General features: G+C 42.3%; 1 protein-coding gene across 1 annotated transcript; it reads left to right on the top strand.

Annotated features, from left to right (window-relative positions):
* The first annotated feature begins 54,579 nt into the window (after window positions 1–54,579).
* Window positions 54,580–57,194, top strand: calca (calcitonin/calcitonin-related polypeptide, alpha). Its single transcript, XM_072273153.1, has 3 exons — window positions 54,580–54,665; window positions 55,994–56,128; window positions 56,897–57,194. Exons 1-3 carry the CDS (start codon window positions 54,580–54,582, stop codon window positions 57,093–57,095), a joined length of 420 nt encoding a protein of 139 aa, XP_072129254.1. The 3' UTR covers window positions 57,096–57,194.
* Window positions 57,195–66,918: the final 9,724 nt, after the last annotated feature.

Raw genomic sequence — 66,918 nt, 5'->3', positions numbered from 1 at the left:
ATATATGTACCTGAGAATCACAGGATTGTGAATGAACAATGGACATTGGAATGAGGCCAGATTGTCCTTAGGCAAGAGTTAATTCTATTCATAACCAACCTTTCATCACAATAGACGTGAATGCTAATGGACAATAGTCATTGAGGCAACTCACCCTGCTCTGCTATGGTAGTGGTATGATTGATGCCATTTTGATGAAGGTGGGAACTTCTACCTGCAGCAGTGAGAGACTGAAGCTGTCCTTGAACACTCCAGCCAGCTGGTTGGCACATATTTTCAGTATCCTGCCAGTTACATCATTAGGGCGGGTGTGTGATGAACTTAGAGCATGAATCAATGTAAGGAACTATGATGTGGGTTGACAGAGGGACAGAAATAGATTGTAAGGCTGAGTACAGGGCTATGGTAGGAAACTTTGTCACATGGTGTGAGCAGAATTATCTGCAGCTTAATGTGAAAAAGACTAAGGAGCTGGTGGTGGACCTGAGGAGGGCTAAGGTACTGGTGACCCCTGTTTCCATCCAGGGGGTCAGTTGGACATGGTGGAGGATTACAAATACCTGAGGATACGAATTGATAATAAACTGGACTGGTCAAAGAAGACTGAGGCTGTCTACAAGAAGGGTCAGAGCCGTCTCTATTTCCTGAGGAGACTGAGGTCCTTTAACATCTGTCAGATGATGCTGAGGATGCTCTACGAGACTCTGGTGGCCAGTGCTATCATGTTTGCTGTTCTGTGCTGGGGCAGCAGGCTGAGGGTAGCAGACACCAACAGAATCAACAAACTCATTTGTAAGGCCAGTGATATCGTGGGGATGGAACTGGACTCTCTGACCGTGGTGTCTGAAAAGAGGATGCTGTCCAAGTTGCATGCTATCTTGGACAATGTCTCCCATCCACTACATAATGTACTGGGTGGGCACAGCAGTACGTTCAGCCAGAGACTCATTCCACCGAGATGCAACGCTGAGCGTTATAGGAAGTCATTCCTGCCTGTGGCCATCAAACTTTACAAATCCTCCCTTGGAGGGTCAGACACCCTGAGCCAATAGGCTGGTCCTGGACTTACTTCCTGGCATAATTTACATATTATTATTTAATTATTTATGGTTTTATATTGCTATATTTGTACGCTGTTCTTGGTTGGTGCAACTGTAACAAAACCAAATTTCCCTCGGGATCAATAAAGTATGATTATGACTATGACTATGAGATGCTTAAAGTTACAGGGTTTTGATATTTTTGAAAAGGTAGTGGAGGTAAAAATGGTGGTGATGGGGGAGGTGTAATGCAGTATTATAACTGCACTCAGAGAGAACATTGTCACAATGGCGGGGGCATTGGGAGCAAGGGTGGACCCAAATGCAAGATACATCTTGTGAGGTTACTTAGATTTAGTTTATTGTTCGATACCAGGAGAGCTAGGCAGGAGCAGGAGTAGCGAACTGGACAAAGACTCAGGACTACTACTAGACTGGGACTAGGGGTCTGGGCTAGGACTCGGAATTGGATCCCAGAACTAGAGGAGACATGAAGAGGCTAGGGTATGGACTCTGAGCCAGAGACTGGGCAGGGACCCAGTACCTGGGTCTTGCCTTGGGCTCGGACCCCAGAACCAGACACAGACATGACATGGGCTAGGGAGAGGAGGAACATGGAAAAACAGAGCCTCGGTCTCGGGAGAGCAGGTACATGGAACCATGGACACATACACAGAACACAGAGCCGGGACCCCTCCTTGGAAACAGGACATAGGGCCGGGACTCACACACAGAACAGAGAGCCAGGACCCCTCCTTGGGTACAGGACACAGGGCCGGGACTCGCACACAGAACAGAGAGCCGGGACCCCTCCTTGGGTACAGGGCATAGGGCCAGGACTCATGACCCCTCCGTGGGGCAACGGCAAGATGGCCTGACTTACCCCACGGAGGCGAGGACAAGACAAGACAGAACACGGCACCCAGCGGAGCAATGGCAAGATGGCCTGACTTGCCCCACGGAGTTGAGGACAAGACAAGACAAACACCAAAGAACAACACAGTTCCTATCTAGCTCCAGCGATAGAACTAGACCGAGATGCAGGCGAAGGCTACAGATGAGGGCTAGAGGCGAGAGGGGCAGAGAAGGGATTCAGACAGGGGGGTAGGACAGGAATCACAGACCGCCAGGGCCAGGACTTGACTAGGTACTCGGATGCCGCCAGAGCCAGGACTTGACTCGGTACTTGGATGCCGCCAGGGCCAGGACTTGACTGGGTACTCAGATGCCACCAGGGCCAGGATCTGACTGGGTAATCGGATACCGCTGGAGCCAGGACTTGGACTTGGACGTGGTACTTGGATGCCGCCGGAGCCAGGACGTGGTACTTGGAACCTCTGGGTAGTGGCGAGCTCTAGACTCGGCCCAGGAATGGTAGACAGCGGTGCCTGATTCTCTCCGGCGGGTTAACTGACGGACCCACCTTGATGAGGAAACTTTGCAGGCTGGCTTTGGCGGGGTAACTGGACAGGGTTGCTCTGGTGAGGAAGGGCGAATTACTGGCATTCGCTTCGGCAGAGACTAGGCTTGCTCCGGCCAGATGACAGCGGCACACCATACCTTTGATGACTTTGCAGACGCTCCCGTGCCGAACGGCTGAAAGCCGGAGACTATAAACTACCGGTTCAGCTGAGCGTTAATTGCCTCTAATCACCAAAGCTGAGGGACACGGGAAAACAGGGAATCAATGGTCTGGATCGTAACATAAACAAAGTAAATTTAAAGGGAACCCGATCCGGACCATGACTAACATATGGAGGGCTCATCCGTTGAGTCTATATGGGTCGAGCTCAAAAATAAGAAAGGTACAATCACTGTGTTGGGACTATACTACAAACCTCCCAATAGGAACAGATCACTTTGAGGAACAGGTTAAGAAGGAGCAGGATTTGGTAGTGCATCCAAGAGGGTTTCTTAAACCAAAATGTAGACAGTGTCACAAGAGAAGTGGCTGTACCAGACTTGATGTTGGGCAATGAGCTGGCCAGGTGAATGAACTTTCAGTGAGAGAATGGGTAGGGAACAGTGACCTAAACTCCTTAAATTTTAAGATAGCTATAGGTAACGATAAGTATAAACATTGTGGGAGAACATTAAATTGGAGCAGGCCAAATTCTGAGAGTCTCAAACACGAGGAATTCTGCAGATGCTGGAAATTCGAGCAACACACATCAAAGTTGCTAGTGAACGCAGCAGTCCAGGCAGCATCTCTAGGAAGAGGTATAGTCGACGTTTCAGGCCGAGACTCTTTCTCAGGACTAACTGAAGGAAGAGCTAGTAAGAGAATAGAAAGTGGGAGGGGGTGGGGGAGATCCAAAATGATAGAAGACAGGAGGGGGAGGGATGGAGCCAAGAACTGGACAGATGATTGGCAAAAGGGATATGAGAGGATCATGGGACAGGAGGCCCAGGGAGAAGGAAAAGCGGGGGAGGGGTGAAACCCAGAGGATGGGCAAGGGGTATAGTCAGAGGGACAAAAAGGAGAGTGAGAGAAAGAATGTGTGTATATATAAATGAATAACGGATGGGGTATGAGGGGGAGGTGGGGCATTAGCGGAAGTTAGAGAAGTCAATGTTCATGCCATCAGGTTGGAGGCTACCCAGACGGAATATGAGGTGTTGTTCCTCCAATCTGAGTGTGGCTTCATCTTTACAGTAGAGGAGGCCGTGGATAGACATGTCAGAATGGTAGAGGATTACAAATACCTGGGGATACGAATTGACAATAAACTGGACTGGTCAAAGAACACTGAGGCTGTCTACAAGAAGGGTCAGAGCCATCTCTATTTCCTGAGGAGACTGAGGTCCTTTAACATCTGCTGGACGATGCTGAGGATGTTCTACGAGTCTGTGGTGGCCAGTGCTATCATGTTTGCTGTTGTGTGCTGGGGCAGCAGGCTGAGGGTGGCAGACACCAACAGAATCAACAAACTCATTCGTAAGGCCAGTGATGTTGTGGGGATGGAACTGGACTCTCTGACGGTGGTGTCTGAAAAGAGGATGCTGTCTAAGTTGCATGCCATCTTGGTCAATGTCTCCCATCCACTACATAATGTACTGGATGGGCACAGGAGTACATTCAGCCAGAGACTCATTCCACCGAGATGCAGCACTGAGCGTCATAGGAAGTCATTCCTGCCTGTGCCATCAAACTTTACAATTCCTCCCTTGGAAGGTCAGACATCCTGAGCCAATAGGCTGGTCCTGGACTTATTTCATAATTTACTGGCATAATTTACATATTACTATTTAATTATTTATGGTTCTATTACTATTTATTATTTATGGAGCAAATGTAATGAAAACCAATTTCCCCCGGGATCAATAAAGTATGACTATGACTATGACTATGAATGGGAATGGGATGTGGAATTAAAATGTGTGGCCACTGGGAGATCCTGCTTTCTCCGATGGACAGAGCGTAGGTGTTCAGCAAAATGATCTCCCAGTCTGCGTCGGGTCTCGCCAATATATAGAAGGCCATATCGGGAGCACCGGATGCAGTATATCACCCGAGCCGACTCACAGGTAAAGTGTCGCCTCACCTGGAAGGACTGTCTGGGGCCCTGAATGGTGGTAAGGGAGGAAGTGTAAGGGCTTGTGTAGCACTTGTACCACGTATTTCATGCACATCTGCTCTCACTCCATCCTCCCGCTACCCCACTAGGAATAGGGTTTCCCTGGTCCTCACCTACCACCCCACCAGCCTTCGGGTCCAACATATTATTCTTTGTAACTTCCACCACCTCCAACAGGATCCCACCACTAAGCACATCTTTTCCTCCCTTCCTCTCTCTGCTTTCCGCAGGGATCGCTCCCTATGCGAATCCCTTGTCCATTCGTTCCCGCTCTCCCATCCCTCCCCACTGATCTCCCTCCTGGCACTTATCCTTGTAAGCAGAACAAGTGCTACACATGCCCTTACACTTCCTCCCTTACCACCATTCAGGGTCCCAGACAGTCCTTCCAGGTGAGGCGACACTTCACCTGTGAGTTGGCTGGGGTGATATACTGCGTCCGGTGCTCCCGATATGGCCTTCTATATATTTGCGAGACCCGACGCAGACTGGGAGACAGCTTTGCTGAACACCTACGCTCTGTCCGCCAGAGAAAGCAGGATCTCCCAGTGGCCACACATTTTAATTCCACATCCCATTCCCATTCTGACATGTCTATCCACGGCCTCCTCTACTGTAAAGATGAAGCCACACTCAGGTTGGAGGAACAACACCTTATATTCCGTCTGGGTAGCCTCCAACCTGATGGCATGAACATTGACTTCTCTAACTTCCACTAATGCCTCACCTCCCCCTCGTACCCCATCCGTTATTTATTTATATATACACACATTCTTTCTCTCCTTTTTCTCCCTCTGTCCCTCTGACTATACCCCTTGCCCATCCTCTGGGTTTCCCCCCTCCCCCACTTTTCCTTCACCCTGGGCCTTCTGTCCCATGATCCTCTCATATCCCTTTTACCAATCATCTGTCCAGCTCTTGGCTCCATCCCTCCTCCTCCTGTCTTCTATCATTTTGGATCTCCCCTCCCCCTCCCACTTTCAAATCTCTTACTAGCTCTTCCTTCAGTTAGTCCTGGGTCTCGGCCCAAAACATCGACTGTACCTCTTCCTATAGATGCTGCCTGGCCTGCTACATTCATCAAATTATGAGAGTATTAGGTGGGAACTAGGGAGAATTAATTGATAACAGCTGTTTTTGGGCATTCCACATCTGGAATGTGGAGGGTGTTTAAGGACCATTTCCACAGAGTACTGGACAGGTACCTTCCTGGAAGAAGGAAGGACAAGATTGCCAAGGCAAAAGATTTGAGAGAGGTGGTGAATATAGTCAAGAAGAAGATGAAAATGTTTGTAGGGTTTATGAAGCTAAAATCAAACCAAGCATTTGAGAACTATAAAGAAGCCAGAAAATAACTCAAGAACGGAATTAGGAAAACCAGGAGGGACCATAGGAAGTCCTTGGTAAGTAGGACTAAAGAGAATCCCCAAAGTATTCTATGTATACAACAAGAGCAAAAGGATAAGGCGGAAGTGAGTAGGACCACTCAAGTAAAAAGGAGAGAAGTATAAAGGATGTGTTTAGAGGTGGAGGATGTGGGTGAGGTATTAAACGGTACTTTTCATTAAATTTTGCCAAAGAAAATGACATGGAGGATAGGGAGATCATTGTGGAGCTAATTTGCTGAGGCATTTTGAGATAGAAGTTGTGTTGAGTCTCTTAAAGATAATTAAACTGGACATGTCCCAGGGACTGATGAGATATACCCCAGGATATTGAAAGAGGTAAGAGATGCGATTCATGTCCTTTCTAGCCACAGGTGAGATCCCAGTGGATTGGTGAGTGGCACATGTTATTCTATTATTCAAGAAGGAAAATAGGGATAGTCCTGGAAATTATAGAGGTTTTGGAGAGGATGCAGCAGGATGTAATCTGGATCAGAGGGCATTTGTTAAAGGAGAAATTAGACAAACTTGGGTCGGCTTCTCTGGAGTGGCGACGGCTGAAGTGAGATCTAATAGAGGTTTATAAGATTATGACAGGAATAGATTGGACCCAATATCTATTTGCCAGGGTTGAAATGTCTCACAATGGAGGGCATACACTGAAGGTGAGAAAGGGCATGTTCAAAGGAGATGCATGTGGCACCTTTTTGCATGGCGCGGTCATTGTCAGGAATGCCCTGCCTGAGGTGGTGATGGAGGCGATGAAGATGCTCTTAGATAAGTATTTACAGTAAATGGATAGGAAATAGAAGAATATGAACATTGCATTGGCAGAAGGGATTAGTTTAGTTGAGTAGTCGATTACTAATTTAATTAGTTTGGCACAACATTGCGGGCCTGTCCTATGCTGTACTGTTCTATCAGTAGCACGTCAAATGACACATTTACTGAATGTGCCTGCTTGTGGAATTTTTTTTTCTCAAAATTCTGAACAATTTCAACATTTCATCAGTTGTCAACAGCTTTTGGCAAACTATTGCAAAATACAGGGTATATAATTGCAGATGAAACCCTTGTACTTATTATCTGTTACATCTGTTTTGTTGGAATATTCACAAAGCTATGTACAAAGAGCAAGGACACTATTTGTTGTCAAATTATTGCAGAAATTGTTTTAAATGTGAGTGGTAAAATAAGCTTAAAATGAGCGAAGTTCAGAGCTATTTGACTGAATTGGGTGACTCATACCATTAATTTTTATCTTTTTGAGATTAGAAATGACTCAGAACTCCAAAACACATTCTAGGCTTTTATTTTACACTTTTTTGTTTTTTCATTTTATCTGACAACTTTGAAGGGATAAATAAACTTCTTTCCTAGTTATTTTTTCCTTTGGTTGCTGTTGCAGGAGGTGACCTTCTGACTTTATTATCTCTCTTTTTATTTACTAATGCCATGGAGTAAGGGATCAAATAATGGACTTGTAACAAGGTTTACAAACAGAGATGTGTCATTAAAAATGAAAGCTAAAACTTGGCCGAGTCGAGGTAAGGAAGATCATGTCTCAAGAATGTTAATACCATAAGTTATGAACAAATGCTGAAAAAAAACAGCAATGCTATGGAGAACAGGCAAAATGAAAGCTACATTTAGTGATCTACATCACACACTACTGAACATCTGCAGTGATGCATCTTCAGACTGTCAAAGAAACTGCTAATGTTGATAACACAGGTTGAGTACGTGTCAGTAAGCCAGTAGTTTGCTCAAAACCATCTAGTGACTTTACAGTTTAAAGTCAAAGTAACATTTATTATCAAAGTACATATAATTTACCATATATAACCTTGATTTATTTTCTTTGCAGCATTTACAGGAAAATAAAGAAATGCAATAGAATTTATGGAAAACAATATATATAGAAACAAAGCCTGATGAAAAACCCCAGGTGCAAAAAATGATGAATTATGCAAATAATAAAAAAACTGAGTATATGAGTGGTAAAGAGCCCTTGAAAGTGAGTCTGTACGTCGTAGAATTCATTCAGTTGTGGTAAGTGAAGCTATCCACATGAGTTCAGGACACTGATGGTTGCAGGGTTGTAGGACATAGGACATCCTGCCAGATGACTCTGAGATAAAAATCAAACTCTTGTACTTTGGATGATGGCAATGCCTCAACAGATCCTTCATATGCAGTCAGAGTCTCACTATCATGGACTGCTGTTCTTCAGGATACTATGACAGAGAAGAAACCATTAGCCTGGAGTGCCTATTTGCAGAAAAGGTCGAAAAAGAAACAATGTTTATTCATGATGTTCATCCCATGAAATCTTGGAAGATAGGAATCTGTGTGAATACTGTGTAAATACTGCCCCCATGTAATCAGCTACTGGCAAGAAATAACAGATACACTGCATACAATTATAAATAAAGTATACTTACACATTTCAGCTTTATTGAACAGCAGACATCCCACCTCTCCCGGAACTTCCGGGAGTCTCCCGCATATGAATAGTGGCTCCCTGATGCCCGCAAATTATATACAATATCACGGAAATCAATTTTTTTGAGAGCAAGCGAGAGAAAAGCAAGAGAGAGCACTAGAGCAACTACGAGAGAGAGAGCGCGCGTGAGAGAGAAAGTGAGAGCGAGTGACAGAGAGAGAGAGAGAGAGAGAGAGAGGGAGGGAGGGAGAGAGCGAGAGAGAAAGCAAGCAAGAGCGCGCGAGCGACCATGACAGAGTGAGAGAGCGAGAGAGGGCGCGCCATGGCGGAGTGTTCCAAAAAAAATATAAAACATACGTAACCCCAGACCACACTAAAGTGTACCCCTGCCTAATAGGGGTCAAAATAATGACAGTGTTGCTCGCTGCACTGTTTGCAACAGTGACTTTTCTATTGCCCATGGTGAGTTAAGACTGTAAAAGACATGTTGAGATGAGTTTAACAGGTGTCATTCGTTCATTAGCATAGCTAACGTTATTTAAACTAGCTGGCCAGCTGCTAAGGAGCTACTCTATTGCAGACATCTCACCTCTCCCGGAAGTCTCCCACAAATTGATGGTGCTACCTCCCTGAAATGAGTCTTTGCAGGGTGGGATGTCTGGAACAGTTAGTAGGAAAAAGAAAAGAAAAAAAAAATAAAAAGGGCCCATTCCAATTAACCCAGTCCAAATGTGCACATAAGTTGGAGCTCATCTTGAATTTGTCTTTAATTCATACACTGGGCCCACAGTCTGCATGAAAGCACACACCACCTTCTGAATGTTGCTCGAAATCCATCTTGAACAAACGGGCTCCCCCATGGGAATATTGGCCCTTCCTCCTTGAAGCCATTCATCTGCACAAAGCACCTTGTGCAACAGGGGTGGCATCCTCAGCCATCTTTCATAGAACATAGAAAATAGAAATCTACAGCACATTATAAGCCCTTTGACCTACAATATTGAGCCGACCACGTAACCTACTCTAGAAACTGCCTGTAGTTGTTGCACAGCTCTCTATTTTTCTAAGCTGTATGTACCTACCTAAGAGGCTCTTAAAAGACCCTATTGTATCCACTTCCACCACCACCGCCGGCTGTGCATTCCGTGCACCCACCACACTGTGTGAGAAACTTACCCTGACATCCCCTCGGACCCTATTTCCAAGAATCATAAAACTACGCCCCCCCATGTTAGCTATTTCAGCCCTGGGAAAAAGCCTCTGGCTATCCTCATGATCAATGCCCCTCATCATCTTATACACCTCTATCAGGTAACCTCTTATCTTCTGTCGCTCCAAGGAGAAAAGGCCAAGTTCACTCAACTTTTTCTCATAAAGAGGTGTATCCAGGCAGCATCCTTGTAAATCTCCTCTGCACTCTCTCTATAGTATCCACATACTTCCTGTAGTGAGGTGACCAGAACTGAACACAGTACTCAAAGTGGGGTCTGATCAAGGTCTTATATAGCTGTAACATTACCTCATGGCTCTTGAACTCAATTCCATGGTTGATGAATGCCAACACACCATATGCCTTCTTAAAACACTGTCAACCTGTGCAGCCTCTTTGAGCATCCTATGGACACGGACCCCAAGATCTCTCACATCCTCCATACTGCTAAGAGTCTTACCATTAATATTATATTCTGTCTTCAAATTTGACCCACCGAAATGAACCACCTCACAATTATCTGGTTGAAGTCCATCTGCCGTTTCTCAGCCCAGTTCTGCATCCTATCGATGTCCCACTGCAACCTCTGACAACCCTCCAGACTATCCACAACACCCCCAACCTTTGTGTCATCAGCAAAGCCATGCTGACTATCCCTAATCAGATTATGTCTCTCCAAATGCTGTAAATCCCGCCTCTCAGGATCTTCTCTAACAACTTGCCCACCTCTGAAGTCAGACTCACTGGTCTATAATTTCCTGAGTTATCTGTATTCCCTTTCTTGAACAACATTTGCAACCCTCTAATCCTTCGGTACTTCTCCCGTACCTATTGATGACGCAAGGATCATTGCAAGAGGCTTAGCAATCTCCTCCCTTGCTTCCCACTGTAGCCTGGGGTATATCTCATCCAGTCCCAGTTACTTATCTAACTTAATGCTTTTCAAAAGCTCTAGCACATCCTCTTTCTTAATGTCTATATGCTCAAGCATTTCAGTCCACTGTAAGTCATCCTCACAATTTCCAAGGTCTTTTTCCCTGGTGAATAATGAAGCAAAGTATTCATTAAGTACCTCTGCTACCTCCTCCTGCTCCATGCACACGTTTCCACTATTACACCTGGTTGGTCCTATTCTCACACGGCTCATCCTCTTTCGCTTCACATACTTGTAGAATGCCTTGGGGTTTTCTTTAATCCTGCTCACCAAGGCCTTCTCATGGCCCCTTCTGGCTCTCATAATTCCATTCTTAGTCTCCTTCCTAGCAATCGTGTAATTTCCTAGAGCTCTAACAGTACCCAGTTTCTTGAACCTTTCGTAAGCCTTTTTTACTTCTTAACTAGACTTTCTACATCCTTTGTACACCATGGTTCTTTAACCCTACCATCCTCTCCCTGCCTCAATGGAACATACCTATGCAGAGCTCCATGCAAATGTTACTTGAATATTTGCCACATTTCTGTCGTGCATCTCCCTAGTCTGCTCCCAATTTATGCTCCCTATTTCCTGCTTAATAGTATCATATTTCCCCCACCCCAATTAAATGTTTTCCCAAATTATCTGCTCCTATCCTTTCCAGTGCTATGGTGAAGGAGATAGAGTTGTGGTCACTATCTCTGAAATGCTCTCCCACCGAGAGATCTGACGCCTGACCAGGTTCATTTCCCAATACCAGATCAAGTACAGTCTTTCCTCTAGTTGGCTTATCTACATATTGCATCAGAAAACTTTCCTGAACACACTTAATAAACTCCACCCCATCTAAACCCCTTGCGCTAAGGAGGTGCCAATCAATATTAGTAAAGTTAAAATCGCCCATCACAATAACCCTATTAGTATTGCACCGTTCCAGGATCTGCCTCCCTACCTGCTCCTTGATATCTCTGTTACCACTGGGGGGGGGGGGGGGTCTATAAAAACACCTTTCCTGTTTCTGACTTCAACCCACACGACTCAGTAGACCATCCCTCCATGACTTCCTCCTTTTCTGCAGCTGTGATACTATCCCTAATTAGCAATGCCATGCCCCCACCTCTTTTGCCTCCCTCTCTGTTCTTTTTGAAACATCTAAAGCCTGGCACACTCAGCAGCCATTCCTGCTCCTGAGACATCCAAGTCTCTGTAATGGCCAAAATGTCATAGTTCCACGTATTGATTCATACTCTAAGTTCATCCACCTTGTTTATGATAGTCTTGTATTAAAATGGACACATTGCAAACCATTAAGCTGAGTGCATCTTTGTTCTAACATCTGCCTATCATTCCTCACAAGCTCCCTACAAGATGTCTCTACTTGTGCTCCCACCTCCCCATCCTCTTCACTTCAGTTCCCACCCCCCCCCGCAAATCTAGTTTAAACCCTCCCCAATAGCATTAGTAAACCTCCCCACCAGGATATTGATCCTCCTCGAATTCAAGTTCAACCCTTCCTTATTGTACAGGTCACACCTGTCCCGGAAGAGGTCCCAATGATCCAAAAATCTGAATCCCTGCCCCCTGCTCCAATTCTTCAGCCATGAATTTATCCTCCACCTCATTCTATTCCTAGACTCACTGTCTCATGGAACAGGCAGCAATCCCGAGATTTCTACCTTCGAGGTCCTCTTTTTCAGCTTCCTTCCTAACTCCCTGTATTCTGCTTTCAGGACCTTCACCCTTTTTCTCCCTATATCGTTGGTACCAATATGTAACACGACCTTGGCTGCTCACCCTCCTATTTCAGGGTATTGTGGACACCCTCAGAAACATCACAAACCCTGGCACCTGGGAGGCAAGCTACCAACCTTGTTTCTTTTTCGCGCCCTCAGAATCACCTCTCTGTCCCCCTAACTGAAGAGTCCCCTACTACCGCTGCCATCCTCTTCTGTTGCCTACCCTTCTGAGCCACAAGGCCAGACTCATTGCCAGACGCATGTACACTGTTGCTTCCCCCAGGTAGGTTGTGCCCCCCAACAGCATTCAAAATGGAGTACATATTGTTAAGGGGGACAGCCACAGGGGTGCTCCACTACTTGACTCCCTACCTTCCTTCTCCTAATGGTCACCCACTTACAGTGGCATGCAAAAGTTTGGGAATCCCTGGTCAAAATTTCTTTTACTGTGAATAGCTAAGTGAGTAAAAGATGAACTGATCTCCAAAAGTCATAAAGTTAAAGATGAAACATTCTTTTCAATATGTTAAGCGAGATTAGTGTACTATTTTTGTTTTGTACAATTTTAGAGTGAAAGAAAGGAAAGGAGAACCATGGAAAAATTTGGGCACCCCAAGAGTTTTGATCTCTCAGATAACTTTTACCAAGGTCTCAGACCTTAGTTTGCTTGTTAGGGCTATGGCTTGTTCACAGGCATCATTAGGAAAGGCCAGGTGATGCAAATTTCAAAGCTTTATAAATACCCTGACTTCTCAAACCTTGTCCCAACAATCAGCAGCCATGGGCTCCTCTGAGCAGCTGCCTAGCACTCTGAAAATTAAAATAAATGATGCCCACAAAGCAGGAGAGGGCTATAAGAAGATAGCAAAGTGTTTTCAGGTAGCCATTTCCTCAGTTTGTAACGTAATTAAGAAATGACAGTTAACAGGACCGGTGGAGGTCAAGTTGAGGTCTGAAAGACCAAGAAAACTTTCCCAGAGAACTGCTCATAGGATTGCTAGAAAGGCAGATCAAAACCCCTGTTTGACTGCAAAAGACCTTCAGGAAGATTTAGCAGACTCTAGAGTGGTGGTGCACTGTTCTACTGTGCAGCGACACCTGCACAAATATGACCTTCATGGAAGAGTCATCAGAAGAAAACCTTTCCTACATCCTCACTACAAAATTCAGCATCAGAAGTTTGCAAAGGAACATCTAAACAAGACTGATGCATTTTGGAAACAAGTCCTGTGGACTGATGAATTTAAAATAGAACTTTTTGGCCGCAATGAGCAAAGGTATGTTTGGAGAAAAAAGGGTGCAGAATTTCATGAAAAGAGCACCTCTACAACTGTTAAGCACGAGGGTGGATCGATCATGCTTTGGGCTTGTGTTGCAGCCAGTGGCGTGGGGAACCTTTCACTGGTAGAGAGAAGAATGAATTCAATTAACTACCAGCAAATTCTGGAAGCAAACATCACATCGTCTGTAAAGAAAAAGCTGAAGATGAAAACAGGATGGCTTCTAAAACAGGATAATGATCCTAAACACACCTCAAAATCCACAATGGACTACCTCAAGAGGCACAAGCTGAAGGTTTTGCCATGGCCCTCACAGTCCCCTGACCTATACATCATTAAAAATCTGTGGATAGACCTTAAAAGAGCAGTGCATGCAAGATGGCCCAAGAATCTCACAGAACGAGAAGCCTTTTGCAAGGAAGAATGGGTAAAAATCCCCCAAACAAGAATTGAAAGACTCTTAGCTGGCTACAGAAAGCGTTTACAAGCTGTGATACTTGCCAAAGGGGGTGTTACTAAGTACTGACTATGCAGGGTGCCCAAACCTTTGCTTCGGGCCCTTTTCCTTTTTTGTTATTTTGTAACTGTAAAAGATGGAAATAAATAAATAATCTTGCTTAAAATATTAAAGAAATGTGTCACCTTTAACTTTATGCCTTTTGGAAATCAGGTCATCTTTTACTTGCTTAGCTATTCACAGTACAGGTAACAGAAATTTTGACCTGGGGTGCCCAAACTTTTGCATGCCACTGTATCTGTCTCCTGTAGCCCCTGGGTGATTACCTACCTGTACCTCCTGTCTATCACCTCCTCACTCTCCCTAACAAGCCTAAAGTCATTGAGTTGCAGCTCCAGTTCCCTAACACGGCCTCTAAGGAGCTGCAGCTCGATACACCTGGTGCAGATGTGGCCATCAGGGAGGCTGGAAGTCTCCTGGACATGCCACATCTGACACCCAGAACAGAAAACTGGCCTCACAGTCATACCCACTATTCTTGTTGGTGGGGGGGTGGAGAAAAGTAACTTACCTCACCTAGGCCCATCCTCACCAAAGCCTCCTTCTTCCTGTGTTCTCCCAGCTCCTGCCAAAAAGACCTCAACCCACAATAGTGTCTGTCACAAAAGTCTCTCCGCCCAGCATTCTCCAGAACCTTCTCGCAATTCCACCATCCTGATTGGCTGACACAAAATTCCTAAGTTGAGTAACATAGCCCCTTATTTTTAACTCAAACCCAACCATGCTAAAAGCAAAACAGTCTGCTCTTACAGAACTGCTATAATGAAATACCCACAGCATAGCAGCAAAAATCTTAACCAGGGCATTACATAATAGCTGTAGAAATTGAAAGCTCTCTTTTTCCATCCTCATCTGCAAACGAAGTTTTCACTGAGTATTGGGTAATTTTACACAGAAATCTCTCAATCATGAACATTTCTAGGATTTAATTTTGGTTTTCATTATCAAAGATATTGACATCCTGCTCATTACAGATAACCAGCCTTTCCATTAAGAATTATGCACAGTTGACCACCAAGATCCTTGTGCTGTCTTCAAGATTGTCCTAGGAAGGATGAGAGGCATAAAACTGGGTACAGATGATGTGTGGCAAACTAGTTCAGCATGAGCTAGTTCTCTGTCAGCCTTTGGAAACAAAATACACCTTGTAAAATGATTAGGACCCTCTCTGAACATCATACATCTGTTGCTCCTAGACTTTAATCCACCTGCAGAACTCTTATGACAGGAACCTCAGTGATCTCGGCCTGCACCCCACCTTGTGCAGCTGGATCCTGGACTTCCTATTGGATCGCTGGCAGGTGGTAAGGATGGGCTCCCTCACCCCTGCCCCTCTGACCCTCGACACATGGGCCCCCCAGGGTTGTGTCCTGAAACCCCTCTCTATTGCCTTTACACCCATGACTGTGCTACTACACACAACTCCAATCTGCTGATCAAATTTGCAGATAACACGACATTGTTCGGCCTTATGTTTGGCAGTGACGAGACAGCCTACAGAGGAGAGTTTAACGCCCTGACACAGTGGTGCCAAGATAACAACCTCTCCCCCAGTGTCCAGAAAACAAAAGAGCTGGTCGTGGATTACAGGAGGAAAGGAAACAGGCTTGCCCCAATCAACATCAATTGGACTGCAGTTGAGAGGGTGAGTAGTTTCAAGTTCTTCGGTATACACATCACCAAAGATCTCACCTGGACTGTACACACTGGCTGTGTGGCAAAAAAAAAGCACAACAGTGTCTCTTCCAACTCAGGCCACTGAAAAAATTCAGCACGAGCCCAAAATCCTCAAGAGCTTCCATAGGGGCACTATTGAGAGCATCCTGACTGGATGTATCATCGCCTGGTATGGGAACTACACCAACCTTGATCGCTGGGCACTGCAGAGAGTGGCACAGACAGCCCAACGCATCTGTGGATGTGAACTTCCCTCCACTGAGGACATGTAAAGCAGCAGGTGCAGAAAGCAGGCCCAGCTGATCATCAGGGACACCAGTCACCCCAACCATAAACTGGTTCGGCTGCTTCCGCCTGGTAAATTGTACCACAGCATTAAAGCCAGGACCAACAAGCTATGGGTCAGCTTCCTTCTACAAGCCATTAGACTTATAAATTCACATGTCTGTATATTGCGACGGAGCCATAACACAAAGATTTTTACTTCCTCACGTTGTGGGATGGATGTAAGATATAATAAATTCAATTCACTATGGATGGTGATTGTTTACTTTATGACCTCCAAATTGATAAGTATGCCTCTCTCAATAAGTACCCTCACCAATTATTTCCCAGAAGATCCAAGAGAGAAACTCCTCTATCAGTGCTCTTGAACCTTAACCATTCTAATGTTGCTCATAGATGGCTATTTCATTGACAAGTATAGAGGAATTACATTGAAATTATTGTCAAAATAAAGCTAACTTCCTTATTAGGTTGACTGTCATGCCTCTCCAGAGTAGATGCTGAGACCAGAATACAAAGGATTTGTGGTAGGTAAGAATTGGATTTCAACTATATGATAATTTTAACTGCCACAGATACTTCCTTCCTTTTCTTCTGCCATCTCCCCAATGGTTTAATGTTGGTTCTAGTCTCTTAGGTTGCATTACATTTTTATTTTGAATTATCCACTTGTGCTTTTGTCCATAAGGGTACATATATATCAAAAAAATCCTGATCTTTTCATAATTATGCATCAGTTTATAAAGAACTTAAACATTACCTTCCAAATATGTCATTTTTTTGTGTAAAGGGCTGCTCGATGACACGTCTACTAGTGCTGCTGCTTCACAGTTTGAACCTGTGCTGTGTGAAGCCATAAACTATGTGAAACATTTGTGAAGTAAATATGCCTCCAGGTTAAGAAAGTCAGTCTAACAAATGTAAATGAAATGAGGATATATTCACCTTATATTGTTCCTACAATCACCCAGGATTTTACTTTCCACAATGAGTGTGGAATCAGCAATGTTATCTTTTGTAACGTTAACTAATCAGAAGAAAAACACACAAGCTGGGAAACAGATTCTTTTCTTTAGTGAGGCATGCGCATATAAGATGTAATGACTTATATCATTGTCACGTACCCCGTGACAGGAATAAAGAACCAGTAGAGATGGAAAACACTTTGGAGTCCAGAATTGCTATAAATTACTAATATTTATTAGTACCTACACAATACAATAATATAACTGAAGATAAATCAAACAGGTTAGCAATGATTATATATAAAAGTAAGTGTGGAATAGATATGTATGAAAACCAAGCTTCTTTAAGTCTAGGGGTAAAAAGATACAGTCTTACGATATTGAGTAAAGTTCAGTTCAGTTCAGTTCGTGGTATTTAGTTGAGTAGTGTTGGAGAGAGAGAGAGAGAGAGAGAGAGAGAGAGTGAGTTGAGTCTTCAGGTGAGCTGATGCCGTCGATCTTCTCGTCGTCCTCCGAAATCCTTCACAAGTCACCGACTGTGACTTTAACCAGGGGGACCGGTCTTCTGTGATGGAGCTATCACCCAGGCGAGGGTGGACATATAGACAACTCCCCACCAGTCAACGGTGGAATAGCAATTTGGATCAATCAGCCTGACTGATCCTCCAAAACCCACTTTCTGTGCTCATTCAGTGTCCGGATCATGTGTCCCAGGTCTGTATCATCTGACCTCCCATTTATTTCTCTGTGCTGAGCATCACCTGTCATTCAAAGAGTCCCTCCTTCCTTTGTCTGTAAAGGAACGCACAAGCAGGCAACAAGTCCTTGAAAGTAACATCAACAATCTGCCTTTGGTCACCATAGCAACTTCCGAGCTGCTCGGTGCTGTCTCCAACTCCAACTCAGTAGAAATCCAAAGTTACTTCAAATGCCTTAAAGTGACAGTCCAACCATTGATCTTCGTCTCTCTCTATCCTTTCAAAAGCAACATATTGGTGGTAAGTAACTCTCTCTCTCTCTCTCCTTTCCAAACAAACCATCAATGATAAATGTCTCTCTCTGTCTCACTTCAAACAGTTAATAGGGGCACTCCTGGATCCCCTCACATCATTCACATACTTCTTACATAAAAACAGTAAACAAAGAATGCTTAATCAAACAATATATTTACTATATTACTTAAATATTACTGAAATATTGAATACACTTCTCTCCTCCTTGCTTAGCTATAAACTCAAACTCGGTATAGAATGCATCTCAACTTAAGTATGCAATGTGGTTTTTATTGAGATACAGCATGGAATAGGTCCTTCAAGCCACGCCACCCAGCAATATCCCAACTTATTCTGAGCCGAATCAGAACAATTTACAATGGCCGATTAACCTACCAACTGGCACATCTTTGGACTGTGGGAGAAAACTGGAGCACCCAGAGGAAACTCACACAGTCATGGGGAGAACGGGTAAACTCCTTATAGAAAGTGGTGGAAACTGAACCTGGGTCTTCTGTACTCTAAAGCATTGTCCTAACCACTATGCGAATGTGCCACCTCACCATGGTGGTTGTGGGAGTTGCCTCTGTGACTACAAGAATTGTTCTGACAGCTCTGGATACACTTCTTCTCTAACAGTTGATTCTGCTCTCCTCAACTGATTGAAGTGTCGTCTCCAGATGACATCAGACGCAATCTCCACTGTGTAGGTGAGTAGTCCAGTTCTGTCCTTAATCTTTCCAACTACCTATTTTTGGCCATTTCTGTAATCCCTTGCCAGGACAGCTTGCCCAGGAGTGAAACACCGAACCTCTTTGCTTGGGGAGCCCTCAATTTGTCTCAGCTGTTTGTCCTGCATGCTCCTTCTGAGATTGGGTTTAAGGAGATCCAAATGTGAGCACAAAGGAGGGCCCAGGAACAGTGTAGCTGGTGAGTTGTTGGTTGTGGAGTGTTCTGCATTGCAACATGCAAGGAGGAAATTTGCAAGCTTCTGATTCTGTCTGTGTGGTATATTCTGCTAACATTGCTTACAGTGCATTCCTTAGACTCTGGAAACACCTTTCCATCAAGCCATTTGTAGCTGAGTGGTCATTTCTGGCCACTTTATAGCTGCACTCACTACTACCAAGAAAGTCTCCCCATATAGGTACTGGTTGAAATGTTTTATACTGTAAATCAGACTGTAGGCTGCTCTGTCAATCTGTGCATATTTCTTTTCTGTGATGCAAAGGCAATGGGGTGTTCACTTCCATCAGTCATAACATGCGACATGACTGCACCTGTATCATAAGGCAAGGTGTCACAGGCAAGCTTCACTGGACTATGTAGATTATAATGTGTGGGTACAGTGTCCGATATCACCATTTCCTTTACATTTTGGAAAGCTACTTCACAATGCTTTGGCCATTGCCATTTCTTCCTGATCTGTAGTAATGATTTCAAGGGATGGAGCATAGTAGCCAGATTTGGCAGGAATCTGTTATAGTAATTGACAAATCCTAAAAAGGACCACAACTGTGACTTGCTATTTGGGTTTGGGCATCCAACACTGCTTGAATTTTCTCAGCACACTTATGTAATCATTGTGTTTTTATCATGTGACCACAATAAATGATGGTTGGTTTGAAGAATTGAAACTTGTCGCATTGTGCTCTGAGCCCATAATCTTCTAATCTTTTTGGCACTGTCTTGAAATTTTGGAGATGTTCCTTGTCATCCTTGCTGGTAACAATAATGTCATCCTGGTAACACTGAGTGCCTGGGCAGCCTTGCAGCACCTGGTCCATAACTTCCTGCGTATTACAGCAATAAAACCCTTTGTGAGTGTTTATGGTGAGAAACACTCTGGACTCATCTTCTATCTACAACTATAAGTACACCTCAGCTAAGTCACTTTCCTGAAGTGTTTCCCTCCAGAAAGGTTTGCAAAGATATACTCTATCCTGGGCAGAGGATATTGATCTATTTTCGGTGCTGGGTTGATGGTGACCTTAAAAACACAGATCCACACAGACCCATCCTCTTAGCTACTGGGACCATTGGCATTGCCAATGGACTCCACTTAAACTTGGAAAGAATTCCTTCAGATTCACATTGTAAATCTCAAGACTCTCCAGCCCTGTGACGCTCTCATCATTATCAGAATTTTCATCAGTAGCATGCAGATTAGTGCTCCTTTTGAAACTATGTTTTCTTTTTACATTTATCTGTTCCCTGTGCAGTCCATTTATGTTGCCTGCCCAATATGTTCTTTGTATGTGTCCTGCTTTGTTGCATTTTCTGATTTTCTGGAAGTTTCACCTTTAAACATGCATTGGCCTGGTTTATGTGAGCCCCTGCCGCAATGGTGACATAATGTGCTCAGCCAGACAGGTTTCTGTTTAGAAGTTGTAACTTTGTTCATGCTCACTTTCCTTCCTGACTGCAAGGCAATAGAATTTCTGTCTGCTGTTTCCATTGTTGCAATGATTTTGACTCCTCTTTTAAATGTGAGTTGTGCTTCAGTTAGCTTTCATTTCTGAATGCTTTCTTGTAAGGTTCTACAAACTAAACAATCTCTCAGTGCATCATTAAGCCATCACCGAACTGATAATACAACCACAAACAAGAGAAAATCTGCAGATGCTGGAAATCCAAGCAACACACATAAATTGCTGGAGAAACTCAGTGTTTTGGAAAAGAGTACAGTCAGTGTTTTGGCCCAAAACCCTTTGGCAGGACTGGAGGAAACAAGGTGAGGAGTAGATTTAAAAGATTAAGTAGATAAGTAGATTTAAAAGGGGGGGGGGAGGGGAGAGAGAAATGCCAGGTGATAGGTGAAACCTGAAGAGGGAGGAATGAAATAAAGAGCTGAGAAGATGATTTGTGAAAGAGACAGAAGACCGTGGAAGAAAAAAAGAGGGGAGGAGCACTAGAGGGAGGTGATGAGTGGGCAATGAGAGAGGGAAAAGAGGATGGGAAATGGTGAAGGAGAGGGGGGTGGGGGCATTACTGGAAATTTGAGAAATCGATGTCCATGCCATCAGGTTGGAGGCTACCTAAATGGCCATCCTTAATTTCATGGCCTCCTCCACTGTTGTGATGAGGCCCCATTTAGCTTGGAGGATCAATACCTTATATTCTGTTTGGGTATTCTCCAGCCTGATGGCATGAACATTGATTTCTCAAATTTCCAGTAGTGCCTCCCACCCACTTCCTTCACCATTTCCCATTCCATTTCTCATCCCTTCCCCTTCAGGTTTCACCTATCACCTTGTGTTTCTCTCTCCCCTCCCCAACATTTTAAATCTATTCTACAACTTCTTTTGCTCCAGTTCTGCCAAAGGATTTTGCCCTGGAACTTCAACTGTACTCTTTTCCATAGATGCTGCCTGGCCTGCTGAGTTCCTCTAATGTTTTGTGTTTTACTGAAATGATAAAGCTCAACTACTTCAATTCAGCCATGTAAGCTGAAATGGATTTCTCTTCTTTTTGATTCCACATATGAAATCCAAAGTGTTCTGCAAACAACAATAGTTGCAGCTCTAAATATTCCCGTATTGCGTACATGATATCAATGAAGCTAATTTCAGCTGGCTTAGTTGGAGCAATTAAACTTCTAAGCAAACTTTACCACCTATTGCACTCAGCAAAACTGGTACTTGTTTCTTATCAGCTATTCCATTGCGTTAAAATACTGCTCAATTCATTCAGTATACATCATACAGTTATCAGTTGTGCAATCAAATGCATCCATCTTTTTCCAATGTAGCCAGCCATTTGTGCTTTTCTAAAAAAAGTATTATTATTATCAACTGGTACTCACTGTTTATGAATCTGTGAATTTTGTCTGTTTTGGCCTTTTATTTTAAATTGAACATCTCTCTCCCTTTCTGAAGAAAACATACTGCACTTTCAGATATTATCAGATAAGAAATGAATTTCATATGGACAGAATTTTAATAACAATGAATGCTAATTTGATTGAGTCATTACTTAAGTGTTAACTACAGCAGGGGTCCCCAACCTTTTTTGCACCACCGTGGACCGGTTTAATATTGACAATATTCTTACGGACTGGTTGACTGTGGGGGGGGGGGTTGGGTGTTAATCACGACCGGAATATAGGTGAGAAGTCAACTATAAGTCACTGATAAGTGGCCAATACACTCAATTTCATTTCTAAAGGGGTTTATCTAACGAATTTAATATTAAACACACAGCGCATATTTTCCTCGCATGAATGTAGCGATAAGTCAATTATAACAGTGGTCCCCAACCTCCAGGCCATGAAGAATGCAGCGGTACAGCAATGGGCAGAACACACCCAGCACACCCTTAAGAAAAAAACCGAAATAAACAAGCTAATTGATTAGGTGCTGCCCAGCACATACATGCCGGCCCAGATCAGAGGCGACGCAATTGGCAAACACCTCTGCTCTGGGCTAACATTTACGTGCCATGTGGCACCTAATCAATTAGCTTGCTTATTTCAGCTTTTTTCTTAAAGATGTGCTGGCTGCATTCTGGCTACCGCTGTACCACTGCATTCTTCATGGCCTGGAGGTTGGGGACCACTGAATTATAAGTCACTTATAAGTCAATAACATCATAACATTTTAAGTAACATTTGGATATTAAACACACAGTGTATATTTTCCTCGTACGAACATATAAAATTATTGCAACACACCAATATCGCTGAATCAGTGGGAGCCCTGGGCTTGTTTTCCTACAACAAGACGGTCTCATCGAGGGGTGATGGGAGACAGCGATACTCGAAGGGGGTTCCTTATGTCCAGTCTATTCTGCAATTTAGTTTTCGTGGCATTCATTGCAGAAAATCCTGCTTCGCAGAGATATGATGTTGGAAATGGAAGCAACATTTTCAGTACTTTCGTGGCTATCTCAGGATATTCAGCCTTGACTTTGATCCAGAATGCCAGCAGAAATGTTATGTCAAACATACCTTTCAGCCCACCATCATTACAAGCTCGAGGAGTTGATCTTTTTCCTGTGCTGACGTGGAAGATTCACCGGAAACATTCACAAATGGGTCACGGACCCATTCCTTTGCACGCCTTGGGTCATTTGCATCTTGGGTCACTGTTGACCTCACATGCATTAAAATTCAACAGTGGGCATGACAGGGAATGAGGAAAGGTGCGGCTGACTCATATCGTTTCATATCGCCAAATCATATCGTTTCCTCGTGGCCCGGTAGCATATGCTTTGCGGACCGGTACTAGTCCGCAGCCCGGTGGTTGGGGACCACTGAACTACAGCACCAGTGTGCAGATCAGAGCTTCACACTTTAGGAAAGATTTCAAATATTTGATAGACTTCAGGGGGCAGTTTACTTGAATAAAGCTAGGAATAAGAGATTAGAGAAGTTGGATTGTTCTTCTTTGGACGAGGAGGTTAAAGAAAGAAGGATTTTCATTAATATGTATCAAAATATCCCTAAGTGGTTTACCACATTTGAAGCCTATTTGCAGACAACAAGCTCCCATAAACTATATTTTGTGACATTTGTGGGGAAAATGGCTGCCAGGACACTAGGAATAAAATTTCTTTGTACATCCATCTTGTACATGTTTTTTTCACATCCATCTTATATCTCAGCCAAAAGACAGAATCTCCAACAGTGCTGCAGTCCTTTGCTCAGATCTGCAATGAAGTATCATCCTAGATGTTAGTGCACTGAAATTTCATGAGAACAGGGGATTGATAAGATAACAAAAAGACAAATTGTTTTCACCAACAAGGATCTGATATGTCAAAAGCGTAAATAAAAGGTAATTAGCAAGAGAGAAGGGATAAGAAAATTGCTTTACTCTGTGTTTTCATAACAAGATAATCAAATAACCTCTGGGGAGGGGGAAGGGCAAAAACAAACTAATTGGTTCCGTCAGCATCTCTAGGTAGAGGTACAGTGGACGTTTCGGTCCGAGACCTGATGAAGGGCCTCGGCCCGAAAAGTCGACTGTACCTCTTACTAGAGATGCTGCCTGGCCTGCTGCGTTCACCAGCATCTTTGATGTGTGTTGCTTGAATATCCAGCATTCTGCAGAATTCCTCATGATTGGTTCAGTGAAGGGGACATACTGAATGACTGCATGTAGCACTTTCTAGCTTCTTATGTCATGACAGTACAGTTCTATCTTACTCCACTTTTTATTTACAATTCTTCAGTAACTAAAATTTCAATGTGCAAAACAAAGATTTACTAAGATCATTACATTTCATAACATGATTAAATTTACCATTCATCTGCATTTTGTGTTTTTAATGCTTCTATTGAAGCTTTTACTTGAAGTTTTCCAGCTCTCTAAAACTAGAGAGCATAGGTTCAAGGTGAGAGTGGGAAGGTTTAAAGAGGAGTTCAGAGGCACATTTTCACACAGAGGATGGTGAGTATGAAATGAGCTGCCAGAGGAGGTGATGGAGCAGGTACAATTATAATGAATAAAAGACATTTGAACAAGTACATGGATAGAAAAGGTCCAGAGTATTATGGGTCCAATACAGGCAAATAGACCTAGCTTAGGAAGGTAACTTAGTCAGCATTGACAGGTTGGATAACTCTACAGCTCAAAATGAATCTCATGTGAATTTTACCCAAACTGTTAATTTCTCTGTGCTGTAGGCAGATCCTACAGTTTGCACTTGTGCAATGCTTCAATTTTGACATGAGCAATGATAATATTTTATTAGCTGAAATATTTCTTACAGATTTCTAAGAACCTATCAAGAAACAAGACATAAATTCAAATCTAGACTCTGTTATTTCTGATGAACAACTAACTGTCTTGATAGTTTTCTGTTTTTGTATCATTTGTCTTGCACCATTTTCTTCATTTTTTTACTTAAGATGTACTGTAGAAGCAGGCTGTTCAGCCCCTCAGATTTTGCTGATGTATGGATCGGAGAAGCCTCTTCATTTTTAATAAATAATACATCTGGAATATAAAAGCATTATGAATAATTACTTCAATGATCTATTATACTATTTTACATTTAATAGACACAATCAGGTCTTGATTTTTACAGTTTTGACTAATTTAAAATCTTAAAGTACATCACTGATAGCCTATCTGGAAAGTTATAATTTCAGCAGTAACACTCTGTGCCAGCTATAAATACCTGCCTTATAGAATTTTACATCTACATAAATGGGACAAGTAACAAAAGCAGCTCACAGTTACATGGCTGGCAATGAAGATTTTTAAAGATCAGAATAAGCCTGTTTTTGTAATTATTACTCATTTTGCTTTGTTTCAATTTTATGGAACAGAGAATAGTTCAGCACAGAACAGACCATTTAGCCCACTATATGGCGTTAATCCTAGTGATGATTTGTGCCAAGGATTCCCAATCTTTTTAATGCCATGGACTAATACCATTAAGCAAGGGGTCCATGGACCCCAGGTTGGGAACCCCTGGTTTATACCAATTACCCTCCTCTGGTTCATCATACATATCACTCCTATTCCCTCCATATTCATGTGTTGATCTAAAAACCTCTTAAACTGAGGGCCAGCATGCCATTAGCTTTCTTCACTGTCTGCTGCACTTGCATGCTTGCTTTCAGTGACTGATGTACAAGAACACCTAGATCTTGTTGTGCTTCCCCTTTTCCTAACTTGACTCCATTTAGATAATGATCTGCCTTCCTGTTCTTACCACCAAAGTGGATAACCTCACATTTATCCGCATTAAGCTGCATCTGCCCACTCACCCAGCCTGTCCAAGTCACCCTGCATTCTCATAACATCCTCCTCACATTTCACACTGCCACCCAGCTTTGTGTCATCGGCAAATTGCTAATGTCCTTTCCTCATTCCCTGTCACACACTGTTGAACTTGAACACCCCCCCTCAGTCGGCTGGTCCGCAAGAATATTGTCAATATTAAACTGGTCCGTGGTGCAAAAGAGGTTGGGGACCCCTGGTTTACACTGTTTAAAACTTTACTAATCTTGGTGTCAACCACAAATCTGCTAATCTTCCCATCTATATTTTCATCCTAATCATTGATAAATATAACAGGCAACAATTTTGTTGACAAACTTTTAATCCAAATCATTAATAAATATCACAAGTAACAAATTTTTAACAATTTTTTTATAGATATCAAAAATTCAATAACCTAAAGTACCCATTTTGCAGAAAATCAATAAAAAATAAAACTTATTTCTAAATTTAAGCAATAATCAAAAAGGAACATAAAATCACGCATTCCCTATTACTGTCAATTCCCACAGAGCTCTCAGAGCAACTGCATGAACATTTGAGCTCAAAGCAAAACACTTTTGAGGAAGTTGAAAGCGGCAAATGGAAAATGCTGGAGACACAAGAAGACAAGAAAATGGGAGCAGGATAGACATTATGCCCTTCAAGCCTGCCTCACCATTTTATATGATCATATGATGATCTATCCTGGTCTCAATTCTACTTCTCTGCCAATCCGTCAAAACCTCAATTCCTTCACCTTCCAGGTGTCTACCTGCACTTTAGATACTTTCAATGATGAAGGTTTCACTACGTGGCAGGGCATAGAATTCCAGAGATACACCAGCTGCTACATGAGTAATTTTCTGTGTACCTCAGTTTTAAATTACTGGCCCGTTAACCTGTAGTTATGTCCCCTTGTCTGAAATATTCCCACAAGTACAAAATCTATCATATCAATCCCCCCTTAGAGTCATTTGAATAAGGTCACCTCTCATTCTTTTAAACTCCAAGCGATGCAGAACAAATCTATGTCACCTCTCCTTGTGGGACAATACTCTCAATCCAAGAATTAGCTCCTTTGTAACACCTCTGATGTTACTATATCATTTTTTTCTATATAAGACCAAAACTGTAAACACTGTCTCGGATGTGGCTGCAGCAACACCTGTATATTTGTAATAAAACTGATTTATAATTCCAACCCCTTTATATTAAAAGGTGGAAATGAAGAGCATCATTACATTACTATATTTACAACATACTTTGAAACAGACTGCTGGGCCATCTATTCAGGGAAAAGTTTTGGGTTAAGCATTTTCCTTTAAAAATGTATTACCTAAATATAAATTCACAGTTAATCAGCTTCATGCAAGCCAGCTATATAATGAATATACCAATAAATTAATTTTATGACTAGTATCAAGATTTGAAAATCCTTACTATTGCCAGCATCTGCTGAAGTGCGGTCATCTATCTTTAGGCACTAATGGGGTGAAATTGCACCGTGTGATAATAGCATACAAACGTGCTATTGTGTTCCTATGAAAATCCTTTGCTTGCTCTTTTAATGAAGGCATTAGCTGATTTGTTTCAAACTATTATATCACCTGTGGCGTTGCTCATGGTGAATTGCATGATTTATTGTCTTATAATGACAAGAATGTGATACCATGTTGCCCACAGTGGACACTATGTATCAAAGACAGGAGCAATTCTCAACTGCTGTTCAGTCTTGCAATGCACAGAGCTGACCTTGTGTAATGAAGTGAGATTACCCCACTTATTATTGATACATAGTATATGGGAACAGAAGGGAAGAGAGGAACCTGGGATAGAGCATATGGAGGCGGAATAAGTGAACATCAGCATCAGATGTAAAGATATTACTCCCTATTGTCTTGCAAGGCACAGCTGACGTGTTGGTTTAATTTTCTAAACGGTTTTGATTCAGAGAAGGTTTCATTAGATAGGGAAATAGAAAATGTTTAATTAAGAAATCTGAAAATAGGAATTTACAGCCCATTTATCTTACATACAGTTGAAGTCAGAAGTTTGCATACACCTTAGCCAAATACATTTAAACTCAGTTTTTCACAATTCCTGACATTTAATCCTAGTACGTTCATCTCTAGATGATAGAATGCGTCTCCTTCCTGAGTGGTATGACGGCTGCATGGTCCCATGGTGTTTATACTTGCGTACTATTGTTTGTACAGATAAACGTGGTACTTTCAGGCATTTGGAAATTGCTCCCAAGGATGAACCAGACTTGACATCATTTTCTGACCTCAAATCCGATAGAAAATTTGTGGGCAGAACTGAAAAAGCGTGTGCGAGCAAGGAGGCCTACAAACCTGACCCAGTTATACCAGTTCTGTCTGGAGGAATGGAACAAAATTCCAGCAACTTACTGTGAGAAGCTTGTGGAAGGCTACCCAAAATGTTTGACCCAAGTTAAACAATTTAAAGGCAACGCTATCAAATACTAACAAAGTGTATGTAAACTTCTGACCCACTGGGAAAGTGATGAAAGAAATAAAAGCTGAAATAAATCATTCTCTCTACTATTATTCTGACATTTCACATTCTTAAAATAAAGTAGTGATCCTAACTGACCTAAGACAGGGAACGTTTTCTAGGATTAAATGTCAGGAATTGTGGAAAAACTGAGTTTAAATGTATTTGGCTGAGGTGTATGTAAACTTCTGACTTCAACTGTATATGTCAAGGAAAACATTAGCAGCTATAATTAAAGACAATATGAGAAGAAACAAGGTACTCACACAAATAAATATGGTTTATGAAAGGGCATTCATGTTTGACAGCTTATTAGAGGTCATTAAAGATGTAATAAGCACAGTGGGTAAAGGAGAAACAGTAGATGTGATATACTTAAGTTTACAAAAATATCTGATTAGAGCCACTTCAAGGTTTACTGTGGAAAATAAAAGTCAATGTAGGAGTTAACATGTTAGCATACACACTCCTCTCTCAGGGTGCCCTTCACCTCCCCAAAATGTTCCCATCTGCCACTTTATTGGGCCCATATCTAAGAAAGGATGTGCTGGCATTGGAGAAGTTCAGAGGAAGCTTACAAGAATGATCCTGGGAATGTAAGGGTTAACTTTTGAGGAGGTATTGATGTCCCTGAGCCTGTACTCATGTGAGCTTAGAAGAATGAGGGGAGATCTCATTGAAAGCTACTGAATATTGAAAGGCCTAGATAGAGTCAGCATGGAAAAGGTGTGTCTAATAGTGGGAGAGTTTAGGACCAGAGCACACAGCCTCGTAATAGAAGGACATTCCTTTAGGACCAAGATGAGGAGGAATTTCTTTAGCCAGAGGGTGGTGAATCTGAGAAATTAATTTGCACTGATGGCAGCAGAGGCCAAGTCATTGGGTCATTTTAAAGTGGAGGTGGATTTGTTCTTGATTAGTAAACACACCAAAGTTATTGGGAGAAGGCAGGAGAATGAAGTTAAGAGGGGAAATAAATCAGCTATGTGATTGAATGACAGAGCAGACTTGATGGGCCAAGTGGTCTAATTCTGCTCCTGTCTCTAATGGTCTTATATCGCTCCGTTCTTCACCATTCTTTGATCTGATTTCATAATCTGCAGACCTTTGTTGTTCCCACCTTCCAGCTCTGTCACTGTCCTCATCCTTCCCCTCCCAACTGACTCCATCTGCTAATTATCCCCTTCTCACTGGATCCATTAATCACTTCCCAACGCTTGCTCATACAGGCAGTCTCCCCTCTACACTTTCCGTCCAGGTGTATAGTCTTGACCCAAAATATTGACTGTCCATTTGCTTCCAAAGATGCTGCCTCACTTGCTGAGTTTCTCCAGGAGCTATTTCCTTTGCTTTAGATTCTAGCATCTGCAGCCCCTTGTGGCTCCATTGGTGTAGACTAAAGGTTGACTTGATAGTAAGATATAGAGAATAGGCATTTTCTTTTTTTCTATTTTGCAAGATGTATTGAGTGGCATGTCACAGGTATTAGATCCAGGCCAACCTTTCAAATTTATATGAATAAATTGAAAGAAAGGATCAAGGATATGGCTGCTAAACTTGTTGGTGAGTGGAAGGTAGGGAGCAAGGTGTGCTGTGAATAGGATATAAGAGGCTACAAAGAGATACAGGTAACTTAAATCAGTGAACAAATATCTAACAATAGCTCATATGGTGGGAAGATACAGAGGTTCCATTTTCCAGGCAAAAATAAAAAAAAGAATCACACTATCCAATTGTTAGAGTTTGCAAAGCTCTGGGATGGAGAAGGAGAGAGTGGCCATGTGCATAGTTCACAAAAAGCTAGTGTGTCGGAATAGCAATTTGGAAAGTCAACAGAACTTTATTGTTAGGAGAAGAACTCGAAAAAAATAAAAGTAGGGAGGTTATGGTTTCGTTGACATGAAACAAGTTTTTAAAAAAATCTTGAATCAAAGCATTGTCTGGCTATTTTCCTACATGGATGCTGACTGATGCAGTAAGTTCCTCCAGCATCATACTTGTCTCCGCAGATTCCAACACCTGCCGTCTCTTTTGTCTTTATTTGTTTTCTGCTACTGCTGCCTGGCCTGCTGGATCTTTTTTTTTATAATTTTCCATTTTTGTTTGTTTTCCAACATCTGCAGTTTTCTTTCTACATTTTGACTTTTTATCATGGTCACAGCTTTGCTAAACTTAACAATTCCACCTCACATGATAGAATATTTACTTGATGTAAGCTCAGTGTTGGTTCTCTGAAGAGGTGGTTATGTTAGACTAGTGTTCCCCTGACTTCGAACAGGTAATGAATGAATGTGGACCATTCTAATTGTCTCTGGGGTTCTCATCTATGATCCTGACTGCTGCTTATATACACCATATACAAGCAAGCACTCGTGACACTGCACAATGTCATCTGCAGACAGAAAACAGCCCATCCTGACATTTTACAAATTATAGTCAGAGACTTCAACCAGGCCTGCTTGAAGAAAATTCTGCCTAATTATCACCAACATATAACGTGTAGCACCAGAGGTCCCAACATATTAGACCACTGCTACACCAAGATAAGGAATGCCTAATGTTCCTTGCCCAGACCACATTTTGGTAAACTGGATCACTTGGCTGAACTCCTCCTACCTGAATACTGGCAGAGTCTACAAAGTAAGGCTCCAGGCATTAGGACAACTAAGAGGTGGCCCTGTGAAGCAGAGGAACAATTACAGGCTTGCTTTCAGTCAGTGGATTGGGCCGTGTTCAAGCACTCATCTGGAGATCTGAATGGTTGTAATGAACTTTATTAAAACAGCTGTAGGTGAGTGTGTCCCCACTAAATCATAGAAACATAGAAAACCTACAGCACAATACAGGCCCTTCGGCCCACAAAGCTGTGCCGAACATGTTGTTACCTTAGAAATTACCTAGGGTTACCCATAGCCCTCTATTTTTCTGAGCTCCATATACCTGTCCAGGAGTCTCTTAAAAGACCCTATCGTATCTGCCTCCATCACCGTCGCTGGCAGCCCATTCCATGCACTCACCACTCTCTGTGTAAAAAGCTTACCCCTGACATCTCCTCTGTACCTGCTTCCAAGTACCTTAAAACTGTGCCCTCTTGTGCTAGCCATTTCAGCCCTGGGAAAAAACCTCTGACTATCCACACGATCATCATCTTATACACCTCTATCAGGTCATCTCTCATCCTCTGTCGCTCCAAGGAAAAAAGGCCGAGTTCACTCAACCTATTCTCATAGAATCTAAATCATTCAGAGTCTTCCCCAATCAGAAGCCTTGGATGAACCATGAAATCCAAAATTTGCTGAGGGCCAGATCAGAGGCATTCAAGTCTGGAGACCAAGAATGTTACAATAGGTGCAGGTACGATCTTCAGAAAGCTATCTCTGGGGTGAAGTGGAGATTCTGGGTGAAATAGGAATCAATGAGGAATGCTCAACAGCTGTGGCAGTGTTTGAATGTTATAACCTCCTACAAAGTTAAATCAAGCGACATGGGGAACAGCAGGGCTTCACTTCCAGATGAGCTCAAGGCCTTCTATGCTCGCTTTGATCAACAGACATGGAGGAACCATTGCGAACCCCAGCATCTCCCAATGATGCTTTGATCTCAGTATCTGAAGCTGACGTGCAGATTGCCTTCAGGAGGGTGAATCCAAAGAAAGCATCCAGATCAGTGGAGTACCTGGCCACGTACTAAACACCTGTGCTGACCAACCGGCTGGTGGGCTCACTGATATCAATAACCTCTTGCTTTGGTAGTGTGTGGTACCCACCTGCTTCAAGCAGGCTTTGATTATACTGGTGCCCAAGAAGAAAGTGGTGACCTGCAATCACCCCATTGCACTTACCCTACATCCACAGTGATGAAGTGTTTTGAGAGGCTAGCAATGAAACATATCAGCTCCTGTCTGAGAGGTGACTTAAATCTGCTCCAATTTGTCTACTGGAGCAACAGGTCCACAGTAGGTGCAATCTCATTGCCTCTTCACTCAACCCTGGAACATCACAGCAAAGAAGCATCTATCTATCTTTACTGATTGCAACCCAGCATTTAATACTATCACCCCCTCAAAACTAATCAATAAGCTCCAAGATGTTGCCTCAATACCTCCTTGTGCAATTGGATCCTGGATTTCCTGACTTGCAGACTCCAGTCAGTTCAGATTGGTAACAACATCCCCCCCATGATCTTCATTTGCACACGTGCACCACAGGGCTGTGTGCTTAGCTCCCTGCTCTACTCGCTTTACACCTATGACTGTGTGGCTAAGCACAACTCCATTTTCATATTCAAGTTTGCTGATGACACCACTGTTGTGGGCCAAATCAAAGGTGGTGATGAATCCGCATACAGCGGGGAGTGGTGTCATAACAACAACCTCTCAATCGATGTCAGCAAGACCAAAGAACAGATTGTAGACTTCAGGTGAGGGAAACCAGAGAGGTCCATGAGCCAATCCGCATCAGAGCATCGGAGGTGGACAGTGTTAGTAACTTTCAATTCTTGGGAGTTACTATTTCAGAGGACATAAGTGCAATTATAAAGAAAGCACGGCAATGCCTCTACTTCCTTAGGAGTCTGTTGAGACCAGGCATAACATCTAAAACTTCAGCAAACTTCTATATATGTGTAGCGGAGAGTGTATTGTCTGGCTGTATCATGGCCTGATACCAATTTCTTTGAGCAGAAAATCCAACAAAAGGTAATGGATTCAGCCCAGTCTATCAAGGTGAAGCCCTCCCAGCCACCGAGAACATCTACAAGAAATGCTATCATAGGAAAGCAGCATCCATCATCAGAGATCCTCACCACCCAGGCCATGCACTTTTTTCACTGCTACCATCATGTAGAATGAACAAGAGCCTTAGGATTCACACCACCAGGTTCAAGAGCTTTTACTATCCCTCAACCATCAGGATCTTGAACTAAAGGGGATAACTACACCCACTTACGTATCCATTGAGATGTTCCCACAACTAATGATCTCAATTTAGGGACTCCATATCTTGTTATTTCATGTTCTCATTATTAATTGCTATTTATTTATATTTGCATCTGTCAGTTTGTTGTCTTCTGCACTCTGGTTGATGATATAAGAACGTAAGTATTAGGAGCAGGAGTAGGCCATCTGGCCCGTCGAGCTGCTCCACCTTTCAATAAGATCACGGCTGATCTGGCCATGGACTCATCTCCACCTATCTGCCTTTATCTGTCTTTCAATGATCCTGTTATAGTTACTATTCTATAGATTTGCTGAGTATGCTCACAGGAAGATTAAATCTCAGAGTTGTGTGTTGTGACATATATGCACTTCGATAATAACATTTACTTTGAACTTTGGACAAGCATTATTGCTAATTTCAATCCATACAGTTATGAGCATGTTTTACCAATAAAGTTCAATGTTACTACCATCTCATATTATGGTTTGATTACAAGCAGCAAATACAAGGTACCTGCACGTCACATGCTAACAAAACAAAATGTGACTAGATGTTTTGGTGTCACACATTTTTTCATATAATATTAGAGAATGATCTGCGATCTGCCAGCGGGCGAGGAACTAGCTTGTACATACTCTTTTATAAGAGACTCTTTTAGTAAGACAGGATGCTGGAGACTAGCAACATGAAGGCAGTAAAAGTTAGTGAAGCGGGGGATCAGAGACTACTTGTCTTTCCCCACTCAGATCTAGTTCTGCCCTTTCTAATTTTTTAATATCTATCTCCCTAGCCACGTTTCACAAAGCAGAGGTTCAACACTCTCACTGGGGCTCGTACACTAATTTGCTAACTCTGCTACCAGCCACGTGTCTCAGCAGTGAGAAGGCTGCCTTTCATAATCAATACAAGTCTAGGATTACGATGATTTGGGGTTCAACCAAACAGCAATAATTGGGATGTTCCAATTCAAAGAAACTTCACCTGAGCGAATGCTGTGTAAATACTGCCCATACACAGCTATCAGTAGCCCAAAACGACAAATTGTACACCAGCGTAAAATGATCAAGGAAGTAAACTTACCAGTTTTCAACTTTATCAAATAGTTAACAAAGAAAGAAAAAGAAATATAAATGGGCCCATTCCAGTTAAACCTGTCTAATTGTGCACATAAACGTGGAGCTCATTTCTGTAGCAGCTGGGTGTATCGCTTTACTCACAGTGCTGAATTTTCATCAACATCCACAGGTAGAACTTTCCTTCTTGGAATCCTCTGCCTCATGAAGCATTCCGTGTAATCGCATCTCCCCTTTGGATGGGATCCTACAGGAGCTCTTCTCTCCTCACCTCCCACCAAAAGACCTCAAACCAGAACACTGTCTTTCAGAAAACTCTTCCTGCCCAGCTCTTGAGAGGAGAAGCTAAACTGAAGAAATTGTACTCTTGTCTGCAAGCCAATTACTTGTAAAACCTCCCACTCATGTGGCCTCCATGTTCTTCTGCCTGAATTTGTTTGCTTTTTTTTCTGTTAAGAGGATTTATTGGAAGAGAACTACATTAGCACACTTCCATGAATCATCTAATATAAAGAGAAGGGAAAACCTCTATTAAATAAAATGTCCATTATTGTTGCTTAGTGCTTTATAGTTCAATAGATATTTCTGAAGCTATTGTTGCAGAGTAGGAAATGTGGGTTCCAATTTACCATAGTCAGCAATGTGATAAAATGAGATAAAATTTGTGTTAGTTGAGGGATAAAAATTCCCATGATATTTAGGTTTCCACCAGTATAGATGTACCATCCTGCTCTTCCTCCAAATATTGTCAACATCTGGTAGGTGAGAGGGAGAAATAGCAGCAGTTGAGGAGAACAGAAGGAATTGAGAGTAAAGGAAAACGGTGTGCCTGGAAATAGGTGAAGACAACAAGAACAATAGCAGAAATTCAGTTAAATGGCAAGAAGCAAACAATGAGACAACTTGACATAACAACAGGGGATGAGTTACAGTACATTATTTCATTTATTGAAGACTACTTTTGGTGAGAACAGAAGGTAAAGTGTCAAATTTGTTGATTAGTATTTCTGTTACTTACTGTAAGTGCTTAATTTGGTTGTAAGTTTTTTAGTGGTTAGCTATTGCATTTGGCAAAAACGAGTCAATTGGGTATTCTTAAAGCTAAGATGAATTTAAATTGAATTTTATTGATAAACAATATAAATTTAGGTTTGGCAGATCACACTTTGTGATTTGGCTTGGTTATGTGGATATTTTTGGAGATATTCTGAATGAATATATCTGCAATAGATTTTTTTTCTTTATGAAACTCTAGTTAGATGGCATTTGGAGTATTGCCATCAGTTGCAGATGCCCCATTGTAAGAAGTATGTCAAGGCTTTGGAGAGGTTTCAGAAGAGTTTTACCAGGATGTTCCCTGGATTAGAGAGCATGTCCTAAAAGGAGAAATATTCTTTTCACTGGAGTGTTGGAGGCTGAGGGGAGATCTGATAAAGGTTTACAAGATAATGAGAGGTATAGATAGAGTAGACAAACAGTTTATTTTTCCCAGGATTGAAATGTCTAATACCAGAGGGCATATGTTTAAGGTGTGAGGGACTAAGTTCAAAGGAAATGTGTAAGGCAGGTTTTTTTTCACACAGAGTGGTGGGTGCATGAAATACCATCACAAGAAAATCTGAAGATGCTGGAAATCCAAAGCAACACACACAAAATGCTGGAGGAACTCATCAGGCTAGGCAGCATCTATGGAAAAGATAAACAGTCGATGTTTTGGGCTGAGATCCTTCATCAGGATACATTAAGTCCGGATGAAGGGTCTCAGCCCGAAATGTCAACTGTTTATTCTTTTCCACACATGCTGCTTTGTCTGCTGAGTTCCTCGAGCATTTTGTGTGTATTGTGGTGCATGAAATGCCCTGCCTGGGGTGGTGGTGGAATCAAGTATGATAGGGGCATTCAAGAGTCTCTTAGATAGGCACATAAACATGAAAGAAATGAACCGATATGGGTGGATGCTCTGCAGGCAGAAGGGATGAGCTAAACTGTCCATTTCATTACTAATGTAATTAGTTTGGCACAACATTGTGGCTGGAGGTGCTGTACTCTTCTACGTTCTCTGTTCTATTCTTGGGTTCCTCAAGTCTAAGATTGAGATGGAGTACAACTTGGAGATGCTCGTTTGAGTGTGAGCAAAGAACATCTGGGCAAATTGCCTCAGACCTCAGTCATATAGCTTAGAGATACCTCACAGCAGATTGGAAATCTTGTGACAAATAATATTAAGTGTAATGGAAATCTGTGTGGAGCGAGTTATGAGAAAGTACAAATTGAAAGTACGAAGCAGCTGTGAGGATACAAGGAAAGGCATTTCTAGAAGCACCTATTGTTTGCTGCTCATAGATAAGAAAGCCTCCAGAAGGATAGGAAATGTTATACAAAGATTAGAAGATTCAGTAATTACTGGGATGAGCAGTATAATTTCTATGTAGGATAAAGAGTCCTATATGCTAAACTGTTTATCTGGGACTTGACTTTAATCTGCTTGAAAGGATATTAGAGACTAAGGTGGAAGACCCAGTTAGATTCGTTCACATTGGGTCCAAAAAATTTGGTAAAATCATGCAATAGATCCTTTGGAGACTAAGAGGTATTGGCTCAATCGAATCGACAGAGGAGGTTCCACACAGGTTGGTGCGAATGATTTAAAAAGGAGGATTTGTGTGGTTTCAGTTTTTTCTAGTGGCCCAATCGAATCAAGATTCATTAGCAGTTGAAAATAAAAAAAAGGTAGGGATAAGAGGAGTGGCCATTGTTGGAGTGGACCGGCTTAGGTGATAAAAAACTTGTCATTATTCATCTGTTAGTACATAGTCAGTGCAGTGGGAATGGCTTCTGTGGCTGTGTTGGGTTCTTTGTGTGAGATATAGGAATTCTGGGAGACCTCCAACCTCCTGGAACCACATCTGCACCAGGTGCACTGAACAGCAGCTCCTCAGAGAACAGGTTAAGGACTTAGAGCAGCAGCTTGATGACCTTCAGCTCATATGGGAAAGTGAGTAGGTGATAGATAGGAGTTACAGGGAGGTAGTCACCCATAAGTTGCAGGAGATAGGTACTTGGGTGACTGTCAGGAGAGGGTAAGGAAATGGGGATCTACTGCAGAGTACCCCTGTGGCCACTTCCCTCAATAATAAGTATATTGTTTTGGATACTGTTGAGGGGATGACCTATGGGAGGGGGACGGTTCTGTGGACATGAAAGAGACACCCAGTATGTTGCCGCCCAGGTGACAGAGCTAGGGACATCTTGGATTGGGTCCACGGCATTCTAAAGTGAAAGGGCGACCAGCCTGAATTCTTGGTACACATTGGCACCAATGACATAAGTACGAAAAGGGAGGAGGTCCTGAAGAGAGAATTTAGGGATTTGGGTAGAAAGCTGAAAAACAGAACCTCCAAGGTAGTAATCTCTGGATGGCTGTCTGTGTTGTGTGCCAGCGAGGGTAAGAATAGGATGATTTGACAGATGAATGCATGGCTGATGAACTTGTGCAGGGGACAGGGCTTCAGGTTTCTGGATCATTGAGATCTCTTCTGAAAGTTAATAACTCATCAGGGGTGATTGATAAGTTCATGGCCTAAGGTAGAAGGAGTTGAGTTATTAACTTCAAACTTTCTGCATAATCACTCGAAGAGTTGAACTGCATGTGCATGTAACGAGAGCTGTATAACTTATCTCCTTCTACCTTAGGCCATGAACTTATCAATCACCCCTCCTAGTTGGGAGCGTAACATCTAAGGATGCACATTGTATCGAATGGGCAGGCAGGTAGGCATAGCGGGTTGCATGGCTCTTGTGGTAAAAAATAAAACCAAATCCTTAGAAAGAGGGGATGGAGATTCAGAAGCTGTAACATCCTTGTGGGTGGAGTTAGAAAACTGCAAGAGTAAAAAGACCCTAATGGGAGATATGTACAGGCCTCTGAACAGTATCCAGGACATGGCTATAAACTACAATGGGATATATAAAAAGCATGTCAAAAGGGCAATGTTACAATGGTCATGGGGGATTTCAGTATGCAGATAGATTGGGAAAATGAAGTTGGTGCTGGTTCCCAAGACAGAGAATTTGTAGAATCATACAAGATAGTTTTTTTTAGAGCAGTTTGTGGTGGAGTCCATGAGGAGAAAGGCTATGCTGGATTGGGTGGATTTTGTGTAGTGAACTAGATTTGATTGGGGAGCTTAAGGTAAAGAAACCCTTTGGAGATAGTGATCATATTATGATATAATTTGCCCTGCATTTTGAGAGGGAGAAGATGAAGTCAGATGTATCAGTATTACAGTGGAGTAAGGGAATTACAGAAGCTTTAGGGTTTTAGATTTTTGGATCATTGGGATCTCTTCTGGGGAAGGTGGGACTTGTACAGATTGGATGGATTGCACCTGAACTCAAGAGGGACCAATATCCTTGCAGGTAGGTTTGCTAGCATGGTTCGGGAGGGTTTAAACTAATTTGCAAGGGGGATTGGACCCAGAGCGATAGAGCAGTGAAAGAAGTGCATGGAGTAAAGCCAGATCTAACATATAGAGAGGCTTTGAGGAAAGAGAAGCAGAATAAATGGTGTAAAGACAGTAAGGTAGAAGGGCTGAAATATGTGTACCTCAATGCAAGGAGCATCAGGAACAAAGGTGATGAACTGAGAGCTTGGATACATACATGGAATTATGATGTAGTGGCCATTACAGAAACTTGGCTGGCACCAGGGCAGGAATGGATTCTCAATATTCCTGGATTTCAGTGCTTTAAAAGGGATAGAGAGGGCGGAAAACGGGGAGGAGGGGTGGCATTACTGGACAGGGATACTATTACAGCTACAGAAAGGGTGGGTAATGTAGCAGGATCCTCTTTTGAGTCAATATGGGTGGAAGTCAGGAACAGGAAGGGAGCAGTTACTCTATTGGGAGTATTCTATAGGCCCCCTGGTAGCAGCAGAGATACAGAGGAGCAGATTGGGAGGCAGATTTTGGAAAGGTGAAAAAATAACAGGGTTGTTATCATGGGCAACTTTAACTTCCCTAGTATTGATTGGCACCTGATTAGTTCCAAGGGTTTAGATGGGGCAGAGTTTGTTAAGTGTGTCCAGGACGGATTCCTGTCACAGTATGTGGCCAGGCTAATGCGGGGGAATGCCATACTAGATCTAGTACTAGGTAATGAACCGGGTCAGGTCACAGATCTCTCAGTGTGTGAGCATCTGGGGGACAGTGACCACCGCTCCCTGGCCTTTAGCATTATCATGGAAAAGGATAGAATCAGAGAGGACAGGAAAATTTTTAATTGGGGAAGGGCAAATTATGAGGCTATAAGGCTAGAACTTGCGGGTGTGAATTGGGATGATGTTTTTGCAGGGAAATGTACTATGGACATGTGGTCGATGTTCAGAGATCTCTTGCAGGATGTTAGGGATAAATTTGTCCCGGTGAGGAAGATAAAGAATGGTAGGGTGAAGGAACCATGGGTGACAAGTGAGGTGGAAAATCTAGTCAGGTGGAAGAAGGCAGCATACATGAGGTTTAGGAAGCAAGGATCAGATGGGTCTATTGAGGAATATAAGGAAGCAAGAAAGGAGCTTAAGAAGGGGCTGAGAAGAGCAAGAAAGGGGCATGAGAAGGCCTTGGTGAGTAGGGTAAAGGAAAACCCCAAGGCATTCTTCAATTATGTGAAGAAAAAAAGGATGACAGGAGTGAAGGTAGGACCGATTAGAGATAAAGGTGGGAAGATTTGCCTGGAGGCTGTGGAAGTGAATGAGGTCCTCAATGAATACTTCTCTTCAGTATTCACCAATGAGAGGGAACTTCATGATGGTGAGGACAATATGAGTGAGGTTGATGTTCTGGAGCATGTTGATATTAAGGGAGAGGAGGTGTTGGAGTTGTTAAAATACATTAGGACGGATAAGTCCCCGGGGCCTGACGGAATATTCTCCAGGATACTCCACGAGGCGAGGGAAGAGATTGCTGAGCCTCTGGCTAGGATCTTTATGTCATTGTTGTCCACCGGAATGGTACCGGAGGATTGGAGGGAGGTGAATGTTGTCCCCTTGTTCAAAAAAGGTAGTAGAGATAGTCCGGGTAATTATAGACCAGTGAGTCTTACGTCTGTGGTGGGAAAGCTGTTGGAAAAGATTCTTCGAGATAGGATCTATGGGCGTTAGAGAATCATGGTCTGATCAGGGACAGTCAGCATGGCTTTGTGAAGGGCAGATCGTGTCTAACAAGCCTGATAGAGTTCTTTGAGGAGGTGACCAGGCATATAGATGAGGGTAGTGCAGTGGATGTGATCAATATGGATTTTAGTAAGGCATTTGACAAGGTTCCACACGGTAGGCTTATTCAGAAAGTCAGAAGGCATGGGATCCAGGGAAGTTTGGCCAGGTGGATTCAGAATTGGCTTGCCTGCAGAAGGCAGAGGGTCGTGGTGGAGGGAGTACATACAGATTGGAGGATTGTGACTAGTGGTGTCCCACAAGGATCGGTTCTGGGACCTCTACTTTTCGTGATTTTTATTAACGACCTGGATGTGGGGGTAGAAGGATGGGTTGGCAAGTTTGCAGACAACACAAAGGTTGGTGGTGTTGTGGATAGTGTAGAAGATTGTTGAAGATTGCAGAGAGACATTGATAGGATGCAGAAGTGGGCTGAGAAGTGGCAAATGGAGTTCAACCCGGAGAAGTGTGAAGTGGTACACTTTGGAAGGACAAACTCCAAGGCAGAGTACAAAGTAAATGGCAGGATACTTGGTAGTGTGGAGGAGCAGAGGGATCTGGAGGTATATGTCCACAGACTCCTGAAAGTTGCCTCACAGTTGGATAGGGTAGTTAAGAAAGCTTATGAGGTGTTAGCTTTCGTAAGTTGAGGGATGGAGTTTAAGAGTCGCGATGTAATGATGCAGCTGTATAAAACTCTGGTTAGGCCACACTTGGAGTACTGTGTCCAGTTCTGGTTGCCTCACTATAGGAAGGATGTGGAAGCATTGGAAAGGGTACAGAGGAGATTTATCAGGATGCTGCCTGGTTTAGAGAGTATGCATTATGATCAGGGATTAAGGGAGCTAGGGCTTTACTCTTTGGAGAGAAGGAGGATGAGAGGAGACATGATAGAGGTGTACAAGATAATAAAAGGAATAGATAGAGTGGATAGCCAGCACCTCTTCCCCAGGGCACCACTGCTCAATACAAGAGGACATGGCTTTAAGGTAAGGGGTGGGAAGTTCAAGGGGGAGATTAGAGGAAGGTTTTTAACTCAGAGAGTGGTTGGTGCGCGGAATGCACTGCCTGAGTCAGTGGTGGAGGCAGATACACTAGTGAAGTTTAAGAGACTACTGGACAGGTATATGGAGGAATTTAAGGTCGGCGGGGGGGATTATATGGGAGGCAGGGTTTGAGGGTCGGCACAACATTGTGGGCAGAAGGGCCTGTACCTTGCTGTACTATTCTATGTTCTATATCCTATTAGAGAGGAGCTGGCAAAGTTGATTGGAAGAAATACTGGAAGGGATGATGGTAGGAGAGCAATGGCTAGTGTTTCTGGGAGCAATTTGGAATATGCAGGATAGATCTAACCCAAAGAAGAAGTCTTCTAAAGGCAAGTTGATGCAACTGTGGCTGACATGGAAAGTAAAAGACAACATAAAACCAAGAGAGGGCATATGATAGAGCAAATATTAATGGGAAGTTAGAGGATTGTGAAATATTTAAAAACCATCTGATGGCAACTAAGAAAATTTATAAGGAGGGAAAAGATGAAATAGTTAAGTTAGCCAATATTATTAAAGAGGATACCAAAAAGTTTTTGCAATATATGAAGTTTAAAAGAGAGGTGAGAGTAGATATTGGACCACCGGAAAATGGTGTTGGACAGGCAGTAATGGAGAACAAGGTAATGGCAGAAGAACTGAATGAGTACTATGCATCAGTCTTCACTGTGGAAGATACTAGCAGTATGCCTGAAGTTCAAGGGTGTCAAAGTGCAGAAGTGAATGTAATTGCTACTTCTAGGGAGAAGGTGCCTGGGAAGCTGAAATTTCTGAAGGTAGATAAGTCACCAGGACCAGATGGACTACAACCCAGGGTTCTGAAAGAGATAGCTGAAGAGATTGTGGAAGGATTAGTAATGATCTTCCAAGAATCGCTAGATTTTTCAATGGTTTAAGAAGACTGGAAAATTGCAAATGTTTATCCACTCTTTAAGAAGGGAAGGAGGCAGAAAAAAGTAAATTCTAGGCAAGTTAACCTAACTTCAGTGGCCAGGAAGAAGTTGGAATCAGTTTTTAAAGATGTGGTCTCTGCCCGACAAATCTGTTGGAATTCTTTGAAGAAATAACAAGCAGGATAGATAAAGGAGACTCATTTGATGTTGTATAGTTGGATTTTCAGAAGGCTTTTGAGAAGGTGCCACACATGAGGTTGCTTAACAAGATAATAACCGTGGTATTACAAGAAAGATACTAGCATAGATAGAGCATTAACTGATTGGCTGGAGGTAAAGTGTGGGAATGAAGGGAACCTTTCTGACTGGCTGCTGGTGACTAGTGGTGTTCTGCCAGCATCTGTGTTGGGACCACTTTGTTTTACTTTATACGTCAATGATCTGAACGATGAAACTGATGGCATTGTCAGGTTTGTGGATGATACAAAGACGAGTGGAGGGGCAGGTAGTGTTGAGGAAGATGGGCAGCTGCAGAGGACTTAGATTAGTCAAAAAGGGCAAAGAAGTGGCAGATAGAACATATTGTTGGGAGTGTATAGTCATGCACGTTGGTAGAAGGAATAAAGGATAAACTGTTTTCTAAATGGGGAGATAATTCAATAATCCAAGGTTCAAAGGAACTTGGGAGTCATCGTGCAGGATCTCTTAAAGGCTGAGATTGTCACAATGGCAGGGGCATAGGGAGCAAGGGTGGACCCAAATGCAAGACACATCTTGTGAGGTTACTTAGATTTAGTTTATTGTTCGATACCAGGAGAGCAAGGCAGGAGCAGGAAATAGTGAACAGGACAAGGACTGAGGACTACGACTAGGCTGGGACCAAGGGTCTGGTCTAGGACTCGGAATCGGCTCCCAGAACTAGAGGAGACATGAAGAGGCTAGGGTATGGACTCCGAGCCAGAGACTGGGCAAGGACTCAGTACCTGGGTCTTGCCTCAGGCCCGGACCCCAGAACCAGGCACGGACATGACATGGGCTAGGGAGAGGAGGAACATGGGAACACAGAGCCTCGGTCTCGGGAGGGCAGGTACATGGAACCATGGACACATACACAGAACACAGAGTCGGGACCCCTCCTTGGGTACAGGACATAGGGCTGGGACTCACACACAGAACAGAGAGCCAGAACCCCTCCTTGGGTACAGGACATAGGGCAGGGACTCGCACACAGAACAGAGAGCCGGGACCCCTCCTTGGGTACAGGACATAGGGCCGAGACTCATGACCCTCTGCGGGGCAACAGCAAAACGGCCTGACTTACCCCATGGAGGCGAGGACAAGACATGACAAGACATGACCCCCCGTGAGGCAACGGCAAGACGGCCAGACTTACCCTGCGGAGGCAAGGACAAGACAAGACCAACACGGAAGAACACCAGACAGTACCTATCTAGCTCTAGTGATGGAACTAGACCGAAGTGCAGGCGGAGCCTGCAGACGAGGGCTAGAGGCGAGAGGGGCAGAGAAAGGATTCAGACAGCGGGGTAGGATGGGAATCACAGACCGCCATGGCCAGGACTTGACTTGGAACTGGGAAGCCGCCGGGGCCAGGACGTGGATGTGGTACTTGGATGCCGCCGGAGCCAAGACGTGGTGCTTGGAACCTCCGGGTAGTGGCGAGCTCTCGACTCGGCCCGGGAACAGTAGACAGCGGTGCCTGATTCTCTCCGGCTGGTTAACTGACGGACCCACCTTGATGAGGAAACTTTGCAGGCTCGCTTCGGTGAGGTAACTGAATGGGTTACCCCGGTGAGGAAAGGCGGATTGCCCACACTCACTTCGGGTGGAGACAAGGCTTGCTCCGGCCAGATGACATTGGCACGCCGTGACTTTGCAGACACTCCCGCACCGAACGGCTGAAAGCCGGAGACTATTAACTACTGGTTCAGCCGAGTGTTAATTGCCTCTAATCACCAAAGTCGAGGGACACGGGAAAACAGGGAATCAACAGTCCGGATCGTAACATAAACAAGCTAAATTTAAAGGGACCCCAATCCAGACCATGACAGAGATAGTTGTGAGGAAAGCAAATACAATATTAGTATTCATTCCATGAGGATTAAAATATAAAAGTGAGGATGTATTGCTGAGGCCTTATGAGTCACAGCTTTGGGTCATTGTTAGAGTACTGCTGTTTTTTGTATTCTCTGCATTTTATTAATTATAATGTATTGTTGCAGTTCAGGATTTTTATAGGTTACAGTTAGGTTGTCTCTAGTTCACATTTAAGTTGTAATTGTCCTTGGACACTTCCAACTAATTCTTCTTGAGACCTTGTAGTACGAACCATCTGTTGGCCAGAGTCATCCATGGATGTTGTATCTTAGCTGTCTAGATACGCAAGCCAGGGCAGTACAATATGGAGAGCAAGCTGTTGCCCATGTAGCAAGCTCCCCATCTCCCGTAGATGATGAATCCAAAGGAACAGCAGAGACTGATACAGGTTGGCACTAGAGGCATTGCAGGAGTTGCCAGTCAGCATTGCCAGCCAATGTAGGACTGTCTTAGGGACTCCAGCTCTGGATTTTTCCTTCAGAGTTTTCTCCCAAAGCCTTTCCCATGAATAGGTATTGCCGCAAGGTAGTGGAGGTTTGAGATCAGAATTTTTCTTCTCTGAGATGAGCTGCCAACCACAGCTGATGAGCCCTATCCTCCTGAAGTGACTAGTTCTAAGGCACCAGTAACCTGCTTTTGCCCCTTCTCCTGTCAGTAAAAACAGTTCTGCCGGGCATAATAGCTAAGCCACACCTGAAGGCAGGAACTGGACTTGGTTGTCAGAAGCTATTTGAGGCCCACGCTATTGGGAGCATTTAATAGGTAGTGGTGGCTTATCCCCATTACCACCCCCTGGCTATAACAACCTTAGGACTTTGTAGATGTCCAATTAAGTATTCCTGGACTTTTGCCTCTTAACAGAATGGTTACTTGTAAGCATGTAATGAGTCTGGGTTTTAATTAGCTGGGTACTGATTCCTTCATGCCCTGGGTGTATTTGATGGTAACCCTTCAGGGCTCAGTGGTCCTGATCCTTGCCTAGGTACATTTTGGCCAGGTTGTTCCAAGTTATCCAAGACCTTGTAAGTTCTATTCTCTGTTGTTAATAAGATTCCTAGTTTTGCTTAACCCTTCTGAATCTCTGTGTGAACCTGCACTTGGGTCTGAAGATGTAGCGTGACATTCTAAGGCACTGGAGAGGTCTCACTTGGAGTATTGTGAGCAGTTTATCTAAGAAAGTATGTGCTGGCATTGGAAAAGGTTTAGAGGAGATTCAGGAGAATGATTCTGGGAATGAAAGGATTATCTATGTGGAGCATTTGATGGCTCTGGGCCTGTACTTGCTGGAATTTAGAAGAATGCATGTATCTCATTGAAACTTATCAAAAGTTGAAAGGACGAGATAGCACGGATATAGAGGTGATGGTTCCTATTGTGGGGGGAGTCTAGGATCTGAGGGCAAAGCCTCAGAATAGAGGGGCATCCAGTTAGAATGAAGATGAGGAGGAATTTCTTTATCCAATGAATTTGTGGAATTCATTGACTCCGGCATTTGTGGAGACCAGGCCACTGCATGCATTTCAGGTGGAGCTTGATCAATTCTGGTTAGGCAGGCATGAAGGGTTACAGGGAGAATTCAAATAATGGGATTTAAAGGGAAAATGGATCAGCCATGATGAAATGTTAGAGCAAACTTGACGGGCCAAATGACCAAATTTTGCTCCTATGTCTTATGACATTAAAGAATATGAATTCTAGCGCTATAATCACTCAGGCATATACAAATTTGTGCAGATAAATGCATATTGGGAAGGAAAGCATCAAAAAGCACAGAAGAGGAAGAAGAAGAAAGCCCTTAACTCCGAGTGGAGTCATCGGGACGCTGTCATGATGGCTTTTGTTTTAGCAGGCTTTCTTATTTTTATGAGGCTGAGTTGCTAGCTCGAAGCTCAACTCAACACGGATGGAAAGTGTGCAAGGAAGCTGGCTGGATTCGAACTCGGGAGCCTTCACTCCAAAGTCCGGCACTGATGCCACTATGCCACCAGCAGGCTATCAAAAACACAGAGTAGGGATAATGGGTGGGTTTACTGATGGTAGAATATGACTACTAGTTCCCTGCAAAGATATCAGCTATTCACATTGTATTAATAATTTTGATGACAAGATAGCAAACCACATAATCAAGCTTGACAATGACAAAATCATTGCAAGTAGAATAGGATTGGTAGAATAACATTTTAAAGATATTTATAGAATAAATGATCAGGTAAGACTGTGGCAAATGGAAATCAACATAGGCACTTGAACAGTCATCCACTTCGTTCCAGAAAAGGATAGTTGGGCTTGTCAATTTTGAAAATCAGGAAACTGTGAAGATCTAACAAGGCATTGGTTTTCATGTGCATAGATCAACAAAATGACCAGATCTGGCCAAGCATCTTATTAAAAGAATAGCATTACAAATGGAATACTGTTTCTAATCTAAAGAACTAGAATACAATTAGAAGTTATGTCAAAGATTTACAAATCCCTTGCTGAATTGCACTCTGGTATTATAAGCCATTCTGGATACCTCTTGGTGAATGTGCTAGCTCTGGAGGGAGGGGAGCATAGATTTACTAGGATATTATCAAGGCTTAGGTAATGCTGAGAGATTAACTTCACTGGGAAGCAGAAAGGTAAGGATAAATTGCAAAAGGGTTTCAAGGTATTAAAGGATTTGCTAAATTGGAGATCAGGACATATCCAGTGGTTGGCAAGTCTGGGATTACTGGCACACTCAAGAAGTTAGGGTTAAGATTTTCAGTTAGGGAAGTTAGGAAACACCCTGCGCAGGGTATGGTTGAAATTTGGATTGATCTTATTTTTATTAGTTCAAAATGGTTCAATAACAAGTCTACCATTTATTGCCCATCACTAAACATTTCTGTGCAAATAACAATATTGCAGTGTCAGTTGTTAATCTAAAAATGGAAATGGATGGCTTTTTGTTAACTAAAGGTACCATGGGATACAAAGCAAATTCATTCATATGGTGCTCAATCTCAGATCAGTCACAATATCATTAAATAGACTTACTGTAGATCAGTACTGCACAATATAGGCCCTTTGGCCCATGTTGTTGTGCCGACCTTTAACCTATTCCAAGATCATTCTAACCCTTTCCTCCCACCAAGCTCTCCATAAAGACCAGAAAAGATCAAAAAACTTATTCTTGCCCCAATTTATCTGGATTTCTAGAAGATGTTTATATAATATCTTGCAAGAGTCTGTTGGCAAACTTTGAAGTGCTTGGAAACGAAGACAAATTATTGAGCTTTTTGGAAGTTAATTGATCTGCAGGAAATGATAAACAGACATGAACAAATACTTATAAGGCAGGATGCAACAATAAAAATTCCAAAAGGATATTTGTTGGTGTCTTAATGACGCAAAGCATTTAATAACAACAGCTGATACTATGTTAAACTACATATCCCTGTATGCATTTGATACAAGAACAAAAAATATTATACCTATTGCTCCTGGATGCATAAAATTACAAAGATATTTCAATATATTAACTGAGTGGGCAAAATTTTACCAAATAGATTGTTATGGAAGTTTGATCCTTACATGAAAAAGGCTATTAATTATTATTGAGCTTAATATTTTATACCTGACATTGAATGATACTTCTTACACAGAGATACAAAAGGATAATTACAGCATCTTGGTAATGACTGTTACATCCAAGTTGTATTGTAATAATTTAATGCAATATTTTAGCAGAAAGGAAAATTTAGACTTTTCATATATAATGACTAAGGGTCTACTAAACAGGAGGTATACTCAATATGATAGAATAGCATAAGTTTGAGCTGAATGGGGGACTGTACATTTTCTGGAACAGATAAGATAGGATATTAGGTGCAATGAGAAGATATCTCCTATGGCATCAAATTTAACTGTTCTCAGCTCTTGAATAGGAACATTGTGTAGATTTTCTGTAGTGTTTTGATCTCCACTAGAGAGTGGGCTTATATGCCCTCCTTATCCCACAGAGGCGAAATATCTAGAGAAAATTGAGGAGAAAATGCTGCCAGCCAGCGCTGTCCTGGCACCGTGAGTTGTATCTGTGCCATCAAACTATACAAAAATATTACCACATCCAATGGACAAAATATGTCTAGTTGATTAGCTGAGCAAGCTAAGGCTTATTCATAATGCTTAATTGGGTGGATTCACTTCCAGGAGTTTCCGGAATGGAACCTGTCAGGCTGCCTGATGGAAAGTTGCCACTTTTACTAAATTAAGACATTGTGTTTCACATTAATTAGCCCTCACCAATAACACTTCCACTTCCCAATAGGGCTAATTCCATTCTAAAGTCCAGCCAATGTTACAAGATTTGGAATAGTTTCAGTTTTTACTTGATTTTGTGATAAAGATTCATCTCAGCACCAAGAATCTGTGCAAATCTGGTATTAAATGTTTGACTCATCCCCAGATTAATAAACTAAATGAATGGAGGCGTAATCAATGATATCCTCCAATGGCAAATCTCCATGATCTTGAGTCATTTCTCTACTGTCAGCATTTGGACAGTTCCACTCATTCAGCAGGTCTGAAACGAACGGATTACCAAAGTATCTGAGAGCCAGAATCAGACATTCATTCAGAAGAAAATAAAACACATTCGTTTAATGAAACAAGGGATTAATGAACGAGCTGAGAGAGCCAGTATTCCTGTTCAGAATGGAAACAAAAAGCTAGAGACTGCTATATTGAGTTCAGACTAAGATTCGAGATACAGTTAATAAAACAGGCTCAAATTAAGGTCTTGACGCTGTTGCAAGAAACTTTTGTTTAACTGAGCATATTCATTTTATTATTATTATGGCTTGGAAGATCAGGCACCTGTTGGTCCATACGTGCATGAAACATCCAGTCGATTACGACATTTACTAACACCACGGGACCCAGGGACTATTTCCAGTTAGAATTTGTATTCACCGATCACCGAAACAACGCAGACATTCAACATAGCGTTTAAACGCCCTCATTAAAAAGTTATGAGGAGAGCGAAATTGGTTTCCTCGTAGGTTAATTACCCCGTGTTAGATTTGATCATTATTTTCCCACCCTGCTTATTTAAAAAAAAAGATACCGATAACCTAATTAAAGGAAATCAATAATCCTGAATAGGGGGCAGAGTTCCAGCAACTTGCTCATGCATCATTGTGGCGCAGCGAGTAGATTTGCTGTCTCACAGCAGCAGAGGCCCAGGTTCGATCCTGATCTCGGGTGCTGGCTGTGTGGAGCTTGCACGTTATTTTCCCTGTGACCGGTTGCTCCAAGTTCCCCGCTCATCTTAAAGGCGTGCGCTAGATCCATTGGCCACTGTGTGGCGTTGAGCAGCAGAATTTGGGGGAAACTGAGGGGAATGTGGGGAGAATGTGATTAATGTAGGGTTAGTGTAATATGAGTTTTTGGCAGTCCGTGCGGATTTGATGGGTCGGAAGGTCTATTTCACCTCTGTACCCCTCTATTGCTCAATGAATTATCTCTCTATATATCATGGCTGATTAACTAACGCTAAGTTAGAAGTCCGGTTCCTAGCCAAAATCAATGAATCCAGAAGGCAAAATAAAAATGAATGGCTAACTAGTTTCTCTTGTGGTTGCATTAACACTAAATTCAGCTCAAATAAGTGCTCATGTGCAACTCAATCAGAGAAAGGATTCGATTCAGACACTAAAGGTGGTCGTTCTGGATGAAAGGTTCTGATCTACGGTGCTCAAATTAATATTTATTGGCGGATATTTGCAGAATTTGATCATGTTTAGAGTGAATTCGAGATTAATACTACTGAAAAATACTGCAGCATTGAAAAGGCGCCATTAAATAGATCACAGTTAACTTAGGCAGACAAAGTTATGTTAAACATTAATCGCACCTTAGCCCAGTTTCACGCTATTTTTGCAACATGTTTATATTTTGATTTAATTCAACACGAACCGAACCTGTAGCAATGTTTAGACTGAACTGAAGTGAATTTACCTCAGAGAATCCCAGTTTATTAGAGATTTTATAGAGTTTTACACGCATTTGTGCAATAATGCGAAAACGTGCCAGAAAACATTCAAAGATTACCCTTCAAAACTATTCTACATATTCTATAAAAGACATTTCCCATGATTTGATTATATTTAAAACCTTAATGAAAATTAACGGGTTGAAATATCTAAGCCTACTCTCTGATAACGTATTTAAATATATGTTTTTACTATAGCAATATCGACTCGGATTCACTTTATTACATGGCCTGCAACAAATCATACAACCCCTAACGTTAATTAGAAAAAAAACAAGTAATACACAGTCTCTAACTCAGCAAAACCGTCCTAAAGCGCTCCATAAGTGTATTATCAAACAAAATCACAGCGAAGAACCCTCAATACTGATTTAAAACATCGTCCGATTAATATTTATGGTTTCATGATTAGCAACAAAAAGTCAGGAAGATGGCTTTGAGTTATAACTGCACACAAATTAAAAATGAAGCAATTTCGGAAGCATATATACTGGGCCTGTTTTCCACTGGAACAACTGCACATACGCTCTTTGCCAAGTATATTGCTCCCGAGGAAGAACGCCTCGGATCTTAAGGAAACCCAGAATATTTATGAGCACTCGAGTTGGTCGAGTTTTTATTGCCCTACCGATAACAGCGTCCCTGCTCTCGAAGGCTATTAGTTCTCTTAATGCTATTTACATTTTATGTTTAACTTTACTTAGACTAACAATGCCAAATAAATGGGCTTTCTCATTCTGGACAGATTAATCCCATGAAAAATCGTTTGCTGAAGCTTTATTTAATCATCCCATTTCCTTTCCATAGTTCATGTTGTATTTTGCCCCAATAAAGTAATTATCATTATCCGCATCCTGCAGCTGTACGGAACTTAGGAATCGGGAGCGCTAGACAATAATAAGCACACAAAAATAATCCGCTGTCATTAGGTTAATAGACAACTGAATAAACATTCCCATTGTTCAACCTAACCCCACTGCTCCAGAGAGCGATTTCTTACGTGCGGTCCCTATTTCAAGAAAGTGGGGAGGGTTCGACCTTTCAGCACCATGGAGAGCGCACGGAGCTGGTCCACTTTACCATCAACCTCGCCTTTCTACCCTACAAGAATGAGCGCCTGGAGCCCAGCCTTCCTCTGACTCCGTAATTTACGAGCGCAGTTATTTCTGTGTCACTTAGCTCAGCTGCTTGGAAGCTCAGACACTCTAATGGATCACTAAAATGACGTAAGGCGCACTTGCTTGTCAAACGCATTATGACACGATTGTTATTCATGAAAGGAAACTGAAAGCTATGGCAAAATAAATAGTTCTCTTGAGTGTTTCCGGATCAATCAATTGAAACCAGTCCAACCTGCTTAATATATTAATTGATTAAATTAACCACTGTGATTAGATGCTCTCTATTTAATTTTTATATTAGCGATTGTCCAAGTGCGGAAATTTTACAGGTCTGAGAAACAGAACGACCTCGATAGAGTTGAATGAGTAGAAGTGCAATGAAAGCTGCTATAAGCACAAAAAAAAGAGATGGGCGACAACAGAAGGGAAGCACAAACATTTATTTCTTGAGACTTGTACTAAAATGAGTTTGGCTTGCTTTCCCGTTAACTCATTACTCCTGATGTGAATTCATACTCAACTTTTAAAAACTTAAAATATGCATTTATGTGTCAAATATCATTATATTCATATTTAGTATATTCTAATTTTATTTCGTACTGTGCACATAAAGAATTTCCGGGGTATAACACGTCTATGACAGAGAGGACAGTTGTAATGATCCAAATAACAAACTATTATTCTCTTAACAGCCTGAGTTTGCATTTTCAAAAGTTGCGTTTCTGAGCAACGCAAAGAAATTTTTGAATGGATATGCAGTGTCTATATACCTTAGTTGAAACTGTTTTCACTTTTTTTAAAAAACGGAAAGCCTGGAAAAGGTGAAGATTATTTTTCATGTTAGTTCCAGTCAGAAGAAAAGAGGAGAATTATTATAGCATTTTTAAAGAAACTAAACTATTGTGTTTCTTCCCCCCCCCCCCCCACACACACACACACAAATTTGATTTTGCATTTTGAAGTCGAAAGCAGCTTTGCAAACACGGGCATCCAGTGAATCAGATGCGGCAGAAGAACACGGTTGCAATAAAAGAGTAGAGCAGGAGGTGTCGCTCTGCACAAAGTGACCAATCTGCTTTCTTTGCAGAACAAGCAGTCTGTTGGCATTTAGAAGTCACGTAATGTTGCTTTTTTCGGAACCATAAAAAACTAATTGATCGAGATGATTTTCTAGACTGTTCATTAATCGTGCGATTTGCTTTATGTTAAATGTCCTCAAAGCCAGTAAACCTGTATTGACAGTTTCACGTGATATATAACTTTGTGAATGAGGCTCCGTCGAAAACCGACGTCATTAGCAGGGCGAGACATCAGCCCCACGCTGATTGGCATAATCTTGCAGGTTAGATTTATGATTGGCAGACTGTTGACGATCGAACACCCACTCACTGAACACACAAAGAGCCGGCGGCGTTGGATATAAAAGGATGAACACCGAGCATCCAACAGCCAAGCTAAAGCCAAGTTAAAGAAGAAACTTGCTTTCTTATTTCTTCTCAAAATCGAGTCTCAAGGTAAGGGAATGCTATTCTGGTGAACCGTTCTGCATGTTTGGAAAATATGTAAAATTGTTCGTTATTTTGTTGGCATTACTTCGGGTTTCCACACTTCCATTATTCTTCTGTAATTATGTTGAAAATTTGGTCAGTCTTAAATTATTCGAGGTAGGGTTGAAATGTGTTTCATTCAATCTACTAAACGACTTTTGATACTCTTTTAACTAGAGGTTGCGGGTAACTAAGTGGAAGTCAGGTTTAATGTATATTTTCCGTGAAACATCAAATTCTGTCATCATGCGCAAATGAATCTCACTATAGCCTCTAAGGTTAGATTTCCTTGATCTTGGTTTCCGGTGTGTTTTCTTTTGCATGTTAGACTATATTACTTTGAGAAATAATTATCAAAACCAAATTTGACATGAACCACTTGTAATTTGTTACTTCTGGCATCAGATTTAGCAAACACTAGTTATAAAATAGTTCAAAGAACAATTTGAAAAGTAAGTTTGTGGGAATATTTGGAAAGGTTTCCCTGTGATTCGTGCAATGATTTATTTTAGCTTCTACCTGTCACTTTACACCTGTTTGGACCCCTACTTCCTTCTATTCAAATGGTAATTTAGGATAGTGATCTTAGAAAAGTATGAGCTGAAAGGTGTGATGGGAGCGGCAAGAGCAGTGTCAGTTTCAGTAAATTATTGGTACCATTTTTTTTCAGATATGCGTCCTTTCTATTTAGTTGAACTTTGAAGAGTGTGATGCTGAACTCTAATACCATCAGTAGCATTGATAATTCATTATACAATCCATTACTTGACCGGGTAACTCCGGTATTGTCAAGTTGCATCGATTGAGTGATATGCAACAGTGCAGCTGAAGAAGTAGAAGCATCAGGGAAAGATGCGGTCAGCAATGAGAAAATCTTTCTCCGCATACTGTCAGTGATTGATGCAAGAATTCGAGTTAACGATACGATTTAATAAAAGCAGACAATGCTGAAAATGCTAGGCTGGCCAAGCAGCATTTGTGGATATGAAATCGAATGTAACAATTTCTCTTTCATAGATCCCACCTGAGCTGCTGAGGGTTTCAGCATTTTTATTTTGTTGGTTTAGATTTTTTTCATTTTTTTTTCCAACATTAAGCTTGTCGACGTCTTTTCTACATTCTCCCATATATTGCCTCTTATTCACTGCTGCTTATTGGATCTCCGTGTTGGGCTCGATGCCAACAATTACGTGTTTCGACCGGAAAATGAATTTACATCCCAATACAGTATCATTTGGACGAAATAATACCAAATGTCCTATAGTGGCGCTGTAGTGTGATTTTTTTTTTCCCCCTGCGAGGTGCGGCGCATTGGACTATTGACTGGATAACAATGCATTTGTCTTTTCCCCAGAAGCATGGTTCTCCTTAGAATCTCCGCTTTCCTTGTGGTTTACGCTGTTTTCACATGTCAGATAAACGGCTCCCACGCAGTCCCACTCAGGTAGGCGTCAGATTATTCTCTGCAATTTTATATAATTTTACTCCGACCTGTTTTGGGAAGAACTGTTTTAGACTACACTCAGAATCTCATCTTGGTAATGTAGTGGTGCAGCGAATGATTGAAATATTTTCACTTTGGTAAGATTTCATGAAAGTCTTGGCGGGGGGGGGGAGAGGGAACTGAAGATTACATATATTAGTCCATTTGAGGAAACTAGACAAATACCTGTAATATGGCTATGTTTAAATGATTTACTGTTCTCTATTACTGTAATGAGTTAATTCTTTCGCAAAGTCAAATAGAAGGAAATCAGAGGCCGAATTTTAGAAGTATTGAGCATTGAGAGAAAGCCGACAAAGGAAATTATGGAGTTGTCTTTGAGAGGAATTCCAATAATTTTTTTTCAGAGAAGTAATCTGTCTCTGATAAGGATTATGTTTACATTAATTGCAAACTCAGTTTTTGTTGTAGTCAAGGTTTCGGGTTTGGTAGGAATACGAGGATTAAATCTCGGGTCTCAAGTATGAAAGTCTCAGTCTGGTTCACCTGGGGCCACGCTTGCTTGCGAGCCAAAAGGTTTCCGGTTCAAGTGCGAACTCCCGAGTCTGATACTACAGTGGAGAGCGGAAACATCCCGGTCTGATTTCAAGTGAATGTGAACGATCCCATGAGTTTCCTTACATAGAGATCCAGGGCATTATACTCAAATCCATGCATTCCCCTTTCCACATTGCAAATGCAAGAAGGAGTTGCTGTCTGCTAACTGACCGCAGGTGTTTTCGACTTTATGACAGTGAATGCACTTTAAAACTAGTTCGTGGATTAGGGCTCTGTGAAAGGTGCTATTTATTCGCAAAGAACGCTTCACACACCTGGGTGTCCCAGCCTGCCTCACTGCAGTGAAGTACAGTACTTGGCAAGAGATGACCTTGTAGCGGCAGTGGGATGAATGCCCAGGTAATTAGTCTTGTTGACTGGGCGTTAAATGGTTCTTTCCACCTGAGCGGTTAGTGGAGATTTGCTTCTCTTTGGAAAGTCAGTCCTTCCTCTAGCGCAGTGTCCCTCCACTGCGGAGTGTCTGTGGTAGATGATGTGCTCACTGACTCAGCAGCAGGGTGCCACCGCGGTGAACGTAAATCAGACAATGTAAATTGCATGTCTAGTATAATATCAAAAGACATATTTAATATTGAGGAGTTTCCTTACTCTCGAAGAATGATCTCGGTAGCAGTCTAAGCTTCTGTCCTCCGGCTACGCCATAGTTATTTACCGGTTTGCACATAAAATTAAATGTCTCAATGGCAACTCATTGTGATGTTATTGCTTAGAGCTATGCTGGAGGCATCATCAGACCGGGTGGCGCTCAATGACTACGAGGTCCAGCGACTACTGAATGCGCTCGTTAAGGAATTCGTGCAGATGATGGCGGAGGAACTGGAGCAACAAGTACCTGAGGCCAACAGGTAAGGGAAGGCGTTCACTTGCATGACTCTGGAGGTCTGGGCGCGGTGTGTGAGATCTTGTTTGGTAAACTACTCACACTAGTGTGCCACAAGCAGAGTCATCAATATCAGCAAAGTTTGATAACTAAGACAGCAAAGGGAAAGTTTCGTTATATTGTTTTCTCGATTGAACAGTCGCAGCCAATTCTCGGTATTTATTGTGCCATTAGTTTGGCTCCTCGCGAATCTGCTGGAATTATTCCACACAAGCCAACTCATAAGGGGGTGTTTGAAATGTTGAGCGAATGAATAGAAATATTTCACAGGAGGATTATGGTCATAAGGTATGATTTTAACAATTAGAATAACGCTAAATAAAAGTTGAGTTTTTGTCATAACATTGCATGAGAAAGAATGGAGAAATTAAATTCTGCTTGCAAATAAGTTTTAAAAACATTGAATGATTATGATGCATGTATCACCAAACATATGAAAGGAAATTGTGTTAGTGATGATAAAAAATGCACGAGTAAGCTTTATATGAAGCTGTCATTTTAAGTTTCGAATTGATAGAGACCGAGAACCGCATGGCCATCTTTCTTGCAAAGTACTTTGATATAATAAGATCGCTCGGTGTATATAGTAAACTGTGATTGCCCAGTAACAGTAATGTTGCATGTAGCAGTTGTTCGTTAACTGAACTGTGATAGCTACGCGAACATTATCGATAGCTGAGCTGCATGACCCGCATGCGTCGTCATGAGATTGTTTTTGCATGTTTTTCTACAGCTTGGATAGACCTATTGTGAAACGATGCACAAGTCTGAGCACTTGTGTGGTGGGAAAGTTGTCCCAGCAATTGCACAAATTACAAAACATCCAGCGCACTGACGTAGGAGCGGCAACTCCTGGCAAGAAAAGGAACATTCTCACTGGGCTGGAAAGCGACCACTATGCAACCTACGGACAGCCATTTGAAAGCGCCTAATCGTTTGTTTTGCTGCATGGATCTCAAACGTTTGAGCGATAAAGAGCCCAATAAAGTGCTGTGCTTATTTTCATCCCCGTTTGTCACGTAGAACATTAGGCATGGACATAAACTAGAATAGTAGCTTAATCTAACTAAGCAATTACCTTAACATCAAAGTTGATTTTCTCATTATATAGTTTTGATCATTCTGTGGCTAAGTAGTGTGCCATTATATTGAATGCTTCTTTGTGCATGAAAAGGCTATTTGTTCAATAAACTTATTTTTCTACCAGGAGTTATGTTCTATGAGGCTGAAGGATTTTGGCTGCAATAGCTTAAGCAGCCTCGTTAAATGTTTCATATTTCACAAGACCACCCCTGATTAGATGAGAAATTTTATGAAATGTCCAGTTACCAGTGGTATTGGTAATTAAGTCAACAATTTATATTCCAATATTACGCTTAATTGCAATTAAACAATATATATAAAGTAAAACTAATCAAATTTTGACGTGACTTCAAAATCTATGTGTTTTATTTCTACGATAAATGAAGCAATTTTGATCGGAGAGATTGAATAGTGTAGTTTTAGACTGTTAACACAGGGACAGCTCTCACAGTATTCAATGTGAAATAATAAACGATAACTGAAAACAAGCTATAATTGATACCAGGTAAGAAATAATCTTCTTGATTGCTTAAATATATATCCTCCACCCCGTAAGCTTGGGCAGTGCTCCTGTTGTAGAATCTTCCTTCATCAGAACACAAGCCCACGTTCTCGTGTGTGATCTGAGGCCAATGATATAAACGTCATACATTCCAGAATGACGAAAGTACCATGATATCCACTCAGGGATTTAGCAAATTTCCTGAGTGGATCTGAGGAATATGACTATATATTCCGAGCCCTTTAAAATAGATTACAGCATATAACATCAAGCATTTCGGGTTAACTACAAAACGGCAATTAACACGAACTTCTTTCTTTAAGACAACGCTTTCATTACATGTTATTTGACTACCTGAGTCGATTAAAAGGGGGAAAACACACGAAGGCGGGTCGAGTGGGAAATACATTCTCTTTGGGTAAGGTAAAGGTGGGAGGGAAGAAGCTCGTACGCAGCATAAACACCGACATGACCCTTCCACCGAACGGCCTGTTTCCGCGTTGTCCACCCTTCCTAAATGCGTTCACCAGGTCATTGATGGGTCCTGTAGGCGCCGAATCATTCAGCAAAAATAAAAAGGCTCGATGGGGAGGGCAATTGCTTGGCCATCCTAGTGTCTGCATTTAGCCTAATAGATGATTTGTTTTCCATTTGTGGGGCAGTGTACCTTTGGAGAAACGAGCCTGCAAAACAGCCACCTGTGCGACTCACCGCCTGGCTGACTTCCTAAGCCGGACGGGAGGCATCGGAAGCAGCGACTTCGTCCCAACCGATGTAGGGGCTAATGCCTTCGGAAGGCGAAGAAGGAACGCACAGATGTAGATTATTCAGGGAACTGGTAATGAGTTGTTTCTAAATTGACAATGAAGTATATCGATCTCGCGAATTTTGCATGTCTCTATTTAAATGCAATTCAGTTAAATACAGTGATTTAACTCACGATATTACCCGTTACTCACAATCACAGGAAGCAGTTCGCGCCTTCCTGCCAACTTTCCATTGTTAGATGTCTGGTTTACATGATGTTTCTTTCAAATGTAGTAACGCGATGAAAATTTTGCGGAGGGAGGGATGCGTAATGTTGAAGGTTATTTTGTACAATCGTAATTGAATAAACATATCAACTTTCACCTAGTAGAATTTCTGTTTTCACTCATGATATTTCATTGTTATACACTGAAGCCCACGGTAATAGAAGACAAAAACAATCGGAGTAGGCCACCTAGCCCCTCAAGTCTACCCGCCATTCAATCTGATCACGTAAGATTTACGCTGGCGTCAGCTCCCCTTCCGCGGCGGTTCCCCTGGCCCTCAACTCGGATTCAGAATCAGAATAAGATTTATTATCACTGACATATGTCGTGAAATCTCTCTTTTTTAAAAAAAATCCATCACTGCAATTCAAACGTTCATGGTCTCTCCTGGAGATTTTAACGACCAACTGAGAGACACGTCAAATAAATGGAACTCGCTCAGGTTGTTGTCCGGTTAATATTGTTGGAATGTGAGGGCCCCTCCCTTTACAGAGAGACACGTTTACAAACCTTTTCTATAGATGGGACTAATCACTTGGGAGTATTTGACTATTTTAAGTGCCTCTATTAAAACACTTGACGATATTGTAATGCTCCACGTTTCTCTCTAAAGCTTAAAGAGCCTTACATGTTGAAATATGAGGAACTTGAAAATAAGGTGCAAACATAACGAATGATTGTCAAACGGATGGGCATTGCTACACTGTGTTGATAAGTCTTTCCAAGTTGGTTTACAGAATACCCCAACCCGGCCAAAATCTGCATGTCACCTGCACATTAAGTGAATAGTTTAAGGGTTGAGTGTCCTATACATTTGTGTCTTACAGGCAGACAATAGTAACTGACGAGGCAAAGTTCTTTCACTCCCGATTAGATGTCGCTTGGCTCGCTTTCTTCATCGCCGAAGCTCAGAGAACAACAAAGCTTGGAAATGTTTACTCATATCGTTTTAATAATACCATCTCAACTTTAGTTTTGTCCCAATCCTTATCCTCTTAATCCTTGTTCCTATTGTATGGATTACTTCCTAAATGTATCGTGTAGCAAATCGTAAGTTTTACACTACATCACATTTTATATCCACCTATATTTGAAATAAAAGTGACGGTATGTATATTATGTTATTTAATTATGCTTGGGCACAGTGTGCAATGTGACTTCCAGCTCTGTGCTATTAGAACTTGGTCTCGACAGGATTCTTCAGTATCTCGGGGATATGGTAAATGTTGCCTCTCAAGGCATGTATGTAATATACTGTGTGTTGTGCCTTGATGTAAAACGCTATAAATTACATGATTGTACAGTATATTAATGACACCTTAAATATTGTATTAACTGTGACATTCGCAAGATTAAAATATTTTCGATACATTGACGTTGGCGTAATTTTATTAGGCGACACCTAGGTTCGGGAGAAAGTTTGCCATGATAGAGTTTATGATTCAGGGAGTGAAAGGCGGTGATGTCAGCCTTTCCTTGCGCCCACCCTATAGGTAGGAAACCATTACGGAATATCGACAAGTAGCGACATTATCGTCTTCTAGTAATCTGGTGGTTCCGAGAACAACGAATCATAATGCAATTTGCTCTTTTCTAAGTCTGCAGAAGTAGCACTCAACATTCTAACCGTGATTTCTATCACTCCTACAAACTCCCTACTCTTGCTTCTCACAGTTGTTTCTAATCGAATGACTTGGACAAATTGATGAAATACATTATCTCTACAATGGACACACACAAAATGCTGGCAGCATCTATAGGAAGAAGTCTTCCTATAGATGCTGCCTGGCCTGCTGCGTTCCACCAGCATTTTGTGTGTGTTCCCTGAATTTCCAGCATCTGCAGATTTTCTCGAGTTTGCATCTCTACAACGGAGGGTGTTTGCTGTTCGAATCTTTCCCCAAAATCAAAAATAACTGCATACAATTCGGAGAAAATAGATTTCAAGAAGTAAACACGATAATGTTGACTAAAGATTCCCAAATTCCAAACTTATTTTAATTTAGGGTTTAATGAATGCAAATTACGCTTCGCCGTGAAGGTCGGAACCGAACATTGATTTAATTGGCATACAACAGAACAGGAGTATCCACTGACAACTCTATGTCATCTCCCGAGTTGGATGCGAGCTAGCGTTGTTACACAACAAACAACATCGTTATGTTTAAGACATCAATTTTCCAATCTCTTGGAATCCAAGATGATTTGCTTTCTTTCTGATTTCGTGTGTTTTTAGCTGGCCAATAAGAGCGACGTAGACTCTTCCACAGTCTGGGTAGGGATAGCATGAGGGGGAGCGGCGGCTGGGAGGTGACGGGTTTATGAGGTGGTACGCTCTTTCCCTTGCTTTCCGGTGCTCCAGATGAGTGACGCGGAGGTTCCCAATGACAAGCTGAATCCCTCCTCTCCACATTGAGCTGCCCTAAGGCAGAGGTCCCCAGGAGGCAGTGGGATGTTACAATTCTTCAAGAAAGCTTTGAGTATAACACTTTCTCCGTCTGCATCGTGAGTTCTTGCCCTGACAGAACTCCCAGAAACTGTCCATTTCAGGCTTCTGATGTCAGACACATGCACTACATGACTTACCCAATGTAGCATGGGCTTTCATGCTGGGCAGGTTGGGCCGGGAGAGGACACTAAGATTTCTTTGCATTTCCTCGTATTGAATTCAGAGAACTTTGCAGAGGTAGTTTTGGTGATAAGTTTTCAATGCATTTCGGCGTCTTCTCTAGATAGCCCTGGATCTACTTAAAGAGCAAAAGTAACTGAAAGGACGGTAGAATCAAGAGCAACTTCTTCCAACTGAAGCAGACTATTTTCATCAGAAATACCTGGAGTGGAAAATAAGTAAACTTTACTTTGGAGTTTCAAGTCTTTTTCAATTCTGCAATGTGATCATAATTCTTGACCGATAGAATTGTCCAATCATGCCCAGTATGTCCCGGATTGACTTTTTCACTACACACAGTCTACATACAATAGAAACAGGGTCATAGAGTCAGACAGCATGGAAATAAGCTCTATAATCATGAAATCCTTTCCACTGATGAGCCAGTGAGCTCTATGCGCTGGCAATATAAGTCTTTGTCTAGATACTTCTTAAATATTGTCAGGAAAAAATCTTCTTCAGATCCACATAATGATGATAGTTTTACATTGGCCCTACAACAGTTGGGCAGGGTCAATTTATATTAATTGATGCTTGGACGTGTTGACTTAGGAGATAATACTTGAACATCTGAATATCGATATCTTCCAACAGCAAAATATCTCAGAGTGTGCCACTGCCCTGTGAAAATATATAGCACCACTTCTGACATTTTCCCTCAGAAGTAAAGGTGGATGAGAAGGATTAACTTGTTGGAAATTCAGCCATGAAGTGTTGACAGGAGGTTGTTCTGTTAGCTTTAAGGTTGTTCCACAGCTTCATTGTTCCATTAATCTCGTGCACTTTGCCCCGAGGTTTGAAATCCCCTTTGCCCTTTCTTCAAGCAGTATAAAGACCATAAGACAAGACAAAAGAGCTGAAGTCGGTCATTCAGCCCATCGAGTCTGCTCCGCCATTATATCATGAACTGATCCATTCTCCCATTTAGTCCCACTCCCCCGCCTTCTCACCATAACCTTTGATGCCCTGGCTACTCAGATACCTATCAATCTCTGTCTTAAATACACCCAATGACTTGGCCTCCACTGCTGCCCATGGCAACAAATTCCACAGATTTACCACCCTCTGACTGAAAAAAATGCTTCGCACCTTTGTTCTGAATGGGCGCCCTTCAATCCTTATGTCATGCCCTCTCATACTAGACTCCCCCATCATGGGAAACAACTTTACCACATCCACTCTGCCCATGCCTTTCAACATTCGAAATGTTTCTATGAGGTCCCCCCTCATTCTTCTAAACTCCAAGGAGTACAGTCCAAGAGCTGTCAAATGTTCCTCATATGTTAACCTCTCATTCCTGGAATCATTCTAGTGAATCTTCTCAGAACCCTCTCCAACGTCAGCACATCCTTTCTTAAATAAGGAACCCAAAACTTCACACAGTACTCCAAGTGATGTCTTACCAGTGCCTTATAGAGCCTCAACATCACATCCCTGCTCCTATACTCTATTCCTCTAGAAATGAATGCCATCATTACATTCGCCTTCTTCACCACCGACTCAACATGGAGGTTAACCTTAAGGGTATCCTGCACGAGGACTCCCAAGTCCTGTTGCATCTCAGGACTTTGAATTCTCTCCCCATTTAAATAATAGTCTGCCCGTTTATTTCTTCCACCAAAGTGCATAACCATACACTTTCCAACATTGTATTTCATTTGCCACTTCTTTGCCCATTCTCCCAATCTATCCAAGTCTCTCTGCAGACTCTCTGTTTCCTCAGCACTACTGGCCCCTCCACCTATCTTTGTATCATCAGAAAACTTAGCCACAAAGCCATCTACTCCATAATCCAAATTGTTGTTGTACAAAGTAAAAAGAAATGTCCCCAACACGGACCCCTGTGGAACACCTCTGGTAACCGGCAGCCAACCTGAATGGGATCCCTTTATTCCTACTCTCTGTTTCCTGCCAATCAACTAACACCCTATCCATGTATGTAACTTTCCCATAATTCCATGGGCTTTTATCTTGTTTAGCAGCGTCATGAGCGGCACCTCCTCAAAGGCCTTCTGAAAATCCAAATACAGAAAGTCCACTGCATCTCCCTTGTCTAGCCTACTTGTAATTTCCTCAAAAAATTGCTATAGGTTTGTCAGGCAGGATTTTCCTTTAAGAAAACCATGCTGAGTTCTGCCTATCTTGTCATATGCCTCCAGGTACTCCATAACCTCATCCTTGACAATCGACTCCAACAACTTCCCAACCACTGAGGTCAAGCTAACAGGTCTATAATTTCCTTTTTGCTTCCTTGCCCCCTTCTTAAATAGCGGCGTGACATTTGCAATCTTCCAGTCCTCCAGAACCATGCCAAAATCTATTGACTTTTGAAAGATCATTGCTAATGCCGCCGCAATCTCTACAGCTACTTCCTTCAGAACACAAGGGTGCACTCCATCTGGTCTGGGAGATTTATCTACGCTTAGACTATTTAGCTTCCTGAGTACTTTCTCTGTCATAATTGTAACTGCGCAAACTTCTCTTCCCTGACACCCCTTGAGTGTCCAGTATACTGCTGATGTCTTCCTCAGTGAAGACTGATGCAATATACTCATTCAGTTCCTCCGCCATCTCCTTATCTCCCATTACAATTTCTCCAGCATCATTTTCTATCGGTCCTATATCTACTCTCACCTGTCTTTTACTCTTTATATACTTGAAAAAGCTTTTAGTATCCTCTTTGATATTATTTGCTAGCTTCCTTTCATAGTTCATCTTTTCTCTCTTAATGACTTTCTTAGCTTCCTTTTGCAAGCTTTTAAAAACTTCCCAATCCTCTGTCTTCCCACTAATTTTTGCTTTCTTGTATGCCCTCTCCTTTGCTTTAACTTAGGCTTTGATTTCTCTTGTCAGCCACGATTGCATCCTTTTTCCATTAGAAAATTTCTTCTTTTTTGGAATATATCTGTCTTGCACATTCCACACTCCTCGCATAAACTCCAGCCACTGCTGCTCTGCCGTCCTTCCCACTAGTGTCCCTTTCCAGTCAACTTTGGCCAGTTCCTCTCTCATGCCACTGTAATTTCCTTTACTCCACTGAAATACCGACACATCGGATTTCAGCTTCTCATTCTCAAATTTCACTGTAAACTCAATCATGTTATGATCACTGTCTCCTAAGGGTTCCTTCACCTCAATCTCTTTGATCATCTCTGGTTCATTACACAATACCCAATCCAGTACAGCTGATCCCCTAGTGGGATCAACAACAAATTGTTCTCAAAAGCCATCTCATAGACATTCTACAAATTCTCTCTCTTGAGATCCAGTGCCAACCTAATTTTCCCAATCCAGTCTCATGTTAAAATCCCCCACAATTATCATAACACTGCCCTTCTGACAAGCCTTTTCTATTTCCTGTTGTAATTTGTAGTCCACATCCCTGCAGCTGTTAGGAAGCCTGTATATAACTGCCATCATTTATACCCCTGCGATTTCTTAGCTCAACCCATAAAGATTCTGTACCTTCTGATCCTATGTCACCTCTTTCTAATGATTTAATATCATTTTTTACCAATAAAGCCAGGCCACTCCCTCTGCCTACCTGCCTATCCTTCCGATACACCGTGTATCCTTGGATATTCAGCTCCCAGAGACATGCATCCTTTAGCCACGTCTCAGTGATGGCCTCAATATCATACCTGCCGATCTGTAGCTGTATGACAAGATCATTCACCTTATTCCTTATGCTGCGTGCATTTAAGTATAACACCTTAAGTCCAGTATTTGGTACTTTTTGCTTTGATTGCACTGCAACTCAACACAATGGCTGCAAATTTGCCCCATCACCTGCCTGTCCTTCCTGACGTCTTTACTGCTCACTATCTTAGATTTATTTCTGTTTTCCCCCTCCTCCGCTCTATTATTTCGGTTCACATCCCCGTGCCAAATTAGTTTAAACCCTCCCTAACAGCTCTATTAAACCTTCCCGCCAGGATATTGGTCCCCTTTGGGTTCAGGTCCATTTTGAACAGGTCATACTTCCCCCAGAAGAGATCCAAATGATCCAAGAATCTGAAGCCCTGCCCCCTGCACCAGTCTCTCAACCACGCATTCATCTGCCTGATCTTACTATTCTTGCCCTCGCTAGCATGTGGCTCAGGTAGAAATCCCAAGATTACTACCCTGGAGGTCCTGCTTCTCAGCTTCCTTCCTAACTCCCGGAAATCTCTCTTCAGGACCTCCTCCCTTTTCCTATCTATGTCAATGATACCAACATGTACCAAGACAGCTGGCTGCTCGCCCTCCCCCTTCAGAATATTCTGGACCTGATCTGAGACATCCCGTACCCTGGCATCTGGGAGGAAACACTCCATGCAGTTATCTCTATCAGGCTCACAGAATCTCCTGTCTGTTCCCCTGACTGTGGAATCCTCCATGACTACCGCATTCCTCTTCTCCATTCTTCCCTCCTGCACAACAGTGCCAGGCTCAGTGCTGGAGACCCGGTCACCGTGGGCGTCCCCTGTCAGGTCATCCCCCTCAACAGCATCCAAAACGAGGATACTTGTTGCTGAGGGGGGCAGCCACAGATGTGCTCTCCACTATCTGGGCATTTTCCATCCCTCTCCTGACAGTCACCCAGTTTTCTGACCTCTGTAGCCTAGGGATGACTACCTCCCTGTAGCTCCTGTCTATCACCTCTTCACTTTCCCTAATAAGCAGTAGATCATCGAGCTGCAGCTCCAGATCGCTAACATGGTCTCTGAGGAGCTGCATCTCAGTGCAGCTGGCGCAGATGTGGCCATCAGGGAGGCTGGAGGTCTCCCAGGATTCCCACATCTGGCACCCTGAACAAAGCACTAACCCTGCAGACATGCTACCTAATTCTACAGGAATGAAACAAGGAAAAATAAGTCCACTCACCCAATTACCTTGCCAAACACACAAACTTTTTAAATGGTTAGCTTGTACCATTAGCTGTGTGAGCCCTGCTGTTCCTCTGTCTGTCCAGGCTGATTCGCTAAGGGGAAAAAAAGAGTTGGTGCCTGGCTCTTGCCTCTTCCTGTTACCACCTAAGCCCATTGAGTCAAAGCCCTGCACTCTGCTGCCCGCTGTATAGGGTGGAGTCCCTTTTAAACTCTCTGCGTTGTCCTGCCTATGTCATGCGCCTGCGCAGTCTCGTCCTTCTTGTACTTGAAGAAGGTATGATGAACAATTATTCAGCCTGTAGTTGGTTTTTGGCTCTTGCCCTATAACAACTTCTTGATAACATTGGAAGTTCTCTGCTCTTTTGCACTTTTACCAAGCTGGCAGTGTAAATGCATTGAAATATTTCCTTTGGTGCAAACATTTTGGATACTTCATGGATTCTACCTAAGTGACACTGGCTTTGGACTGAAATTACCTCAGTCAAATTTTAGCAAGGGACAAAAGACTTTGAGGAGGGAATATCACACCACTTTTGGCTCCAGTACAACTCACTGATTGAAAATATTTAAGATGGTTCGTACTATTCAAATTGTGTT

The sequence above is a fragment of the Mobula birostris genome, chromosome 11, assembly GCF_030028105.1.
Source record: "Mobula birostris isolate sMobBir1 chromosome 11, sMobBir1.hap1, whole genome shotgun sequence".
NCBI lineage: Eukaryota > Metazoa > Chordata > Chondrichthyes > Myliobatiformes > Myliobatidae > Mobula > Mobula birostris.
This window is presented reverse-complemented; position numbering and strand designations above follow the sequence as displayed.

What these genes read in the sequence shown, in the direction of transcription:
- calca (XM_072273153.1), top strand. Translation starts at nt 54,580, where the DNA reads ATGGTTCTCCTTAGAATCTCCGCTTTCCTTGTGGTTTACGCTGTTTTC. An exon ending in TCCCACGCAGTCCCACTCAG is followed by an intron (nt 54,666 to 55,993) that starts GTAGGCGTCAGA and finishes GTTATTGCTTAG; the next exon opens with AGCTATGCTGGAGGCATCAT. An exon ending in CAAGTACCTGAGGCCAACAG is followed by an intron (nt 56,129 to 56,896) that starts GTAAGGGAAGGC and finishes GTTTTTCTACAG; the next exon opens with CTTGGATAGACCTATTGTGA.